At 42.5% G+C, this 72,089-nt stretch overlaps 2 protein-coding genes and 1 long non-coding RNA gene across 4 annotated transcripts in view; 1 reads left to right on the top strand and 2 right to left on the bottom strand.

Annotated features, from left to right (window-relative positions):
- Window positions 1-2,801, bottom strand: part of LOC124288091 — a 20,482-nt gene extending 17,681 nt beyond the window's left edge. The window contains exon 1 of the mRNA XM_046724658.1: window positions 2,712-2,801. The gene's annotated coding sequence lies outside the window, so the exon portion shown is untranslated. The remainder of the gene's footprint in view (window positions 1-2,711) is intronic.
- A 13,923-nt stretch (window positions 2,802-16,724) lies between these two features.
- Window positions 16,725-20,029, top strand: LOC124288077. The gene is made up of 3 exons (XR_006901372.1): window positions 16,725-17,301; window positions 19,186-19,381; window positions 19,777-20,029. It is a non-coding gene; the product is annotated as an uncharacterized LOC124288077 (long non-coding RNA).
- Window positions 20,030-23,303: 3,274 nt separating this feature from the next.
- On the bottom strand, window positions 23,304-41,533 carry LOC124288074 (serine/threonine-protein phosphatase 6 regulatory ankyrin repeat subunit B-like). Of its 2 annotated transcripts, XM_046724642.1 has the most exons (7): window positions 41,409-41,530; window positions 31,676-31,816; window positions 31,434-31,523; window positions 27,709-30,954; window positions 25,204-25,668; window positions 24,898-24,999; window positions 23,304-24,694 (listed from the first exon to the last, which is right to left on the bottom strand). In XM_046724642.1, exons 2-7 carry the CDS (start codon window positions 31,803-31,805, stop codon window positions 24,411-24,413), a joined length of 4,317 nt encoding a protein of 1,438 aa, XP_046580598.1. In that variant the 5' UTR covers window positions 31,806-31,816; window positions 41,409-41,530; the 3' UTR covers window positions 23,304-24,410. The 2 variants fall into 2 exon arrangements, with proteins under 2 accessions (XP_046580598.1, XP_046580599.1); XM_046724643.1 differs by lacking the exons at window positions 23,304-24,694; window positions 24,898-24,999 and having other exon boundaries at window positions 25,547-25,675; window positions 28,735-30,954; window positions 41,409-41,533.
- Between the last annotated feature and the right edge of the window lie 30,556 nt (window positions 41,534-72,089).

The raw sequence follows: 72,089 nt of genomic DNA, 5'->3' as shown, positions 1-72,089 counted from the left end.
ATCTCTAAATTACAATGAAATTGTATATATGCCAAAATGTTAATTGGCTGTGTCAAAAGTGTTAATATATTTCACACAATTATTTGTAAATTTGTAGTTGTTACTTTTGCAATTTCAATGTATTCACATATCATTCGAATGAAACATTGAATGTTATGTGCTATGAAATTTGTACATTTTCTGAATTTCATCGAAAGCCATTGTTTGTTGTAGTTTTCTGAACCTCATCAGCTCATCAGCAACTTTACTCTTCAAGTGAACGCAATAATATTCATCAAGTCCTCAGCAGCAGCCATTTATTATGAACTGTAATTTCTCAAATATCAATACATTAAACCCTGTTGATGCGAGTATCAGTGTTTGTGTTCTGCATTAACAGTTCTGATCACTCATGCTTGAAGTGTGTAAATAGTATATTTACCAGATTGGTTTCCTTAAAATCCAGGAATAGTCCATAAAATTCACACAGCACAAGAGAATGTATCCATTTCTTGAAGTAAGCAAGTGTAACTTCGAATGTTCTCAGTCACTTCAAGATCAGTCAACCGTGACATAAGCCCGAGAGCTCCCACAGAGCACATCTGCTCACCTCGGCGTACCAACCCAAACACAACGGTTACAAAATTCATAATTGCACAGTCGTGAGTGTTTGTGGATGTACATAGTTTGATCTACAATACTTTAACAGAGAAATGAGGGATGGTAACCTAAGAGTAAATAATTATAACATGTCCATTGTACTTTCCATTTTAAAGATATGATAAACTCTTTTAGCAATACCAATCAATAGTTGTACATTATTAGTTTGTAGCATGTTCACAAACTTTATCATACTTGGTCCGGCAATGACATTCTTTGGTAGATTCCTTATACTTAAATATTTTGGACAAATGAGCAAGATATGGTATTCATCTTCAACATCGTTCACACAAAAAGGACACAGGCGATCGTGTAATGGTGTTTTAGGTGTAGTCCATCTACCCTTTTCAATCATCAGTGTATGTGAACTCAATCTGAACCGTGTAAGAGCAATAATTATATCAATATGTACTAGATACTTATCAAAATCTAAACAATCTTTAATTTGCAAATATAATTTAGTTTCACTCAACGAATATAAATCATTTCAGCATTCATCACACACATGACACATGTCAGTAGTCATTAGACACATGACACAGGTCGGCAGTCATCAGACACATGACACATGTCGGTAGTCACATGACACATGTCAGTAGTCATCAGACACATGACACAGGTCGGCAGTCATCAGACACATGACACAGGTCGGCAGTCACCAGACACATGACACATGTCAGTAGTCATCACACACATGACACATGTCAGTAGTCATCATGCGCCAATAGCCCGATAGAGGCCTATACTATATTGAATACACAGTAAACACGCATACAGAACTATTGACATGTTATTTCGGATCACGTATGCGTTGACAAGATGTCAAAATGATGACTACCACAACTCATGTTTGTATATGAAGAGGAGTGAATATCTTGCTCTCGTAGATGTTATACAGTTAAAAATGGGTACTTTGTCGGGTGTTCGCCCACAACCAAACCAAACCGGTTTCCACTGGTGCTGCAGGTACATTCGCGCCGATAATAAGTTGGGAGCATACCTTCTGCTTGACATTCAGGGAAGATATTTTCTCATGTTTTCTCTTGCTTTCTCGAAGATTGTTGATTGCATCAACCAAACTGGTAACTGACCTGATGTCTTAACGTTGAGAGAAAGTCACCATTAAAATAGTTTAATAACATTTAAACATAACATCGGGTTAAACTGTCCAAGTCGGGTGAGGACTGAATGATTCAGCACTCCTTTACAAGTTGATTTCAATAGTTTCAAGTCACACCCTCGATTAACATTTTGAATATAAAGTTCTCTTTATTCAACAAAGTAGGTCGCACGCTCTGGCGAGCACGAGTTTTTTTAAATCCAGGTGCATTCATGTAATTCAGTGTTATATACAATTCAGGGTGACATAACTACCTCGTCATTGCGCGCCTCATTTGAACTATGCTTTATTTTCGCTTCATGAAAGGTTTCATGCAAAATAGCACGACCGCATTAAATGAAACAAGGGCTCATTCACAGTATCATATGAATGAGTTCTCGTGCGTATTAATCACGGATCCGGCAGATCAGCTTGTACTTCCACCAACAATACTACTGACGATAAATATGCATTGTGAACATATCTATCTACATTTATTGAACTTAAATCAGATATTATTATCCAAGCATATTACATTCATTTTCACTTACATGACGTAATGCTCTCTCTCTAAACATGAAAGTGTGCTCAGCTTCACCTTTAGTTATATCCCCAATGTATCTAGCTTCTCCTTAAATATAATAAATATTGACACTCCTTATTTACGTTGTTTGTATATATTTCATGTATTCTTATCATCCTAAATCTATATGCAATGTATCGCTGTATATGATTTATCAATGTTGTACACAAAACCACTGTTTTGTGATTTGTATTCTATATTGTACACAACAGTAAACTGCTTGACTGTAACGGTTTCTCTTTTTCTCATTACGGGTACAATCAAGTTTCCAAACACGGGCCTAAAGCTTGATTATAATAATATGTAACCAATATTCAGGAACAGTGCTCACTTGTACCCAAGTTCTACACTGAGATGCAATGGCTAGTGTAGAATACACACAGTACTCACGTCCGACTGATGGATTCCAGTCAGTGTCATCCGATTGTGTCACAGGTAAGTCCCCACCTGATAATCACTCATGATGCTGATGGTGATGTTTGGATTTTTGTATAACGGATGATGTGTCTGTCCTCAGCCCGAGGTTGGTGCATACAGCGTGTAGCATGTATACTGAGGCGACTGCTACCACTGCGTAGAGGACGCCTAATATTGTAAAGCAACATCCTATTTTCGCTTTCATTTTCAAAGAAGCACAAGGCTTTTCTAGGCCAATGCATTATCCAGTGTTGTGTCGAGTATTTGCTGTCACCAAGACAACAATTATGAAGGGGTTGCCTGGGGTCAGTGTGATGAACCAGAGTTAGGCATTTAGAAAGTACTGGGCCATGAGTCAGGGCAATTGCAATGAACACCGCATTTGTCTGCAGTCAACAGACACATGATACAGGTCTGCAGTCATCAGACACATGACACATGTCTGCAGTCAGCAGACACATAACACATGTCGGCAGTCAAAAGGCAATCAACAAACACATGACACAGGTCGGCAGTCAGCAGACAAATGACACAGGTCGGCAGTCAGCAGACACATGACACAGGTCGGATAGTCAGCAGACACATGATATGACTGCAGTCAGCAGACACATAACACATGTCGGCAGTCAAAAGGCAGTCAACAAACAGATGACACAGATCGGCAGTCAGCAGACACATGACACAATGTCATATCGGCAGACATCAGGCACATTGAACATGTCAGCAATCAAGAGACACATGACACAGGGTCAGGGATATGGAGACCGCATTTGTCGGTAGTCATCAGACACATGACACATGTCAGTAGTCATCAGACACATGACACAGGCCGGCAGTCATCAGACACATGACACAGGCCGGCAGTCATGCGCAACCTACACTATATTGAATACACAGTAAAGATGCATACAGAACTATTGGCATGTTATTTCGGATCACGTATGCGTTGACAAGGTGTCAAACTGATGACTACCACAACTCTTGTTTGTATGTGAAGAGGAGTGAATATCTTGCTCTCGTAGATGTTATACAGTTAAAAATGGGTACGGGTGTTCGCCCACAACCAAACCAAACCGGTTTCCACTGGCGCTGCAGGTACATTCGCGCCGATAATAAGTTGGGAGGATACCTTCTGCTTGACATTCAGGGAAGATATTTTCTCATGTTTTCTCTTGCTTTCTCGAAGATTGTTAATTGCTTCAACCAAACTGGTAACTGACCTGATGTCTTAACGTTGAGAGAAAGTCACCATTAAAATAGTTTGATAACATTTAAACATAACATCGGGTTAAACTGTCCAAGTCGGGTGAGGACTGAATGATTCAGAATATAAAGTTCTCGAGCTCTTTATTCAACAAAGTAGGTCGCACGCTCTGGCGAGCACCGGTTTTTTAAATCCAGGTACATTCATGTAATTCAGTGTTATATACAATTCAGGGTGACATGACCACCTTGTCATTGCGCGCATCATTTGAACTGTGCTTTGTTTTCGCTTCATGAAGGGTTTCATGCAAAATAGCACGAGCACATTAAACGAAACACGGGTTCATTCACCTTTCTGACCTGTGACGTCATGAATTCATTAAGAATTGAATGTCACTTTGTGTGTTTGCACTGAAAAATGAACGATGTCAAAACGCTGACATCGTTCATTTTTCAGTGCAAACACACAAAGTGACATTCAATTCTTATAATTTCTCACTTTGATGTTTACACATACGTTTCTTACCCACTTCTACATGATCATTGTTTACAGTGATGTGTTTTAATACCTGTAAAATGTTGTAATGTCATCTGTTCAAGACCGTATTGTAGCGATGTGTGTATACTTGGCGATTTTTTTACACATGTATCCAAACCCTTGAAGAAATAGTTCTCAAAGTATTCCTGAAAAATAGGTTTGAAACTGCTTTAATAAGCATAACATCAATAAAATTATCAAATAGAAACAAATATAAATAACAATATCATTTTAACAAACTGTCATTGTACCTATAAAACTATGACGGATTCGTTTGACAGCGTAATAATACACTGACCGATTTCGAAGTTGTGCGGCGTGGTGAATAGGAAGCAGATCTCGTTGGTGTATTCTATTTACTTGTGATTGTTTATTGTGAAATTTAATTAGCAGCTTTTAAACAGATCACAGGGCAGAACCCGCAAACCGCGAGAGATAAAACTCTTGTGATAAGGAACAATGCTCGGCAATTGGAAATCCGTTTGGTCGTGAAGAAGCGACGCAAACAAAATTGGGGGGACTTGAAACAGGATCGCTCGCTAAATTGTCATCACCAAATGCAGCAAGATCATTGGGGTTCCTTGAAACCGTAGCGGAAATTTGAAAATTAGGTCGCACTGGCTGGGACTTGTTGTCGGACGCGTTGTCGGTCAGATTTTTTCAAAACTGTGCTCAGTTGGTGCTTTTCGTTACATACAAAAACAAGTATGTGATATGTATAAATTAAAAGGAATGTGAATGCAAATCAAACCTTTCATCCAGGCGAGAAGCAAGTCAATTTTTCGTGTAAGCCCGATAGGTTGCAAAGCTTTATATTTAGATAGTATTGGGGGCTTGTCCAACCTTTCTAGCCAAAATCACGTGTAAGCCCGGGCTTTTTTTATAATGGTAGCAACACCCCTGACAACTTTAATGGACGACAACCTAATAATGACTGAAATGCAATGGTTAGTGTAGAAGACACAGTACTCACGTCCGACTGATGGATTCCAATGAGTGTCATCCGAATGCGTCACAGTCCTCCCACCTGATAATCTCACATGATATAGATGGATTGATGGATTTTCGTGTATCAGATGATGTGTCTGTCCCCAGCCCGAGGGCGGTGCATACAGCGTGAAGCAGGTATACTAGGGCGACTGCTACCACTGCGTAGATGCCGCCTACTTGTACAACCAGGATCTTATTTTCGCTTTCTTTTTCCTGGTCACATGACGAGTATGTAGGTAATTGCGTCACCCGGCATTGTGTTGGTATTGACAGCAGCCACCGCAGAGGGTTGGTAACCGAATACCCGTCTAAATGAAAACTCCTAACAAGCGTTAATGGCGGGTCTTTATGTCACCGCCACAGGCACATGACACGGGTTGGCAGCTAACAATCACATGACACAGGGAGGTGGTCAACAGGCACATGACATATCACACGGGGCGGTGACCAACAGACACATCACAAATGACACAGGGCAGTTACCAACAGACAAATGACATATGACAGAGGCCTGCGGTGGTCAACAGGCACATGACATATGACACAGGGCGGGGGGCAATCGACACATGACATATGACACAGGGCGGGGGTCAATAGACACATGACATATGATACAGGCCGGTGACCAACAGACATATGACACAGGGCGGTGGCCAATAGGCAGATGACACATGACACAGGGCGGTGGCCAACAGGCGCATGACATATGACACAGGGAGGTGGTCAACAGGCACATGACATATGACACAGGGCGATGGTCAGCAGGCACATGACATATGACACAACGCGTTGGCAAACAGGCACATGACATATGACACAGGGCGATGGTCAGCAGGCACATGACACAGGGCGGTGGTCAACAGGCACATGACATATGACACAGGGCGGTGGTCAACAGGCACATGACATATATGACACAGGGCGGTGGCCAACAGGTACATGACATATGACACAGGGCGGTGGTCAACAGGCACATGACATATATCACAGGGCGGTGGCCAACAGGTACATGAGATATGACAGAGGGCGGTGGCCAACAGGCACATGACATATGACACAGGGCGGTGGCCAACAGGCACATGAGATATGACAGAGGGCGGGGGCCAACAGGCACATGACATATGACACAGGGCGGTGGTTAACAGGCACATGACACAGGGCGATGGTCAACAGGCACATGACACATGACACATGGTGATGGTAAGCAGACACATGACACAGTACGGTGGCCATCAGGCACATGACACATAACACAGGGGTGTGGCCAACAGGCACATGAAACATAACACAGGGCGGTGGCCTACAGGCACATGAAACATGACACAGGGCGGTGGTCAACAGGCACATGTCATATGACACAGAACAGTGAACAACAGGCACATGACATATGACACAGAGCGGTGGTCAACAGGCACATTACACAGGTCTGTGGCCAACAGGCACATAACAATGGGCGGTGGTTAACAGGCACATGACACAAGGCGGTGGTCAACAGACACATGGCATATGACACAGGACGGTGGTCAACAGGCACATGACACAGGGCAATGGTCAACAGGCACATGGCATATGACACAGGGCGATGGTCAAGAGGCACATGGCATATGACACAGGGCGGTGGTCAACAGGCACATAACATATGACACAAGGCGGTGGCCAACAGGCACATGACACTTGACACAGGGCGGTGGCCAACAGGCGCATGACACAGGGCGGTGGCCAACAGGCACATGACATATGACACAGGACGGTGGTCAACAGGCACATGACACAGGGCGGTGGTCAACAGGCACATGACATATGACACAGGGCGATGGTCAGCATGCACATGACATATGACACAACGCGTTGGCAAACAGGCACATGACATATGACACAGGGCGATGGTCAGCAGTTACATGACATATGACACAAGGCCGTGGCCAACAGACACATGACATATGACACAGGACGGTGGCCAACAGGCACATGACATATGACACAGAACAGTGAACAACAGGCACATGACATATGACACAAGGCGGTGGTCAACAGACACATGGCATATGACACAGGGCGGTGGTCAACAGGCACATGACACAGGGCGATGGTCAACAGGCACATGGCATATGACACAGGGCGATGGTCAACAGGCACATGGCATATGACACAGAGCGGTGGTCAACAGGCACATAACATATGACACAGGGCGGTGGTCAACAGGCACATGGCATATGAGACAGGGCGATGGTCAACAGGCACATGACATATGACACAGGGCGGTGGTCAACAGGCACATGACATGACACAGGGCGGTGGTCAACAGGCACATGACATGACACAGGGCGGGGGTCAACAGGCACATGACATGACACAGGGCTGTGGTCAACAGGCACATGACATATGACACAGGGCGATGATCAACAGACACATGACATATGACACAGGACGATGGTCAACAGGCACATGACACAGGGCGGTGGCCAACAGGCACGTGACATATGACACAGGGCGATGGTCAACAGGCGCATGACACAGGGCGTTGGTCAACAGGCACATAACATATGACACAGGGCGGTGGTCAACAGGCAGAGGGTATATGACACAGGGCGATGGTCAACAGGCACATGACACTGGGCGGTGGCCAACAGAGATATGTATGCCCTATAGAGATTTAGCTGATGCAACAAACAACTGTTTGCATGTTGCTATTTCATATTATGGGAAAAAAATCGAAAAGTAATAATTGGTGAGGATTTGTGTTGAAGCGAAATTCTGAATTTTCCACTTGCATAGGAGGATAACGTAGATTAGCACACGTCACAGCTCGTCCCTTTCCGTGACCTACAAGAAACCACGTCGCCTGAAGTGAACTTTACTTCAACTTCGGCTGCAGGAAGAGGCATATATGAGGTTACATATGCTTTATAATTAAATACATCCATACAGTTCTAAACATTATATGTGCTGTCGAGTATTTCACATATACAGATAAATAAGTAATACAATATAAGTCCAGATATTTCTTCTTGCCAAGATTTGAATTCTATATATTTATTGCTTATACACCTGCAGAAATCATATATATATATATATATATATATATATATATATATATTGCATAGATAAATAAAAGAATGCCTTTTTCTCCAACACGGTTCGTTCTTTACTCTTAAGGAGATTGACATATCTCACAATCTCCCTGAAGAGTAAAGAACGAAACATGTTGGAGAAAAAGGCATTCTGTTTTTATTTATCTATGTAATATTTATGACTGAACCCCTGTACTACTTTGGACATTTTGTGCGTATATATATATGTGTGTGTGTATTACATACATACATACATACATACATACATACATACATACATACATACATACATACATACATACATACATACATACATACATACATACATACATACATACATACATACATACATACATACATACATACATACATACATACATACATACATACATACATACATACATACAAAAGTCTGTAGGTCCTAAGCACAGATATAATTTCTTCAATTCTCACACTGTCAATGTGATCATCTTGAGAATGACGTTATAGACTACACTTTGTGTGTGTGTGTTTGTTTTGTGTGTGTGTGTGTGTGTGTGTGTGTGTGTGTGTGTGTGTGTGTGTGTGTGTGTGTGTGTGTGTGTGTTGTGTGTGTGCAAAACTCCTAAGAATTCGTGCATTAATCACGGCTCACATTAATCAAGACTCACTCACTCATTCACTAAGCTCCAGTCCACTCCACTCTACTCCATTCAGTAATTTTTTCAGCCACTTTGCGACGAAGGAAGCTGGCAGTGTCAGAGAGCTGTGGCTACAACGTTCCATGTTTCACATTCTGTAATTTGCAGGTTATGAAACATGTACCAACAACCACCTCGTTCGGGGCGCCCCACGTCAATAATACATGATCGATTGATCCGAAATCAGGTTGTACGAATTCGTGCTCAAATGGCGAATCAAGTCGGGTTCAGGATCTTGACCAGTTTGGTAGGGCAGATCCCAGCCGGAAATTATCACGGGTCACAGTACAATCAATAAACCAATCAAAAGGATGATATCGCAGGGGTCGCCACAGTTACCTTCTGTGGCTGGTTGCGCCTTGATCTTGCCTACAACCTCATCCAGTAGATTGCATGTCTGTATCAACCCTGGATACTCCAGACGGAACCGGAAGTAGACAACATGCGTCATCAGTACCCCAGCATGTTATTCCAGGGAATAGAGGCGGTTCCAAGTAAGGGCGACATGCGTTGCGTGACTGCGCGTCATCAGAATGTATTATGGTGTTGGGCGGCATCACCACATTGTGAAAAGAAGATCCAGTGGACAGTGTAAGTACAAAAGGCTGACGGCCCCTGTTTACCAGTTTGGAAGGCTTGCAGGCGACGTCTTAAGCTTACAGGACGACAATCCCCGTGCTTACTGCCCAAGAATCGCAGGACAATATAGAATACCCGGAATGGTTTCCCATCTGAACATGTATGGCACGCGATTGGGAAACGAGATCTTCAACTTCACAGTGTTACTCACTACTGATCCAAAACGTTAACACTGAAATTTTCCCAACTTGCCACTATCGTCTCCAAGATGGTGGCAAGTTCAAGGTTCTTTTCATTTTACTCAACAAACGCCACCAATGGTGGTACATGAATTATAATATAAAATCATGAAAACAATGTTACAAGATGGACAAAGCCAAAAGTGTAAATGGAAATCACAACAAAAACAAAAACAAGCCGCATAGTGTGATATAATAAAGATATACGGATAACAGAAACGCATCATAATTAAAAAAATGTTTAAATGATGTACAGTATACATACAATTAAATACAAGAACATTTACTGTCATACGTCACTACTGGTTGTAATGCGGCCCCTATTTGTTAATTATCAAATTACAGCAATTATTTATGTCTCCTACTTACAATTTTAGAAAATGTTATTTCCGAGTGTCCCCTGTCCTTTTTAAAGAGCATAGATGAAACCACGTTCTCAAGTAACTGTTGACTAAATGTATACTGACGTACAATAGAAAGTATACACCTGCTGTACTGGGATGAATTTCCCAGAACACAGCGTGAATATGAAAAATATAAACTATTTTGACAGTTATTAACGAATCACAAACAATATGTACATGTTGCTCAGTCACCAGTTCTTCAGTTTGTTTTTAGTTCAGGGTTTCCTAAATATTTGACGAACCATGGTCATATGTCACGCTCACTGAAATATTGTATTCATGCACGGTATCAATGAAATTACGTACTTTTTAAGAAGGACAATTTATGGGAGGGGCAACATACCCCCGTGTGTATCGGTATCGTAAATACCATACATCAACAATGAAAAATATGTATTTAAGTTTACGATGTTGAGACACGGAAGCGGTGTCTGTGTATGATCTGTATATACGTTTATCACGCGGCACGTACACAATTGTCCCCGACTGTTATCGCCATAGCGAGTCACTAGGTACACAAGGCATATTGTAAACAGGTATGTATTCAAGTGTCCTGTTTACAATTCCCGTGTAACTGACAGAGATCGAATTATACCTGAGGAAAGGGGGCAAGAGTAGTTGTCTTGTTTGTTTTCGGAAGATGAACGATCTCTATCTTACTAACAGAGGGAACGCACGTGCATGGAACGCACGTGCAGTATGAACTCTTCGCTACACTGACGGGTTGAGATTTTATACCACTAAAGATCATCCATCATGTTAAAGATCATCCAGCCTTCCTGTTGTGGGTATTCTGTAACTTGTTTGGAGCTCTATATATCTGGTGGCTCTCAGGCAGAGAAAGATCATCCAGCCTCCCTGTTGTGGGTATTCTGTAACTTGTTTGGAGCTCTATATATCGGGTGGCTCTCAGGCTGAGCATTACAAAGTACGTTACAAAACAGTCTTGACTTAAGCAGTGTAAATAACCCCAGCATGTCTATGGTAAACGATTATCTTCGGGAACCAAAGCATCACGGTGGATCCAGGGGAAATAATTTCTGTTACTCTAGTTTTGTCGCTCGACATGATTGTGTGGACGATGTCTTATGCTACAGAGCCACACTATCGTCTACGACTCGGTGAAATCAGACAGACAGACAGACAGACAAGTTTATTCAGTAAAAGGACACAGGCCCATCATACAGTCATTTGGATATGATAGAGATAGTTTAGTGCACATGCTGTGTACGAGGAACATTTCTAATGCGCTGAAGTACATGATACGGAAACATACTGACGTCTCTTATGATACAATCATTATGCGTTTTCATTATGTTAATAAAATTGGCATTTGGATCAAAATCGGCCAAATATTTCTGAATATATCTTAACCTTAAATCAGAAAAACGTTCACACTTAATGAGTACATGGAATTCATCTTCAATAACATTTCTGTCATCCAAGTTACAAAATAAACATAATCTCTCATTGTAATTAACTTTATTGTATATTCCAGCTTCAACAGCTAAATTAAAATTACCACATCTAAATTTAGAGAGTGCAGATCTGATATGTGAAGGAATATCATAACTTAAATACCTTCAAAATTTAAAAATGTCTTAAATTGGGAGCAATTACACTTATTAGATTTTGAATTGAAGTGGACCAACATTGTTTAAGATTATCCGAAAGTCTCAGCTTAAACAAGGATATGAAATAATCAACATTGCCAACATCCTGACTGATCCATGCATAGCCAAAACCATACTTAAATAAAATATTTTGACACAAGTTGCCAAAGTAGTTCGGTCAACATCATCTAAGGACTTGAGCATAATATAACAATGTTTTGGCAGTCTATTATAAGGCATATGCAATAAGTGAAACCAGTATTCAATTACTTTAGTCATATAAGTAATTTGTAGAGGAAGTCTGCCACAATCACCAAGAGCCATGTTATTACAGCTAGATTTACCAACTTTCAAGAAATATTTACAAAATTGTACCTGAACAGACTCGATGTTACAATAGTTAGTACCCCAAATCTCAGACCCATAACACAAAATAGGTGAAAGCATACAGTCAAAAATCTTAAACAAGTCTTTACAATTTACTCTTCCCATCTTTTTTTGAAAACCATTTACAGAAAATATTGACTTGTTAGCTTGAGATACTAGACAGCTTTGCGCTGTACTCCATACAAGATTTGGTGTAAATACAAGTCCTAGATATTTATAAAAGGATACAGTTTCAATAGGATTACCATTATAGAACTACTTTTCATATTCCCGTAATGGCCCACCATTTCTAAAAACAAGAACTTTTGTTTTACTAAGATTAACTGACATTCCAGGTTGTTTACAGAAACATTCAAGAGCATTATCTTCTGTTGTAACTGATTACATGCATCAGAAAGTGCAGAAACATCATCAGCAAACATAAGTGAACACAAATTGTTAAAATCAGGTGAAACATTAACACCTATACCACCTTCCTTTTCCATTAAGGAAAACAACTTATTTATAAATATGATAAACAGCTGTGGGTTTAACACACAACCCTGACGGGTACCAATATTACATGTAAAACACTTAGATAAACCCGTTAAAGGTTCTAACACATGCAGATAAACTGCTGTACACTGATGATATTATATTATAAAATTTACCAGAAATACCAACTTCAGCTAAAGATTGCAAGAGAACATAATGTTTTATTGTGTCAAAAGCCTTTGAGAAATCAATAAAAAGGCAATAAAATCTACCTCTCTTTTTACCAGAATATTTTGGGGCTAAAGCCTGAAGAGAGAAAATATGATCAATTGTGGAGTACCCTGCTCTGAAGCCTGTCTGGGACTCATTAATAATTTCATGTGCATCGCACCATGATTTTTAACGCTTATTCAAAATATAGGAAAATTGTACAAATAGAATCAATAGGAGATATACCCCTATAATTATTTGGGTTACTTTTACAGCCAGATGTGAACAGAGGGTATATGATACTCTTGCCCCAACCACATGGAAAATTACCACTATTAAATAAATAGTACTGTAGGACAAGCTACAATTGAGGCACTTGATGCTTTAAGAAACTCATTTGATATACCATCAGGTCCAGGGGACTTATTGTTAGGAGAATGTAAAATGTGCAACAAACTTCCTGCTCAGTAATAGCAGCATTAAGTGTTTACACATCAGTAACATTTACAACATGTGGTGAAACAATAGGTAAACATCAGGCTGGTCAACACCAAGTAATGATAGAAAGTGATCAAACCACTGATTACTTGAGATAGATCAGGGAAGACTGTCACACATTCTGTTATTGGCTCGAGTTGGCTCGAGTCACTGCAGGAATCCACTAGTTTCTGTCTTTGCTTACACTGATAATTCCCCTTTTTGGTTATGAATGTCTTTTTTAATAGTTTTTGTAGTTGTCGAAATATATCCAAGTCCTGATTATTGTCTTTGTGTGCACGCAATGCAGAATATTTATCGTGTTTTAGTTGTTCCAGCTCTGCATCCCACCAGGGGGGCTGGGATCTGTGCCTGTGCTTATCAAACCTACAATACACACTCCTAGTATGGGAAGCACTTTGTTGCATCAGTCTAACTAAGAGATTTAGAGATTAACTGCTTAATCAATATTGGTATACACAAGGTCAGTTAGTGTAACAGACATATCTAAAATTTGTTGTGAAACTGTGTTGCAAACTGACTATTACTGACCTTAGACCACACATATCTAACCCATGAATCCTCCTCAGTAGTGGCCTGCTGATTAGCATCTGTATTAGAAGTTGTGGTACATTCAGAGTTAGACAGAGCACATGAAATATCGAGAGTGCAGTAGAGGGGGAAATGACAAGAGAGGTCCAGAGTACCTATCCCAAAATTTCTAACCTTGTGGAATAATGAAGAGCTTCCAGTCATATAGTCCACAACACTGGAGCCATTGTGAGTGATACAAGTAAACTCCCCAGATTTATCATTATGGAGCCGGTCGTTAAAGGTATGGACAATTTAATGCCATAATTATTTTGAAATTGAATATTGTGTCTGCTTGTTCGTGGAGTATCAAACTCATCACTGGGATAGTCTGCTGAATCCAAAAAATGCAATCTAAATTGTCACCAGGGATGTAGTCGAGGAAATCCTTCATCCTGGCATTGAGGTCTCCAGACAAAAGTATATGGTCTACAGGATAATCACAACGTATAGTTGATATGTAGCCTTCCAATACAGATATATCATCTTTATCATCATCATTATATGTAGGAGTCTCAGAGTTTTCAGGTGATATATACTTGAAGAGTAAAATAATGTCTCGATCCCAGTCTAACCGTGACGAATGTAGTAGAATCACTATACAGTCCTTAAAATGTTCATAAAGACGTTTACAATACCCATCTTCAACTAGGCATGACTTTATGACGACCGCCTCCGTGGTGTAGTGGTTAGAGCGTCCGCCCGGAGAGTGGAAGGTCGCGGGTTCGATCCCCGACCGCGTCATACCAAAAGACGTTAAAATATGGTACTTCCCAGATAGCATGCGGACGTTGGCCCAACGTTAGCAATGGTTTTGCCAACATTGCCTGAATGCTATCTGGGTTGTTGGTCCCTGCCTGGCGCTCGGCATTAATGGGTACAACAAGGACTGATCGGCTCGGAGTCAGTAGAATGTGTCTGAGTGGGTTATTCATGCTTCACTGCGGCATGGTATCCCAGTGGGCTAGGACTATAAAACCAGCTTAAGTCTGGGCTAGTACAAGCAGGCGCACATACACATACACACGCATATACGTGGTCATATGAGCGAAATATTCTTAAGCACGACATTAAACCCAATTTCACCTCACCTCACCTCACCTCACCTCACTTTATGACGACAGTTACACCACCGCTATACTTGCCAAGTCGTCTGACTTTCTGACGTACACTGTTGAAAACAATAAGTAGCCTGGCAAAAAATCAGTGAACTCACTTGCTGATCGTAAAAACGATTCTTAGAATCCGATTACGTCGAACTTATTGCAGTAGTTCTTAAGAGGAGATCCACATTGCTCATGTTTACGTAGACCCTCTATATTCCATGAAAGAATGTCAACTCCAGCACTTTGTTTGTAAACAAACGAGCCTCGGCCTTCATTTCAGTCTACGACTCGGTGAAATCCGTAACTAGTAACTGTGTTCGTGGCGGTCAAGGTTATTGGACTTCCAGTGACCACTATGCATATTTGGGGAGGATGCAGACAGTTTACCTGTATTATGGTATTTCTTTCTGTGTTGCATGCATTGCGTTTCAAGTGATATTGATGTGTACTTGAAGGTATAAGTATGGTGTATTGTCCTTCCTGTTTCCCATAATCTCTTGAAATATTTCATCTGTTCGTAAAACTTTTAGATGCTTTTTGTATCTTGTGATCTGGCTCTTTTCAACCCAATTTGTACAACCCCAAAGTCGTTTCTGTGGCCAGTTGTGACCTCGTTTACCCAGCGTGTCATGTTCACTGATGTGATTTGTATCTTAAGCCGCTTTTAGCAATATTCCACCTATATCACGAGGGGATTACAGCAAAAATGGGCTTCACACATTGTACCCATGTGGGGAATCGAACCCGGACCTTCGCGTGACGAGCGAACGCTTTAACCACTAGGCTACCCAACCGCCAGTGGTACCATCGGTTACCCACCGTGTCACGTAGAATGGAGGTATAATGCCCCGGATAATCGAGGATGTGTCACTGCCTCCTTAAACACCATCGTTCACACACCTGACCAGCCACTTCCTTGCCACACGGATGTGTGAAGATACGCACAGTTCAGTTGGTATCTGAGTAGTCCCCGACAAGAGGTCATCTGACTTGATGTTGCTACGTGTATTGTCTGGTATCCATTTTCTCCACTTGACCCACTTGATGTTTATTTATCATCTCCTGTTACGTTGTATGTAAACACACTCTGCAACCTTGGTCTGTCGTACACGATCAGGGCACGAAGCAGGACTGCCTCACCCACTCATCGTATACCGCCAGGGCATGAGGTAATACTGCCTCACTCACTCATCGTATACCGCCAGGGCACGAAGCAAGACCGCCTCACTAACTCATTGTATACCATCAGGACATAAGGTAATATTGCCTCACTCACTCATCGTATACCGTCAGGGCATGAGGTAATACTGCCTCACTCACTCATCGTATACCGCCAGGGCACGAAGCAAGACTGCCTCACTCACTCATTGTATACCATCAGGACATAAGGTAATGTTGCCTCACTCACTCATCGTCTACATATACACGTGTCACGCCGTAGATTTATTATTTGCATCTTATTTTTCTTATATTTCCAACTGTGGGTGCTGTCTACTTAGATCTTATCAATTTCCTGAGTTCATCTTTGGCTGACTTTGTGGTACTGAAATATATCAGTGGTAAGTTGACCTGCTTACAACGACCAGCTCACGTTAAACAACGCTGTTCACGAAAAGTACTCGATGGGTGATCTCCCTTGGCTCTTGAGGTTGTGACCAACACCGGGGCTCGCGTAGCACGTGGGTGTCTCCTTAGGCAAGTAAGTATTTGAAATAATCCTCTGCTGATGCAGCAGGGAATGGGTACCCGGTGGGTGAGATGATAATGGGACTATTTTAGCATGTCACATGGCACATGGCACAGGCAGAGAATCACAAATCGTGTGTACACTACGTCATTCAAGGGGGACTCTTATTATTGTTATAATCGTCATCATTATTATTGTGTGTTGCAGCCTCCCGACTAAGGCAGGGCGACCGCGAGTACTGGACTGAGTGGTACGACGTGGACGACCCAGTGAGCGGCGACGGCGACTACGAAACGGTTCAATCCATCACCAGGGTGGGTGTTGTGGGTGTTGTAATCCATGTACCTCGACTGGGAATTAAGGGTTGATATAACGGTAGAGCTTCACACTCATGTACCCCGACTGGGAATTTAGGGTTCATATAACGCCTGTAGAGCTTCACACTCATGTACCCGGACTGTGTATTAAGGGTTGATATAACGGTAGAGCTTCACGCTCATTTACCCCGACTGGGAATTAAGGGTTGATATAACGGTAGAGCTTCACACCCATGTACCCCGACTGTGTATTAAGGGTTGATATAACGCCTGTAGAGCTTCACACTCATGTACCCTGACTGTTTATTAAGGGTTGATATAACGCCTGTAGAGCTTCACACTCATGTACCCTGACTGTGTATTAAGGGTTGATATAACACCTGTAGAGCTTCACACTCATGTACCCCGACTGGGAATTAAGGGTTGATATAACACCTGTAGAGCTTCACACTCATGTACCCCGACTGTGTATTAAGGGTTGATATAACACCTGTAGAGGTTCACACTCATGTACCCCGACTGGGAATTAAGGGTTGATATAACACCTGTAGAGCTTCACACTCATGTACCCCGACTGTGTATTAAGGGTTGATATAACACCTGTAGAGCTTCACACTCACATACATTGGTCGCGCTGCCTATTACCTGAGAAATAATTAGCTCCTTATTGCCTTGGGGACCCCTATAGCCTTAATATGGTGAGTCGTCACAATACATTGTGTACTCCATTGTCTTACAGCCCCGCCCCTTTCCAGTCACTATAGCCACAGTTTGGAGTTTTAGTCAAACGCGTTCACGATATTTGTAACTAATGGATGAAATAAGCGGTTTCGAATTTTTCAAAATGGATCAGTTTTCAAATCCAAGTTAGCCCTCATCACGTTTGTATATATAATTAACTTGATACTCCGTCGTGTATTTCTGATCGCGTGCATATACACCTACATAACTGCAGCTAGTGACTACAAGCTATATCTGATCCCTGACACCTATATGCCAGCAACTAGTGGCTACAAACTATATCTGATCCCTGAGACCCACATACCTGCAGCTAGTGACTACAAGCTATATCTGATCCCTGACACCTACATACCTGGAGCTAGTGGCAACAAGCTATATCTGATCCCTGACACCTACATACCTGCAGCTAGTGACTACAAGGTATATCTGATCCCTGACACCTACATACCTGCAGCTAGTGACTACAAGCTATATCTGATCTCTGACACCTACATACCTGCAGCTAGTGAATACAAGCTATATCTGATCTCTGACACCTACATACCTGCAGCTAGTGACTACAAGCTATATCTGATCCCTGACACCTACATACCTACAGCTAGTGACTACAAGCTATATCTGATCCCTGACACCTACATACCTGCAGCTAGTGACTACAAGCTATATCTGATCTCTGACACCTACATACCTGCAGCTAGTGACTACAAGCTATATCTGATCCCTGACACCTACATACCTGCAGCTAGTGACTACAAGCTATATCTGATCCCTGACACCTACATACCTGCAGCTAGTGACTACAAGCTATATCTGATCCCTGACACCTACATACCTGCAGCTAGTGACTACAAGCTATATCAGAAGTCTGACATCTTTATACCTGAAGCTAGTGACTGCAAGATGTATCTGATCCCTGACACACCCACAAACATGTTTACATTAAGTCACACTGCCAATTAAACACATATGAAATGTACACCAGGAACTACAGTTTCAAGTACGTTTACACAAGGAAAGGACTGACACAGGCAACTATACGCTCGCTCATATCGGAATTTTTAAAAAAAATCGAACTCGGATATAGCACGACCGAGCTCAGCTTTTAAAACTATGCGAAGTATAACTTTACCTCCTTTACAGGCTCTGAGACGGAATATCTGCCCATCAACTCACACCATCACCAGAGCTGACTGCGATGTCGACAACGGTGACGTCGACGACATCGTGAGGGAAGACAGTCTGGCATTGCCCTGCTCCACTGCGGGTCTAGCCTGCAGGAATAGTGACCAGACTTCCGGAATATGCAATAACTACAGAATAAGATTCTTCTGTCAACGTACGTGCCTTTATGTTGCGTGAATACTTACGTTTCTCTGTATGATATTTTTTGGTGAATTCAAGTCTGGATGCCTAAAAACTGTCCTGGTCCCCATTGGCATTTGAGATTTTTTTACATTATGGTAAATAAGATCTTAATTTAGTGTTTATAAATTTTATTTGGGGACTAAAAGTCAGTCTAGCTCCTCACATTAAACTCTGTTGTTCGCAGCAACATAAGCTGGTTGTAGGAGGCGACCTACGGTAACAGCGGTTCAGGCTCGGGAACTTGGTTGTTGACATGTCTTTATTGACATAATACTTTTCTCGAGTTTTACGTTAAACATTTGGAATATATCTCATAGCAGTAGCATAAATTCGTGCAAACTCTTCACCTCCTGTCCGTGTTTTCAGCACTAAACAGGGTCCACACGGAAGGAGACACGACACAAGACGAGGACCAGGAAGGGAATGGTACAAGACGTGTCCTCCGATTTGACATGCGCATTTACATCGTCCTCGCGGCTATTCCGGTCGTCATCTTCCTGTTCCGTATTTGCTGGTCGTTCACCTTCGAGAAGCGACGTCGCCGGAACAGACGCTCTACGCGTGCGCGACGTCCAGCTCAAGACGAGGAGGCTGTTCATCCGGAAGTGTTTCTTCCTCCGCCGAGCTATCAGGAACTACTGGGCTTGCATGGACGGCCTTTTTTGTTATCTCGACATTATTCTTTGTGCAGAAAGTGCAAATCTTCCAAATGTGGCATTTTTAGGGACACACATTTGACAAATCTTGACTCTGAAACCTCTAACGAATCTCTTTCAACTTCATCTGAACATGAGCCGGACGTCATGATAACATCAGAAACCACGTCTTCATCCGCGGGGTCTCCGTCCTCTTCGAGATCGAACTCGCTCAGTGAAAGCAATTCTTCCGAAAGCAGTGCCTCCTTAACGAACACAGACGCCGAGGCTCCGAACTCTCAAACAGTCCAGCCTGCTCAGTGTGACTGCCCTTGCCATAAACAAGCACCTGGACTCAGTGTTTATGACAATCCCGCATATGAACCGGAAGTAGAGATACATAATGGCCGGTCATCACGGATGCCGGGGATGCATTTGCCTGTATTTTCTTTATTCAGGTCAACATCTGCTTCCTCCGTTGAAGAAGCCCCACCTCCAAATTACAAGGAGGCTTTGAAAATATTGAAACTGAACAAAAAATTCTCTCGTTGAAACACTGTTGTTTGTTCGTCAGAAACACATGCGGGCATTTCCAGGTATCTCGTATAGATATTCGGGGCTGGTCCTTGAAATATGAAAAGCCCATCTGATCACGTGACTACTCGTCAAAGTTACATCCTTCCGTGAAATCCTACACCAAGGGGAGATAACTATTTATGTAGATAGATGACTGAGTAATATTATAATGTTGAACTGTATTCGTGTATCTGTTATATCATTGATATTATGTTTGTGTTGAGAGTTGCTCAAGCTAGTGTACACTGTGAACTTCAACCAGACAATCCTTCACTGACCTCCCTATATACAGTATCACCTCTCATTATCAGTTCATGTGTGGGGCATGGGTAGAAAGTTTCCCAAGTATACATGTATATCGCTCTTTACTGTTCTCAGCTGTGAAGGAAACTCCTAGTTCGTGGGTCGATGCTGACACTGGGTTTGCCTGTCCCAGATCAACATTACTTTTGAAGGCGTTGTGCTTCCACTACGACGATGTAGAGCTAGCGGTGTATATCCCAGAGAAAGGTCTGCGGATTAAAACCGGAATCACACGTATAAATGTTTGACCCAAGGGAATGTCCACGTTGTAGAGCCGTGATGTTCAACTGACACTGCTATACGAACTTAACTTTGTACTTTGAACTTTGTACTTTGAACCTTGTACCTAGACTGAATTACATGCGAGGCCAGTGAGACACGTAAGGAAGATCCTGTGTGACCCGTGACAAAGCAATGTGTATCTTGTTCTTCTGCTGCTGGGAAGTATGTTCTGTTACGAGATATGATGACGTGATGCTGTGACGCCAAATTGAGTTTCTCCCTTCGCCTCGGAGTCACTACACAAGGGGAGATAACCTGTATCATCCAATGTCAGCATGCTTGTTTTTCTGAGAAATTGACTTATTGTTGGATCTGTTACTCAAAACGGAGGCAATCAAAACCACGAAACTGTGTATTTCCTGCGGAACCCGTGATTACCATACTAATAACAATAGTAATAACGCAATGTGTTAGTTTGCTATTGACGTCATGGACAGCACATATTATGTCATCCTTGTTTAATAAAATACACCAAATACTGAATGGATATTGTCTCGTATATATGTTGTAGTAGCAATGTACATGATCCATTCTGGGTCCGACATAACTGCTTGACATCGTCAGCATCAATCTCAGCACTCGGGACGTGAATCAAGTAGATATCAAGCAGAAACATAGCCTGAGTTAACCAGGATTAACGTGACAATGTATAACACTCAAGGAATGCTAAAGGGGGAGTTTAGATGATATTAACAAGTCGTTCAACAAATAATGCTTCCAATATGTCAGAACACGATGATTGGGTAACTCTTGTAGGTCATCTGGGTCTTGTCTTATCCGTCGTAGACTGTTTTGCACTAGGGTAAATATAGGGTGCAATGTGCAACTACATTATCTCCCTTAGCTCGCCAGGATCAGCCGCGGCTCGCACGTTTTACTGCAATCACATAAGTAAACTGTTGGTGCAGAATTTTCTCCAGCAGTAACTGGAAAACTGATGAAAGTGATAAAACCCAATAAACTCAATTTCAATGCACTCATATTGACCTATGATTATATGCCACTTATATATGTGGCTGTCCATATTGTCGAATACTTTCATACTTTCAAGGGCAGGTCAGAAATATCCAAATGGTATGGAATCCCAGAAGGGACATTGTCGAGTTGTCATTGCAAAACCATTTAAAACCTGACATCGATCCGCAACAGTATATTCCTTTCATGATTCCATCACTTTGTGGAATGGGTGATTGAGGTTTTACACAACTTTTAGCAATATTGCAGACGCAGACGATGCAGTCATCGTACCCATGTGGGGAATCGAACATGGGTCTTCGGCGTGACGAACGAACACTTTAACCACTAGACTACCTCACCGCCCCCACTTCGTGGAGGAGAAAGGAGCGTGACTGTGTTCGTGCACCTGTTGGGAACACTGATAAAATATCGCTGTATGCTGTGTTACCAACAACTGACATGGAGAATGATAATATTATTCGTAAATCATTAACATACATAGGTAATTTCCAGTGGTTCAGATACGGTCGTCGTGAGGATCTAATTTGATGAAGCTACACTATAAGTCCTCACTGTTTGTTGTTTAACACCGCACTACGCCTTCAAAGTGGCGTTAAAAATCTAATCTGGAACAAGTCATTTATGTTCTATTGCGCCAATCATCAATTCTTCTGTAACAGAGACCCAATTGTGGCAGTAACCAATAGTTTCTGTAGCAGAGGCCCTCTTGTGGCAGTAACCTATAGTTTCTGTAGCAGAGCCCCCTTGTGGCAGTAACCAACATTTACTGGAGCAGAGGCCCACTTGTGGTAAATGCCCGCTTGTGGCAGTAGTATAGTGTGTATGGACCGATCCCAGGAGAGAACGTACTGGTTCTACAACAGAATATTCCACGCCAATAACCGCTGTTTAAAGTTAGTTCCACTACAAAAGTGAATGGGTATGGTTAATCCGTTTTTAACGCTTTTCAAGACTTTCAACAGTCTCAACATTCTCAAGATGTTTGTATTAGTTGGGTGGCATGACTTAATCCTACTTCGTGTAAATCCGGCATATGTAAGCAGTAAACCCCATAATGCAGTGTGAACACAACACGATTAATAATCATAAACCAACAAATAAAATACATTAAGTCTGTTAGGAATTTCTGTACTTTTATTAGCAAGTATATATCATGCAGTAAAAATTAAAAGCTTTTCAAGTGAGTTTTGTGATTGACGTATATTTTTAAGATTGAACCAACTAGGTATGACAGTCAGCACTGAACTATGTCTGTTAGCGATTATATTATCTGCACCCGGAGCTCGCTCAATGTACCCTGTCTCAAAAGCATTTCAGTCCGTTGGGAAGCGACCATTTTCCTGTCCTTGTAACAGTAGGCAATATAAATAACGAAAACCAGAAAAATCCACAAGAACCAAAATTCTAAAACAAAGCCCGCTGGTTCGAAAATTTGTGTAACTAGGTAAACCAAACTGAACAGGAAAACAAAGACAAGGAGAATTTTTGCCAAAACCTAACACACTGCATCATATATAAAGCTAAAGAATTCATTCCTTTAAAATGCCTACAATAGATAACCCTTCAGCACTGTACAATGCTGTTTACACAGTGCTGTGGTTCCCACTTATCCAGTGCCCGGTTACATCAGTCGGGTAGCGTACACAGTGTAAAACATCATGTCATACAGTGTATGCAATATGTCATGCATACATTCATACCAGAATCCACTAAGGTTACAATACTTGAAAATAGTACCATGCTATATACACCTCTACAACCCTATACGCTGGTACATGCAGCAATACACAACTATATATATATGACATTTACACCACAGCTAAACAATGCCATAGTATAACACGATAGTATACTACAATGTCACGTACACCATGACACAGTGTTATATACAGATATTCAGCTTCCAGGTATGTTTCCTCCCATGCATGGCAGACAGTTTCTGTTGGGTTCATCAGTAAAGGTCATATCTGCACACCTAAGACAAGATCACAAACTTACAGTGTTTCACATGTAACGACATCGCAAATTGTGTTAGTGTCATCTATTAGTTGTCAGATCTGCGCCCTCAGATATAAGGTGATCATAAACATCATAGTGTCCACGTTTCAATGCCATCATTATTGGTGTTTGGTTTGAGTATCCTCCAAGTCGGTTGATGTCACATGTTTTCATGGATAAGATGTGTTTCACAAAAGATATGTCACCTGTTTCACATGCCAACATCAGTCAGTCAGTGTTGTCTTCATCAGTAAGGGTCAGATCTGCGCCCTCAGATAGAAGGAGATGATAGACATAATAGTGTCCACTTTCTACTGCCATCATTATTGGCATTTGGTTTGAGTATCTTCTCCGTCTGTTGATGTCACATGTTTTCATTGATAGGATGTGTTTCACAACAGATATGTCACCTCCTTGGCATGCCAACATCAGACAGTCAGTGTTGTCTTCATCAGTAAGGGTCAGATCTGCGCCCTCAGATACAAGGGGATGATAAACATCATAGTGTCCACCTTCTAACACCATCATTATTGGTGTTTGGTAAAAGTATCTTCCCTGTCATTTTGATGTAACATGTTTTGATGGATGGGATGTGTTTCACAATAGATATGTTACCTCCTTCACATGTCAACATAAGGCAGTCCTTTGTTTTAATTAGTAAGCGTCATATCTGCGCCCTTAGATAAAAGGAGATGATGAACATCATAGTGTCCACCTTCTAACACCATCATTATTGGTGTTTGGTTAAAGTATCCTCCCCGTCTGTTGATGTCACATGTTTTCATGGATAAGATGTGTTTCACAATAGATATGTCACCTCCTTTACATGCCAACATCAGGCAGTCAGTGTTGTCTTCATCAGTAAGAGTCAGATCTGCGCCTTCAGATACAAGAAGATGACAAACATCAGAGTGTCTACTTTTTAATGCCATCATTATTGGTGTTAGGTTTGAATCTCCTCCCCGTCTGTTTATGTCACATGTTTTCCTTGATAGGATGTGTTTCACAGTAGATATCCTACCTCTTTCACATGCCAACATAAGGCAGTCATTGTTGTGTGCATCAGTAACTGTCAGATCTGCGCCTTCAGATACAAGGAGATGATAAACAAAATAGTGTCCACATGTTACTGCCATCATTATTGGTGTTTGGTTTGAGTATCCTCCACGTCTGTTGATGTCCCATGTTTTGATGGATAGGATGTGTTTCACAAGAGATGGGTTACCTCCTTTACATGCCAACATCAGACAGTCATTGTTGTCTTTATCAGTAAGTGTCAGATCTGCGCCCTCAGATAGAAGGAGAAGATAAACAAAATAGTGTCCACATGTTACTGCCATCATTATTGGTGTTTGGTTTGAGTATCCTCCACGTCTGTTGATGTCCCATGTTTTGATGGATAGGATGTGTTTCACAAGAGATGGGTTACCTCCTTTACATGCCAACATCAGACAGTCATTGTTGTCTTTATCAGTAAGTGTCAGATCTGCGCCCTCAGATAGAAGGAGAAGATAAACGAAATAGTGTCCACATGTTACTGCCATCATTATTGGTGTTTGGTTTGAGTATCCTCCACGTCTGTTGATGTCCCATGTTTTGATGGATAGGATGTGTTTCACAAGAGATGGGTTACCTCCTTTACATGCCAACATCAGACAGTCATCGTTGTCTTCATCAGTAAGGGTCAGATCTGCGCCCTCAGATACAAGGAGATGACAAACATCATGGTGTCTTCTTTCTAATGCCATCATTATTGGTGTTTGATTTGACCTTCCTCCCCGTCTGTTCATGTCACATGTTTTCATTGATAGGATGTGTTTCACAATAGATATGTTACCTCCTGCACATGCCAACATCAGGCAGTCAGTGTTGTCTTCATCAGTAAGGGTCAGATCTGCGCCCTCAGATAGAAGGAGATGATAAACATCATAGTGTCCTCTTTCTAATGCCATCATTATTGGTGTTTGGTTTGACCTCCCTCCCCGTCTGTTGATGTCACATGTTTTCATTGATAGGATGTGTTTCACAATAGATATGTTAGCTCCTGCACATGCGAACATCAGACAGTCAGTGTTGTCCTTATCAGTAAGGGTCAGATCTGCGCCCTCAGATACAAGGAGATGACAAACATGATAGTGTCCACTTCTTAATGCCGTCATTACTGGTGTTTTGTTTGAGTATCGTTCCCGTCTGTTGATGTCACATGTTTTCATGGATAAGATGTGTTTCACAATAGAAATGTTACCTCCTTGGCATGCCAACATCAGACAGTCAGTGTTGTCTTCATCAGTAAGGGTCAGATCTGCGCCCTCAGATACAAGGAGATGACAAACATGATAGTGTCCACCTTCTAATGCCATCATTATTGGTGTTCGGTTTGACTTTCCTCCCCGTCTGTTGATGTCACATGTTTTCATTGATAGAATGTGTTTCACAATAGGTATGATACCTCCTTCACATGCAAACATCAGGCAGTCAGTGTTGTCTTCATCAGTAAGGGTCAGATCTGCGCCCTCAGATACAAGGAGATGATATACATCATAGTGTTCACCTTCTAATGCCATCATTATTGGTGTTTGGTTTGAGTCTCCTCCCCGTCTGTTGATGTCACATGTTTTCATTGATAGGATGTGTTTCACAATAGATATGTTACCACCTGCACATGCCAACATAAGGCAGTCAGTGTTGTCTTCATCAGTAAGGGTCAGATGAGCGCCCTCAGATACAAGAAGATGATAAACATCAGAGTGTCCACCTTCTAATGCCCTCATTATTGGTGTTTGGTTTGAGTCTCCTCCCCGTCTGTTGATGTCACATGTTTTCATGGATAGGATGTGTTTCACAAGAGATATGTTACCACCTGCACATGCCAACATCAGACAGTCAGAGTTGTCTTCATCAGTAAGGGTTAGATCAGCGCCCTCAGATACAAGAAGATGATAAACATCATAGTGTCCTCTTCTCAATGCCATCATTATTGGTGTTTGGTTTGAGTATCCTCCACGTCTGTTGATGTCACATGTTTTCATTGATAGAATGTGTTTCACAATAGGTATGATACCTCCTTCACATGCAAACATCAGGCAGTCAGAGTTGTCTTCATCAGTAAGGGTCACATCTGCGCCCTCAGATAGAAGGAGATGATAAACATCATAGTGTCCTCTTTCCAATGCCATCATTATTGGTGTTTGGTTTGACCTCCCTCCCCGCCTGTTGATGTCACATGTTTTCCTTGATAGAATGTGTTTCACAATAGATATGTTTCCTCTTGCACATGCGAACATCAGACAGTCAGTGTTGTCTTCATCAGTAAGGGTCAGATCTGCGCCCTCAGATACAAGGAGATGATAAACATCATAGTGTCCACTTCTTAATGCCATCATTACTGGTGTTTGGTTAAAGTATCCTCCCCGGTTGTTGATGTCACATGTTTTCATGGATAAGATGTGTTTCACAATAGAAATGTTACCTCCTTGGCATGCCAACATCAGACAGTCAGTGTTGTATTCATCAGTAAGGGTCAGATCTGCGCCCTCAGATACAAGGAGATGATAAACATCATAGTGTCCACTTCTTAATGCCACCATTATTGGTGTTTGGTTTGACTTCCCTCCCCGTCTGTTGATGTCCCATGTTTTGATGGACAGAATGTGTTTCACAATAGGTATGATACCTCCTTCACACGCCAACATCAGGCAGTCAGTGTTGTCTTTATCAGTAAGGGTCAGATCTGCGCCCTCAGATACAAGGAGATGATATACATCATACTGTTCACCTTCTAATGCCATCATTATTGGTGTTTGGTTTGAGTCTCCTCCCCGTCTGTTGATGTCACATGTTTTCATTGATAGGATGTGTTTCACAAGAGATATGTTACCACCTGCACATGCCAACACCAGACAGTCAGTGTTGTCTTCATCAGTAAGTGTCAGATGAGCGCCCTCAGATACAAGAAGATGATAAACATCAGAGTGTCCACCTTCTAATGCCATCATTATTGGTGTTTGGTTTGAGTATCCTCCCCGTCTGTTGATGTCACATGTTTTCATGGATAGGATGTGTTTCACAATAGATATGTTACCACCTGCACATGCCAACATAAGGCAGTCAGTGTTGTCTTCATCAGTAAGGGTCAGATCTGCGCCCTCAGATACAAGAAGATGATAAACATCATAGTGTCCACCTTCTAATGCCATCAGTATTGGTGTTTGGTTTGACTTTCCTCCCCGTCTGTTGATGTCCCATGTTTTGATGGATAGGATGTGTTTCACAATAGATATGTTACCACCTGCACATGCCAACATAAGGCAGTCAGTGTTGTCTTCATAAGTAAGGGTCAGATCTGCGCCCTCAGATACAAGAAGATGATAAACATCAGAGTGTCCATTTTGTAATGCCATCATTATTGGTGTTAGGTTTGAGTATCTTCTCCGTCTGTTGATGTCACATGTTTTCATGGATAGGATGTGTTTCACAATAGATATGTTTCCACCTGCACATGCGAACATAAGGCAGTCAGTGTTGTCTATATCAGTACGGGTCAGATCTGCGCCCTTAGATACAAGGAGATTATAAACATCATAGTGTCCCCCTTTTAATGCCGTCGTAAGTGGTGTTGTGCTGTAGTATCTTCCCCAACTGTTGATGTCCCATGTTTTCATGGATAGGATGTGTTTCACAATAGATACGTTACCTCCTTCACATGCCAACATCAGGCAGTCTTCATCGTATCTATTAGTAAGGGTCAGATCTGCGCCCTCAGATACAAGGAGATGATAAACATCATAGTGCCCTCCGGCCACGGCAAACATAACTGGGGTTTGCATTAATGTACTTTCCCTCTTGCTTACATCATATATTTTCAATGAAATTAAGAAGTTCACTGTTGACAGATTGCCCTTTTCACTTGACAAATGTAAACAGTCTTTCCCGTATGTACATGTTAAATCGGCTCCTTTTTCTTTGAGGAACTTCAGAATATCAAGGTAACCTGTTTTAGCACAAATCATTGCAGGCGTGAAATTCTGATAATTCATCAAATTAATCAAGACAGGGCATGTTTCCACCACCTTGGCTGCCAATGCTATGCTTCCTGATTCACAGGCATAATGCAAACAGGTGTTTCCTTTCCAGTCCCTCACTGAAATATCAGCACCTTTCTGGATGAGAAAGCTGAACACTTTAGGATTTCGGGACTTTGCAGCCATGATCATGAGGGTTGTCCCATCGATGGCATATTCAACATTAAATCCTCCATGGTTACACATCACTGTAACGAGATGTTCCAGATGTTCCAGTTTGTCATGGGTAACACAGGCTACAACACATGCATACAGATCAGGTGCTCTGTCACCCAGACGTACAGCAACTTCTAAAGACTTGGAAAATAGAAAGTAACTGTTAGATAGGGAAGTCAAACACAAAAAGCCTTCAGCAGTGTCCACATCCCTTCGCAGGACAGTCTCAAGTATGTTATCATTAATCTCTGTCCAAAGTAGAGAGGCAATCCTTTCATCACGGAGAACTGGGTGTTTTACTGTCCAAATGAAGCATCCTTGTCGGATACCTTCCACCAATCTGTTCACTACTGTTGGGTGTAGTTGGGGAGTGATGGTGATCATGTTTGTGACATCGTCCATACTTGACGACTCAGAACTCTTATCCAGTCTCACTCTTTCATACAAGAACTTCAGCGAGCAGTGTTCCAGCAGCAACACGATATCGAGATGTCCTACAGCACAGGCTGCAGCATCGTATATGGAGGGGTGGGAGAAAGATGCCACGTGATCCTCCACTGTACAGTAGATCCCAGTAAAGTTGCTGATCTCATTGGCAATGCCTGTCCTTGTACAACAAGGAACTACTTCCTTGACAGCGTCAAACATTTCATGTCCAGCTTTCCGTGACTGCAAAGAAACAAGATTAAGTTTCCCATCAGACAGGATGAGGATGATGATTGCTGCCGATCTATTGCTTTCCTCCCGGACAATGGTGTCAAGGTCGCCTCTCAGGTAGGTCAGTGGATGGTTGAAGAATTGCAGTTTGTGCATCTGGAAGACAGCATTGGTGAAAAACAGTCTGCTGATCAGAGGAAATCCAAATATGCTGTGTTTTGACTCTGCGATGATACAAATATCTTTTTCAGAGATATCGCATGCAGGGTGTTTGGACTTGTAGGACCATAACATACGTTTCTTGTCTTCCATCGTGAGACAGTCTTTAGCCATATCAAGAACAGCTTCTGTTGTAAGCAGATCCACCTTGTACTGATGTAGTCTGGAACATCCTTCCTTCCAGTTGTATGTCCTGGATGTGAACACAAGCTTGAGTCTGTAGACAGGGATTTCTTCATTAGATTTGTCTTCGTGTTTTGATTGTTCATCCTTCTTCTTCTTCTTCTTCTTTGAAACCTCTATATCTGCAGCTGTTTTAGCACGATCATCAACCAAAGCACTAAACAATTTATGCAGTTTTTCCAGATTTGAAATGAAAGTAACACAGCCAAATATATCATCAAACACAACCAACATGTGTGATTGTCTCTTAGAAATTGTATCAACATCAAAGTGTTCAATGTTTTCCACAAAGACTGTTTCATATCCCTGTTGCTGATATGCCTCACAGATCATCAGAGCAATGCTGGTCTTCCCATCCCCCGGGGCTCCACAGATGCTGACATGACTATGTTTCTCAAGGAGTTGTCTGGCTGTCTGGAGGGCATGGATGTTCACAAAATACTTCTTTAGGTGTTCCATCTTTTGACGGAAACGTTCTGTGGGGAAAAGGAAACTACAATTGGGTAACAGTTCATGCGGGCGGTGTTTGGATCTGATGCTGTCAATTCATACAAGCATACACGTAAACGTAACAATTTCCATCTTTAAGCTCACCACAGAGGATGAAAGTATGGACTTACACGCATTTATCTTAACTGCTACATAATGAAAATACTGTCAATATTTTAGAACAACTGTTCATTGTTCGGAACATCTATCATGTCTGAGCAATATTTTCTGAGATAAAACCTGAGAACCAATCCCCAGTTAATTTGGGAAGAGTATTATGGATTGTGAAGCCCCTGGAAATCTATAAGTCAACCCTTGGTCCTTATTACCATGCCCTCATTTTCATTTTCAGGATAACACGTTTGAGCAGCTACATGAGGGATCAAAAACAGCACTCAAGATCGAGATGCGATTGTCGCCATTGTCGTCTTTACCAAATTATCAGTATGTTTGTGCATCATCTCACCTTGGGACAGACATCCTTTAGTTCCTTGCTCCCCAACAGAGACGGAGACATTGGAAGCATTGGTCAAGTCCACCTGAGACACTGGGCCACCTGCAACAGAACAAGATAACCTCTGGTCTCAATATTCACGTCATACCCATCCAGTAAGGGAACCATAAACATAAATTTAAACCAATTATTTCATTTGGTAATACTCCTGCTTATCTAACTGCATGCATGACTTGAATGAATGAAATGCTCACTGTAGTTCTGCTGTATGGCTGAGAAAGAAGTGGGTTGTCTCCCTTCTTCATTCCTCCTCAGTACTTCAGCTGCTTCCTCAGTAAGCCATCTGGTCATGTGCTGGTCACGTGAGTCGGGAGTTCCTTCCATTGCTCACCGTTCTGAAAGTAAACTACACTTACTACACTATAACTGAGGACTTGCTCAAGCTACAGTACATTCCACATGGGTCTGATCTTTCCATTTTGAAAGAATTTCTCCAGCAGTTTATGCAGTGCGGTCTAACAGATGAAACAAAAAAATTGCAACTGAAATTTGAAAGTCATATGCACTTCCAGTCTATTAGTCCCGACCTTCGTAATCAGTCAAGAGCTAAATGAACCCTGTTGTGCAACATACAGTCTATTTTTTGTCATTGTTTTGATTCCAGCAAGAGAACAGGTTCATGGTCCCGACAAAGGAACACACAGTATACCTGTATATAGTGAAACCTGTTCTCAGCTTATATACTGTCATGGTTATACTGATATGATAGCTGTGGTAGATAAGTTCATACCAAAGACAGAAAGATATTCAGAAAGTTTTTCTTGTCGTTGCCAGTCGTTTTTGTTAACTGGTTTTTGAGCCTGACTGTTTTTTGAACGTGTGGATGATATTTTGAGTTTAACTATTTTTCGGTTTCATATATGTAGCCCCAAACCTCACAGGTACCCTGCCAGAAAGGCTTATTGCAGTGACTATACTTACGTACATTTGCACCTAATCTGAATAGATCTTTTCTATAGAAAATCTCATTGCAGAGGTTTTAAGTTTTTAACATTGCATAACTGTGTTTCAGGTAAGACAGGTTTAATTCCAGAAAATATTCACCTACATCTATCACACCAAGTCCTCCGAATTCAAATCTTTTAAACGTGTTACTTCTGTAACTGGCGATTAGGTCCCTGACTCTGAGGGTGTCGGTTCGAATCCCGGATGGGACTTAACCCAGCAAAACGGCAAGAATATGTACCTCACTAAGAAAGTGTAATCCCAAATATAACATTTGTTACGTCAGAAAAACGCTCAAAACCCATGTGCGTGCGTTTGAATCTCTCACCGTCTATGGCATTATCCTTACTAAAAGCTACACAAAACAATTCTGTTACAAAGGTTCTTCGTAGTTTCAGTATGATGATATATAAGCTTTAGAATGTGTTTAACAATCACATGATTCCATAAACGATTTAAGTACTCGGGATTATCTTTATCAAAGCACCTTTTGTCGTATTTTCACATATAACAAGCACTGAGAGGGGGACGAGTCATCTTGTAGGTTACGGAAGGGGACGAATGGGACACATCCATCAAAGCCATCGCGCTGGCTGAATTCGTTCTGTGTGTCGGGAACAGTTGTATAGCCACATTATACAGTTATAAACTGCTGATGAGGTCAATAGCCTTATTATACAGTTATAGATTGGTGATGAGGTCAATAGCCTTATTATACAGTTATAGACTGGTGATGAGGTCAATAGCCACATTATACAGTTATAGACTGGTGATGAGGTCAATAGCCACATTATACAGTTATAGACTGGTGATGAGGTCAATAGCCACATTATACAGTTATAGACTGGTGATGAGGTCAATAGCCACATTATACAGTTATAGACTGGTGATGAGGTCAATAGCCACATTATACAGTTATAGACTGCTGATGAGGTCAATAGCCACATTATACAGTTATAGACTGATGATGAGGTCAATAGCCACATTATACAGTTATAGACTGGTGATGAGGTCAATAGCCACATTATACAGTTATAGACTGGTGATGAGGTCAATAGCCTTATTATACAGTTATAGACTGCTGATGAGGTCAATCGCCACATTATACAGTTATAGACGGCTGATGAGGTCAATAGCCACATTATACAGTTATAGACTGCTGATGAGATCAATAGCCACATTATACAGTTATAGACTGGTGACGAGGTCAATAGCCACATTATACAGTTATAGACTGGTGATGAGGTCAATAGCCACATTATACAGTTATAGACTGGTGATGAGGTCAATCGCCACATTATACAGTTATAGACTGGTGACGAGGTCAATAGCCACATTATACAGTCATAGACTGGTGATGAGGTCAATATCCACATTATACAGTCATAGACTGGTCATGAGGTCAATAGCCACATTATACAGTCATAGACTGGTGATGAGGTCAATCTCCACATTATACAGTTACAGATTGGTGATGAGGTCAATAGCCACATTATACAGTTATAGACTGGTGATGAGGTCAATAGCAACATTATACAGTTATAGACTGGTGATGAGGTCAATAGCCACATTATGCAGTTATAGACTGGTGATGAGGTCAATAGCCACATTATACAGTTATAAACTGGTGATGAGGTCAATAGCCACATTTTACAGTTATAGACTGGTGATGACGTCAATAGCCACATTATACAGTGACAGACTGCTGATGAGGTCAATAGCCACATTATACAGTTATAGACTGCTGATGAGGTCAATAGCCACATTATACAGTTATAGACAGCTGATGAGGTCAATAGCCACATTATACAGTTGTAGACTGGTAATGAGGTCAATAGCCACATTATACAGTTATAGACTGCTGATGAGGTCAATAGCCACATTATACAGTTATAGACTGCTGATGAGGTCAATAGCCACATTATACAGTTATAGACTGATGATGAGGTCAATAGCCACATAATACAGTTATAGACTGCTGATGAGGTCAATAGCCACATTATACAGTTATAGACTGCTGATGAGGTCAATAGCCACATTATACAGTTATAGACTGCTGATGAGGTCAATAGCCACATTATACAGTTGTAGACTGGTGATGAGGTCAATAGCCACATTATACAGTTATAGACTGGTTGAAAAATCTAACAGGGCACTTCTCAAACTGTTGTGACCGCTGAGAGTGTTTAGATGCATGAGAATGTCTACTGGGTGCATTTGAGGCTTGCGATCGTGTTATCAATACTGACGATTCCTGTAATTGTGACTCGTTTAAATATCTGTCCAAAACATAGTCAGAAAGATACCTCGGAGGTCGTCTGTCGCTTGACGAAAACCGAGCACCTCTCTCGGCTGGCTGACGAGTTTCATCACTGTCGTTCTTAACGGCAATGGCACCCTTCATATTCAAGGGCAACGTAAGACTGGGGTTACCATCCGACTCGCGGGACCATGAAAAATCTATCAGGGCACTTCTCAGTCAAGTGGTTGTCAACTTCAAGGCAAAACAGGAAAACACGTGCCCTCTTGTCTCGAGTATTACCCATAACATTACAGTACAAAAAGAAATCCGGAAAAAAAAGTCCCCAGTAAACCGGACGAGTCGCGGATAAATTGAAATCCTGGCATAGGGATGCTTCTCGACACTGGTGATGAGGTCAATAGCCACATTATACAGTTATAGACTGATGATGAGGTCAATAGCCACATTATACAGTTATAGACTGATGATGAGGTCAATAGCCACATTATACAGTTATAGACTGCTGATGAGGTCAATAGCCACATTATACAGTTATAGACTTGTGATTAGGTCAATAGCCACATTATACAGTTGTAGACTGATGATGAGGTCAATAGCCACATTATACAGTTATAGACTGGTGATGAGGTCAATAGCCACATTATACAGTTATAGACTGCTGATGAGGTCAATAGCCACATTATACAGTTATAGACTTGTGATTAGGTCAATAGCCACATTATACAGTTGTAGACTGATGATGAGGTCAATAGCCACATTATACAGTTATAGACTGCTGATGAGGTCAATAGCCACATTATACAGTTATAGACTGGTGATGAGGTCAACAGCCACATTATACAGTTATAGACTGGTGATGAGGTCAATAGCCACATTATACAGTTATAGACTGCTGATGAGGTCAATAGCCACATTATACAGTTGTAGACTGGTGATGAGGTCAATAGCGATATTATACAGTTATAGACTGCTGATGAGGTAAATAGCCACATTATACAGTTATAGACTGCTGATGAGGTCAATAGCCACATTATACAGTTATAGACTGATGATGAGGTCAATAGCCACATTATACAGTTGTAGATTGGTAATGAGGTCAATAGCCAGATTATACAGTTATAGACTGCTGATGAGGTCAATAGCCACATTATACAGTTATAGACTGCTGATGACGTCAATAGCCACATTATACAGTTATAGACTGGTGAAGAGATCAACAGCCACATTATACAGTTATAGACTGGTGATGAGGTCAATAGCCACATTATACAGTTATAGACTGGTTGAAAAATCTAACAGGGCACTTCTCAAACTGTTGTGACCGCTGAGAGTGTTTAGATGCATGAGAATGTCTACTGGGTGCATTTGAGGCTTGCGATCGTGTTATCAATACTGACGATTCCTGTAATTGTGACTCGTTTAAATATCTGTCCAAAACATAGTCAGAAAGATACCTCGAAGTCGTCTGTCGCGCGACGAAAACCAAGCACCTCTCGGCTGGCTGACGAGTTTCATCACTGTCGTTCTTACCGACAATGGCACCGTTCATATTCAAGGGCAACGTAAGACTGGGGTTACCATCCGGCTCGCGGGACCATGAAAAATCTATCAGGGCACTTCTCAGTCAAGTGGTTGTCAACTTCAAGGCAAAACAGGAAAACACGTGCTCTCTTGTCTCGTGTATTACCCATAATATTACAGTACAAAAAGAAATCCGGAACAAAAAGTCCTCAGTAAACCGGACGAGTCACGGATAAATTGAAATCCTGGCATAGGGATGCTTCTCGACACTGGTGATGAGGTAAATAGCCACATTATATAGTTATAGACTGATCATGAGGTCAATAGCCACATTATACAGTTATAGACTGCTGATGAGGTCAATAGCCACATTATACAGTTATAGACTGCTGATGAGGTCAATAGACACATTATACAGTTATAGACTGGTGATGAGGTCAATAGCCACATTATACAGTTATAGACTGCTGATGAGGTCAATAGCCACATTACACAGTTATAGACTTGTGATTAGGTCAATAGCCACATTATACAGTTGTAGACTGCTGATGAGGTCAATAGCCACATTATACAGTTATAGACTGCTGATGAGGTCAATAGCCACATTATACAGTTATAGACTGCTGATAAGGTCAATAGCCACATTATACAGTTATAGACTGGTGAAGAGGTCAATAGCCAGATTATACAGTTATAGACTGGTGAAGAGGTCAATAGCCACATTATACAATTAGATACTGCTGATGAGGTCAATAGCCACATTATACAGTTATAGACTGGTGAAGAGGTCAACAGCCACATTATACAGTTATAAACTGGTGATGAGGTCAATAGCCACATTATACAGTTATAGACTGGTTGAAAAATCTAACAGGGCACTTCTCAAACTGTTGTGACCGCTGAGAGTGTTTAGATGCATGAGAATGTCTACTGGGTGCATTTGAGGCTTGCGATCGTGTTATCAATACTGACGATTCCTGTAATTGTGACTCGTTTAAATATCTGTCCAAAACATAGTCAGAAAGATACCTCGAAGTCGTCTGTCGCGACGACGAAAACCGAGCACCTCTCTCGGCTGGCTGACGAGTTTCATCACTGTCGTTCTTACCGACAATGGCACCGTTCATATTCAAGGGCAACGTAAGACTGGGGTTACCATCCGGCTCGCGGGACCATGAAAAATCTATCAGGGCACTTCTCAGTCAGAGTGGTTTGTATCAGGGGCGAAACGGAAAAACACGTCAAGTGGTTGTCAACTTCAAGGCAAAACAGGAAAACACGTGCTCTCTTGTCTCGTGTATTACCCATAATATTACAGTACAAAAAGAAATCCGGAACAAAAAGTCCTCAGTAAACCGGACGAGTCACGGATAAATTGAAATCCTGGCATAGGGATGCTTCTCGACACTGGTGATGAGGTAAATAGCCACATTATATAGTTATAGACTGATGATGAGGTCAATAGCCACATTATACAGTTATAGACTGCTGATGAGGTCAATAGCCACATTATACAGTTATAGACTGCTGATGAGGTCAATAGACACATTATACAGTTATAGACTGCTGATGAGGTCAATAGCCACATTATACAGTTATAGACTGCTGATAAGGTCAATAGCCACATTATACAGTTATAGACTGGTGAAGAGGTCAATAGCCACATTATACAGTTATAGACTGGTGAAGAGGTCAATAGCCACATTATACAATTAGATACTGCTGATGAGGTCAATAGCCACATTATACAGTTATAGACTGGTGAAGAGGTCAACAGCCACATTATACAGTTGTAGACTGGTGATGAGGTCAATAGCCACATTATACAGTTATAGACTGGTTGAAAAATCTAACAGGGCACTTCTCAAACTGTTGTGACCGCTGAGAGTGTTTAGATGCATGAGAATGTCTACTGGGTGCATTTGAGGCTTGCGATCGTGTTATCAATACTGACGATTCCTGTAATTGTGACTCGTTTAAATATCTGTCCAAAACATAGTCAGAAAGATACCTCGGAAGTCGTCTGTCGCGCGACGAAAACCGAGCACCTCTCTCGGCTGGCTGACGAGTTTCATCACTGTCGTTCTTACCGACAATGGCACCGTTCATATTCAAGGGCAACGTAAGACTGGGGTTACCATCCGGCTCGCGGGACCATGAAAAATCTATCAGGGCACTTCTCAGTCAAGTGGTTGTCAACTTCAAGGCAAAACAGGAAAACACGTGCTCTCTTGTCTCGTGTATTACCCATAATATTACAGTACAAAAAGAAATCCGGAAAAAAAGTCCTCAGTAAACCGGACGAGTCACGGATAAATTGAAATCCTGGCATAGGGATGCTTCTCGACACTGCTGATGAGGTCAATAGCCACATTATACAGTTATAGACTGATGATGAGGTCAATAGCCACATTATACAGTTATAGACTGCTGATGAGGTCAATAGCCACATTATACAGTAATAGACTGCTGATGAGGTCAATAGCCACATTATACAGTTATAGACTGGTGATGAGGTCAATAGCCACATTATACAGTTATAGACTGCTGATGAGGTCAATAGCCACATTATACAGTTAGAGCCTGGTGATGAGGTCAATAGCCACATTATACAGTTGTAGACTGCTGATGAGGTCAATAGCCACATTATACAGTTATAGACTGCTGATGAGGTCAATAGCAACATTATACAGTTATAGACTGGTGATGAGGTCAATAGCCACATTATACAGTTATAGACAGGTGATGAGGTCAATAGCAACATTATACAGTTGTAGACTGCTGATGAGGTCAATAGCCACATTATACAGTTATAGACGGCTGATGAGGTCAATAGCCACATTATACAGTTATAGACTGGTGATGAGGTCAATAGCCACTTTATACAGTTATAGACTGGTGATGAGGTCAATAGCAACATTATACAGTTATAGACTGGTGATGTGGTCAATAGCCACGTTATACAGTTATAGACTGGTGATGAGGTCAATAGCCACATTATACAGTTGTAGACTGGTGATGAGGTCAATAGCCACATTATACAGTTGTAGACTGGTAATGAGGTCAATAGCCCCATTATACAGTTATAGACTGCTGATGAGGTCAATAGCCACATTATACAGTTATAGACTGGTGATGAGGTTGATATCCACATTATACAGTTATAGACTGCTGATGAGGTCAATAGCCACATTATACAGTTGTAGACTGGTGATGAGGTCAATAACCACATTATACAGTTATAGACTGGTGATGAGGTCAATAGCCACATTATACAATTATAGACTGGTGATGAGGTCAATAGCCACATTATACAGTTATAGACTGGTGATGAGGTCAATAGCCACATTATACAGTTATAGACTGGTGATGAGGTCAATAGCCACATTATACAGTTATAGACTGGTGATGAGGTCAATAGCAACATTATACAGTTATAGACTGGTGATGAGGTCAATAGCCACGTTATACAGTTATAGACTGGTGATGAGGTCAATAGCCACATTATACAGTTATAGTATAAGCGTCCTCGTTCAATATTGCTTTCGCGGGTCCATAATAGCAGGTATTGACGGAATTCACCAGTCCATAATTGTTTTATTAAGTAATTTTAGGAAAAATCTTCTAAATACCAAAACATGTCCATTTAGTAAAGCAAAGTAAGTTTATTTTCACTACAAACCAATAACGTTATGTCAACAATACTGTGACATGTAAACAATAGGATGACGTCATAGCTTGACGCCCTTACATAAACATTCATGGTACAATATCCGTCACAGCAGCAGTTAAAACAAAGCTGCTTATACTGATGTTGGTAGAAAGTGTAGTTAATGGTAACATTGTAGCCGTGCATTACAGGTCCGGGCATTCGGGTCAAGCAGTTATTTACCATGCTGCTCTGCACCTGCACATTAGGCCTAAGTGCAGAGTCAGTAGTTTCATGAACATCAATTGTTTGCAAAAGTCTGTCAAAGTCAACATCATTCAGAAAGTTCTTGATGTCTTCAGCTGGCGGGATAGCGTCACGTTTTCTCAGCTATGGTTGCTGACATTTTCTTCTTGGCTTTCTCATCAGTGTAGCCAGTATATGTTTTCAGGCTAGATTCAGACTTATGTCCGGTGACGGTCATAATATGACGGAAGGGACCGTCAGAACAATGGTTGCGGTGCTTTGATAATCCGGGATTCGAACCTACACCCTCAGAGTCAGGCACCTAACCGCCAGCACGCAAAGTCAGACGCCTAGACCGCTCAGCCACCGTGGCTTCCACAAAAATGGAAGTCGGACACTTGGTAGTCTAGACTGCGGACTTTGTGTACCCCTCTGATAAGGTTGTATTGCATGTAATTTATTTATACCCACTTGGGTGTCCCACTTCTTTTGCATTAGATCACGGATATAAGATCTGATAACAGCTTTATAATCAGAGTATGGAATAAGAAGTGGTGTCACAGATTTATTGAGTGCTGCCTTAGCAGCAAGATCGGCCACTGTATTCCCAGAAATACCAACACGGCTGGGGAACCAACAAAAGACGATGTCGCATTGGCCAGTAGCTAGATCATTATAAAGTTCAATAATCTCAATTAAAAGTGGATGTTTACAAGAGAGTTTTTAGATAGCTTGAAGGCACGAAAGAGAATCGGACAAGATTATGTATTGTTTATATTTACGGTGCTTATTAATATATCTAAGAGCTGTTAATATAGCATTAGGTTCTGCTGTGAAAATAGAGCTGTTATTTGGTAGTCGACAAGATATTGTTCTGGATCCAATGACAGTGGCACAAGCCACTGCGCCACTATTCTTGGACCCATCTGTAAATAAGGATTTGTATGTATTATATTTACTTCTTAATTGATTATATTCTTGTATATATTGTAAGTCATTAGTTTCTGATTTTTTAAAAGTGCTTAATGTTAGGTCAACTTGTGGCCTAACCAACTGCCAAGGAGGAGAAGAAAGAAGACGGGAAGGAGATATATTTACCAGCTCAATACCGGCAGCAGAAATGAATGGTTTAACTCTTAAACCAAGAGGCGGAACAAGAGAAGGCTCTTTGTTGTACAAATCCTTATCAAGAGGATTAAAGACACAGTTAAATGAAGGGTTGAAACCCAGCTTCAAAATTAGGTGACCTAGACCTATCTTTAAATTGCACTCCCATCAAAGTTGCCAAGGAGACATACAGTACCTCACGTCCGACTGACGATTCCAGCCAGTGTCATCCGATTACGTCACAGATGAGTCCTCACAACTGATAATCACACGTGATATAGATGGATCTGTTCGGATTCTCGTATATCAGATGTTGTGTCTGTCCCCAGCCCGAGGGCGGTGCATACAGCGTGAAGCGGGTATACCGAGGGTGGTGCATACAGTGTGAAGCAGGTATACCGAGGGTGGTGCATACAGTGTGAAGCAGGTACACTAAGGTAGCTGCTACCACTGCGTAGATGCCGCCTAGTGGTATAACAACGATCCTGTTTTCACTTTCTTCTTCCTGGTCACACGAGTCGTATGTAGGTCATTGCGTCACCCGGCATTGTGTCGTGTATTGACAGCAGCCACCACCGAGGGCTGGTAACCGGATACCCATATATAGTAAACATCCTGACAAGCGTTAATGGCCAACAGGCACAGGACACAGGTTGGCCACCGACCTGTGTCATATGTCAATTGTCTGTTGACCAACGACCTGTGTCATATGTCAAGTGTCTGTTGGACACCGACCTGTGTCATATGTCATGTGTCTGTTGGCCACCGACCTGTGTCATATGTGTCTGTTGGCCACCGACCTGTGTCATATGTCATCTGTCTGTTGGCCAACGACCTGTGTTAGATGTCAAGTGTTTGTTGGCCAACGACCTGTGTCATATTTCAAGTGTCTGTTGGCCAACGACCTGTGTTATATGTCATGTGTCTGTTGGCCACCGACCTGTGTCATATGTCATGTGTCTGTTGGCCAACGACCTGTGTTATATGTCAAATGTCTGTTGGCCAACGACCTGTGTCATATGTCAAGTGTCTGTTGGCCAACGACCTGTGTTATATGTCATGTGTCTGTTGGCCAACGACATGTGTCATGCTTCCGCATGTTTAAGCTTTACGCGGCGAACATATGTGATCACAATCATCCAAACATCTACATTATCAAGACGGAGCAGTGTGTTCTGCTCCAGATCCAGACTGGTGCCACACTGGAGAAAAAAATACATCATCCTTAACACTCTGACCAATAAAACAGCAGGAAGACTCCCAGTGAGTATGTCGATGCAGTGTCGCATTAAGGTGGCCTGTACATGTGTTTCACGTGTGTATGTGAATGAACTGTACATTGGATTTGGGTATTAAACGTTCTGCGTTTGTACAATATCTGAAGAATATATGCTTCTCAGCATGTTGAATTCGTAGGTTTAAGAATTTGTTTAATGTATGTATAGTAGATTACAGTGGTTACCATTACAGCTGGGTCTAGCCTACTGCTACATACTACAATTAATCTGCAATGGATGACCACACTTGCCTAGAACAATAAGTGATGAACAACATTGGATAATTCAGTGACCCTCATGAGCTGTGAGCATGAGACGGTTACCTTTGTATTCCAGCTTCACACTGCCTGCACCAGCCTCGCACCAAGCACAGATATATCATCTGCTATACAAAAACCAAAATATAGCTGTCAATATATGATCTGGTGTAACGCAACCACCCTGAGACCGAGGACAGATGTATCATGAAGAACACACATGTATTACAAGAACACATATCACCACTCGTCCCTTTCCGTGACCTACAAGAACACATATCACCACTCGTCCCTCTCCGTGACCTACAAGAACACATATCACCATTCGTCCCTTTCCGTGACCTCAAAGAACCCATATCACCACTCGTCGCTCTCCGAACCCGTTTTGTTCTGGGGAGGTAATGGGGCTCAGCAATTTCGTACATAAAATTATTTAAAAAACATGCCTAAATATGGGTAGTGGGAGGTAGTGATATGCAAGGGGTGGTGGTGGGTGGGGGTGGCATTTTCTCTCTCCCCCATCCCCTCTTCCCTTCCTCCCCCCTCTCTCTCTCTCTCTCTCTCTCTCTCTCTCTTTCTCTCTCTCTCTCTCTCTGACCCACAGTGTAGGGCCAATGGAGGATCACAAGGGTGTAGAAATGATCAGTATTTGCGCTAGTTACAGAATTCTTTGAAGCGTCCGTAAAATATGTTGTTATGCCCTTATGATTTCTTAATTCGCGGCACCATCCAAACTACAGCTCATGTTCTGACAAAATGATAGGCTTAAGATTCCACACATATCCAGCTCACACGCGGTGTAATACTTTGTTACATTGAGGGAGCAAATGTTGAAACAATAAGGTATAGAATTGTTACATTAAGAGAGAAAACATTGTTATATTAAGGGTCATATGATCGTTACATAAAAGGCAGAACGTTGTTAGATAAAGAAAAATAACATCGTTACATAAAGGGACGGAGCATTGTCACACACAGTGATGGAACTTTGTTAGTTACTGGAGAGAACATTGTTACATTCTGGATAATTACATTGTTACATTCGGTAATATTGCACTGTTACATTCGGAAATATAACATTGTTACATTAATGAACATAGCATTTTTGCATGAGGGAACACATCTTGATCAGGGCTGCCGTCGGGTGTATAGTGCCGACCTACTGAGGTTGCAAGACACAGATTGACACAGCAGACTAGTCCCGAGCCAGCCAGTCTTTTAACCGATTACTGGTCAGGAAGGAAGCCACAAGTATTATCTTTAAACGTATTGAAACGACAATCCTCTTCTCTCATGGCCTCTGAACCACCGACTTTTTGCTCTCCTGACAGACGCTATCAACTATACAACCGACCTTCTCTTCTCGCAGACATTGTTTTCACCTATACACCGACCACAGGCTCTCCTGACAGACGCTCTGTCAACTACAATGACCACGTGCTCTCCTGACAGACGTTCTATCAACTACACCGCCGACTTCCTGCTCTCCTGACAGATGCTATGTCAACTACATCGACCACAAGCTCTCCTGACAGACGCTCTATCAACTACACCGCCGACTTCCTGCTCTCCTGACAGATGCTATGTCAACTACACCGACCACAAGCTCTCCTGACGGAAGCTCTGTCAACTACAATGACCACGTGCTCTCCTGACAGACGCTCTATCAACTACACCGCCGACTTCCTGCTCTCCTGACAGATACTCTGTCAACCACACCGACCACAGGCTCTCCTGACAGACGCTCTGTCAACCACACCGACCACAGGCTCTCCTGACAGACGCTCTGTCAACTACAATGACCACGTGCTCTCCTGACAGACGCTCTATCAACTACACCGCCGACTTCCTGCTCTCCTGACAGATGCTATGTCAACTACATCGACCACAAGCTCTCCTGACAGACGCTCTATCAACTACACCGCCGACTTTCTGCTCTCCTGACAGATGCTATGTCAACTACACCGACCACAGGCTCTCCTGACAGACGCTCTGTCAACTACAATGACCACGTGCTCTCCTGACAGACGCTCTATCAACTACACCGCCGACTTCCTGCTCTCCTGACAGATACTCTGTCAACCACACCGACCACAGGCTCTCCTGACAGATACTCTGTCAACCACACCGACCACAGGCTCTCCTTACAGACGCTCTGTCAACTACAATGACCACGTGCTCTCCTGACAGGTGCTATGTCAACTACACCGCCGACTTCCTGCTCTCCTAACAGATGCTATGTCAACTACACCGCCGACTTCCTGCTCTCCTGACAGATGCTATGTCAACTACACCGACCACAGGCTCTCCTGACAGACGCTCTATCAACTACACCGCCGACTTCCTGCTCTCCTGACAGACGCTCTATCAACTACACCGCCGACTTTCTGTTCTCCTGACAGATGCTCTGTCAACCACACCGCCATCATAGCTCCTTTTAAATCTAATTCTAGAGGTGTTGCCATACTTTTTAATAATGATACTGATATCAAGATACATAGGACCTTATTAGATGAAAATGGCAATTATATTATTGCTGATATTTCAATAGAAGATAAAAAAAATAACACTAACTAATCTCTATGGACCTAATAATGATGAACCTCAATTTTATATTAATCTATTTTAAAATATTTTAAAATGTGAAAATGATTCATTAGCAATAGTTGGATACTGGAACATAGTGCTTGACCCCACAATTGATCTGGAGAACTATAAGCATGTAAACATTCCAAAATCGAGAAATACTGTAGTAGAATCTTGAAAAAGAAATCAGTATGGAGGAAATTAGCAATGCAGTTTACAAGATGAAGAATAATAAAAGCCCAGGTATTGATAGATTTCCTATTGATTTCTTTAAAGTTTTTTGGAAAGAATTAAAAGTATGGATTTATAGATTCGTTAAAAATGTATCAACTAAGAATGAAATGTCTTCAAATATGAAAAGGGGTGTCATCACCTGTATTCCAAAATCCAATAAAGACAGAACATTACTTAAAAACTGGAGGCCTATCACTTTACTCAATGCCATTTATAAAATTATCAGCTCCTGTATTGCACATGGATTAAAAGCTACTTTAGATAATCGTATTCATTGTAATCAAACTGGTTTTATACCAGGTAGGACTATTAGCGAAAATACTAGACTGCTATATGACATAATGTTCGAAACAAAGAAACAAAACATTCCTGGCTTGCTAATTCTGATTGATTTTGAAAAAGCTTTTGACACTGTTTCTAAAGATTTTATCAACCTTGTTTTACATAAATTTGAATTTGGCCCTGAAATAATAAGATGGATAAATATGTTGATTTTTGAAACCAACATCTTGTGTCATCCAACATGGTAATCTCTCTGAATTTTTGGCTAATGAACGAGGATGCAGACAGGGAGACCCACTTTCCCCTTACATTTTTCTTTTTGTAGCTGAGATTCTTGGTTGTATGATAAGAAACAATGGAAACATTAAAGGAATTGTCATCAATGATAAGGAATATAAGCTGGATCAATACGCTGATGATACTGAACTATTTCTTGATGGAACCGAGGAGAGTATATATCTCGCTATCGACACAATTAATGCATTTTATTAAATCTGGATTTGATCAAAAGCTTAATCTACTGATAAAATATGTAATGACCTGAAAATTGAATGGGTAACTGGTGAATCATTCTCTTCCCACAGAGGTTACTCCTGTCATATCTTCCTACGTAACCTCTGTTCTAATACGGCCATATTTCCCTGTTCTCGTAAAATCCCCTAGCGGCAAAAGATCGCAACACGAATTATCTCCCTTCTTTCTATCCAATCAGAACACCTGTTACATCGACTTAGATTCAACTTGACTAACACAAGCAAATGTGGGGCCACAAATATCCCCCATCTGCCGGGGACTTGTGTTGATGTTACACACAAGACGTTTAATGGCTAGCTTGTCCATTGTCAACGAGGGCGATGGAGACGCCGCTGATCCGCCATAACATGACTGAGTTCTGTCTAGAAGAAACGTTTGCGCATCGCGCAGGGGAAGAAGTTTAGTTTTCTCGAAGCATACGGAAATTACCGAGGCCTTGCGAATGATCACTTTTGAAACAACGTCGCTGATTGCACAACTAAATCTGATTATCTCCAATCACGAGTCTTGAACTCTCGCACCATGAAAGGGCCGTATTAGAACAGAGGTTACGTAGGAAAATATGACAGGAGTAACCTCTGTGGGAAGAGAATGCTGGTGAATTTGATGTACTTGGTATTAAATTTACACCAGATCTTGAAAACCTTTGGGTAATCAAAACCAGAAAGGGACTGGAAGAAATTAATAGACTCTTAGCATCTTGGAGAAAAAGAAATTTAACATTTATTGGTAAAATAACAGTAATAAAACCTCTAGCATTATCCAAACTATACTGAGTCAAAAAAGAAACTTCACAAAATGTAATTTGAAAAATAATGACTATTTTTTTTCTGATGATACATCCATGTATCCGAAATGGGATCCCTATCTTTCGACTCTAGAAAAACGTTAGCAAAACCCACTCAAACCCCGCCATTCGTCGTGCAAAGGATGTTAGTGCCAAATCAGGTTTTGCACGTGCAGTCGATCACGTGATCTTCACATCGAAGTTTTTCTTCATATGCACGTGTTTGCATTGGCCTCAAGAATTGAAAAAACACTTTTAAACCACAGTTCTAACGGTACTTGAAATGCCACGATTGTCATATGTGCAACGTGAACGTGCCGTTGGCATGTTGCAAGCGGGAAGATCAGTTATTGACGTTGCAAGAGCAATGGGATGCACCTACGTGACAGATTTCTGCCGGCTACACGAACCAGGGCTGAGATGTTTAGAGGTCGACTGTCCTCACAGATCATTCGAAATCGGTTGCGGGCTGCCAATCTCCATTCTCGACATCGATATCGTGGGCCAATATTGACGCCGTTTCATCAACGTCAACGTCTGCTGGGAGCCCAACGTCACCTCCAATGGACCCAGAGAGACTGGAATCGAGTCGTCTTTAGCGATGAATCCAGGTTTACCCTCAGATTCGCTGACGGCAGGCATAGAGTCTGGAGACGACGTTGTGAACGGTATGCCCAATGTTGTGTACAGGAAGTCGACAGATTCGGGGGCGGAAGTTGCATGGTGTGGGGTGCTTTCTGTGGGAACAACCGTTCCCGACTTCTGGTCATCCGTGGAAACCTCACAGCTGCTGCTTACCGCGACCAGGTGCTCACCCCTGAACTCGTTCCTTTCATGGCGGCTCATGGCCCAGGTCTACAGTTCCAGCATGATAATGCTCGGCCGCATACCGCGATGTTGACACGAGATTTTCTTCAAAACGCTGGAATGAACGTCATGGACTGGCCATCGAGGTCCCCTGACCTTAATCCAATAGAGCACGTTTGGGATGCACTTGGGAGAAGGCTTCGTGGTCTTAGGAACCAACCTCAGAATTTGCAGGAACTTGGCGCTGCCTTGCAAGAGCAATGGCGCAATATCCCCAACCACTTGTTCACAAGCATCAGGCAGTCGACGAGGAGATGGTGTTTGGCAGTGGTGAATGCGCGGGGCGGCCATACACGATACTGAACTGAGAAATTTCGCATTTTTATTCTTGTGACTTGACATTCTGTATACCCATGTTTTGGAACGGCGATGTAGCCTAATGGAACTGATTATGGCACTGTCAGTGTATCGAGTACATTACACAGATCTCAGCAATGAAATAATAGCAATTTAACCATCTTACTATCTCTTGTTCTTTTATAGTGCCCTGTAGAAAGAATGTGAAGTGTTTTTTTTGACTCAGTATAGTTCATAATTTCAATTCATATGCCCAACCCACCAGTTCATTTGGAATGATAAAAATGATAAAATAAAGAGGAGTGTAGTAAAAAATATAAATGAAGAAGGAGGATTGAGAATGATTGATACAAGTAGATTTATTGATGCTTTGAAATTATCAACCTTAAGATTATATTTTAAAAAATGTGAAAATACAAATCCATCCAATATACCTTTCAAAGATATATTTAACTTTGCAGCAAATTCTGAAACTTTTAATGAGATTGAAAACCTTTTTTGGCATGATGTGCTGAAAGCATGGAAACTAATACACAAACAACATTATGTTGACCCTAATAACCTTAATGAAATTCTATCCCAACCACTATGGTTCAATCACAACTTCAAAAACTCTACCTATTTCATAAAGAATTGGGCAGAGAAAGGGATTATAAATATTAGGGATATATGTGATGAGAATGGCTTACTATCAATAATCTTTGAAAGAAAATTTTCATATGAAAGGTACTATTTTAGATTTCAGATATTTACTGAACATATTACCTGAATCTTGGAAACATACTTACTTTCTCTGTATTCCAGTCAGTAATTTGAATGTTAACCAATGCCAGATAAATTTAGTAAAAGCATCAAAAGGCTGCGGAATTTTTTATGATAAACTTATTTGGAATGATAAATATCCAAACATGGCTGCTTTTATTTCCTGAAACTGACTTTGATTGGAAAAATATATTTACAGTATATATAGAAAGGGATTGCAAGATACAAAGCTTATAGACTTTCAATATAGATTTCTACAAGGTATTATTTACACAAAAAGGGAATTGGTCAAAATGAAAAACATTGACAACAGTTTGTGTTGTTTTTACAAAGATGTAAATGAGAGTGTGTGTCATGTGTAGTGTTGTTTTTACAAAGATGTAAATGAGAGTGTGTGTCATGTGTAGTGTTGTTTTTACACAGATGTAAATGAGAGTGTGTTTCATGTGTAGTGTTGTTTTTACAAAGATGTAAATGAGAGTGTGTGTCATGTGTAGTGTTGTTTTTACAAAGATGTAAATGAGAGTGTGTGTCATGTGTAGTGTGTGTCATGTGTAGTGTTGTTTTTACACAGATGTAAATGAGAGTGTGTTTCATGTGTAGTGTTGTTTTTACAAAGATGTAAATGAGAGAGTGTGTCATGTGTAGTGTTGTTTTTACAAAGATGTAAATGAGAGTGTGTGTCATGTGTAGTGTTGTTTTTACAAAGATGTAAATGAGAGTGTGTGTCATGTGTAGTGTTGTTTTTACAAAGATGTAAATGAGAGTGTGTGTCATGTGTAGTGTTGTTTTTACAAAGATGTAAATGAGAGTGTGTGTCATGTGTAGTGTTGTTTTTACAAAGATGTAAATGAGAGTGTGTGTCATGTGGTGTAGTGTTGTTTTTCCAAAGATGTAAATGAGAGTGTGTGTCATATGTAATTGGAATGTCAGGAGACACAAACCATTTGGATAAACCTACGAATTCGGCTTAACAATTTTTATCGACATCCATTGAAATTATCAAAAAAACATGATTTTGTTTGGTACTCAACGTGAAAATAGGCTGCGAAGAGACATATTCACTTATGCAGTATTAAAAATATGCTTCCAAATCTAACTCTCTATATACAAACTCTAAAAGAAGTATTCTTTGTGGAAAATCATATATCAACAAAAAATAATAAAATAATTAATTTCCATCATAAATGGAGCCTTCTCTCCCCAGTACTGGGATGACTCAAACTGTATTGACTTGTACCTGACATTATCTATACATTATCTATTTAATGAATTATGCATGTTTAAAAATATTAATACAATAATATCTCACTTGTACATCATGTAGACATATGACTTTAAGCCGTATTTATCACGGCTTGGTATATCTGTAATATTTTCATCTTGGGAACCAATAAAAAATAACAAAAAAACAAATTTCTATTCTCCTGACAGACGCTCTGTCAACTACACCGACCACAAGCTCCCCTTACAGACGCTCTGTCAACTTCAACGCCGACTTCCTGCCTAATGACAGATGCTCTGTCAACTACACCGACTTTCTGCTCTCCTGACAGACGCTCTGTCAACTACACCACCGACTTTCTGCTCTCCTGACAGCCCCTCTGTCAACTACACCACCGACTTTCTGCTCTCCTGACAGACGCCCTGTGGACTACACCACCGACTTCTGCTCTCCTGACAGACGCTCTGTTAACTACACCACCGACTTTCTGCTCTCGTGACAGACGCCCTGTGGACTACACCACCGACTTTCTGCTCTCCTGACAGACGCCCTGTGGACTACACTACCGACTTTCTGCTCTTCTGACAGACGCCCTGTCAACTACACCACCGACTTTCTGCTCTCGTGACAGACGCCCTGTCGACTACACCACCGACTTTCTGCTCTCGTGACAGACGCCCTGTGAACAACACCGCCGACTTTCTGCTCTCCTGACAGACCCTCTATTCACTAGGCCACCGGTGCTTGGATAGTGTTGATCGCTAACTCTTCCAAATCTTACAACACCTCCAACCCTTCTGCCCAGCCACCACACGCCCAACGTGTTAATATGTCTAAAATTGGTTTCTAACTGACTTCCGTTATCGGTTACTGCGGTGTATAACAATTTTCAGTCCATTCGTCATCTGCTGCTCAGCTTTTACAACGCTGAATGACCACCACTCTCAATATATATCTTACAGTCGGATTGTGAAATCAGTCATTTCGTGAAATGACTAAGAGGATCAGCCATTTCGCTATTGGCTATATAAATAGGTTTAGGCGTTTCCATCAAATTTGATGTAAATGTGCTTGATAAATATTCCCAGTGTTCGTGATGCACGAAACAAATCACCGAAACGCATTTTGTGCCCGCGACTCTCAGAAACACGAAACACATGTCTTAGGCCGGTACATGGGAAAGATCGTTCGAAGAATCAGTATAAGTGGCCCACATGCCCCACTGCGGGTCAGAAAATCGATAAACTAGGTCCCGGTTTAGTATCAACACCCCTACTATAAAATACATAAAGGTTCATCACAGAAATACGGCGACATGATCGAAAACCGGACAGGAAATATGGACAAAAGCTTTTGATCCCGGTAAGGCCTTTAAAATAGGATATATTGATTGATGTGTGCATAATTGTCCGGTTTTCGATCATGTCGCCGTATTTCTGTGATGAACCTTTATGTCATGACCGTCATGAAATGCATGTGCTGCCTACAGGCGCCCAAGGGGTCATCTCAAAGATATTTTGTGCTTTTTCATGTGTGTTGACTATGCCTCATCTATTGATTAACAGCTTATATTTTTTTGGTATAAGTGTCTTTCTTTCATAAAGTTTATGTTGCGATATGTAAAAGAGTTTGATACCTGATAACCATAGAAACGCATCGTATTAAATGTCTCAAAATATAGAGGTGGCATGACCACCCGATCGCGAAGATCGACAGGACTGGATATTATTTGTAAATTGTTATGACATGCCGTTTACTTCCCCAGTATAATTCCCCTAAAGGATTATCGTATCTTAGCTGATATCTCTGTCCCCAAGCCCCACCCCAACGATCGTCTGCGACACCCGTCCAGGTTTTGCTTTTGAGACGAACCCTCCTATCTGTTTCTTTTTATAGTGACAGTGAGACTCCATGGTAGCTACATCCTTAATAGTTTCAGCATGAAAGTTATTATTTTTTACACCAGCTATCGTTTATAATGAAGCTACGTCTAATTTCAAATTGGTCACTTAAAAAGTGTCCTTTATAATACAATATCGTCGCACACTAATTTGCATACAGCCATGGTCTGTTCCAAATAATTCGTTTTGGACTTAGAAAAAAATCGCATTGCTCATTTCTGCACTTAACTCTCCTCAGTAAAGTCCTTTTTCTACGTTTCTTGTGTCCCTACCATTGAAACTGTAGTTAGGCCGAATTTAGTTTAAGAGATATTTCACACTTGCACACATCAACTACATGAATTGTAGGTATAAATGAGAAAATACAGTTTTTTTCTATTTCCGACAGTACTATAGTTTATCGATTTTCTGACCCGCAGTGGGGGCCTGTGAAGTGGCCTGTCCAACACTGCAATATCACTGCACATAAGGTCACACAGAGAGCATGCCAAGGTTAACCCAGGAAGAAAGAGAACGAGCAGTAGGGATAGTTGAATGGCTGACCCTCTTAGTTATTTCACGAAATGACTGATTTCACAATCTGACTGTAACATATATAGGGGCTGGGGTGTTTGCCAAATGGATCAAAACGGCAAAATATAATAGACAGCCTGAATGGAAACTTCATGTATATTTACCCTATGAAACAAAAACTGATCCCCAGAGGGAGTATTTGCACGAGCAGATCATGCAGCACGTGCGCCTCACCAGATCAAACTGATGAGCAATTACACTAGGTGAGGAGCAGACGACAAACTGCTTCCACACCCCGACAGACGATTCATCAATGTTTGTTTTGGAACGAGGTCACTAAACTGCAATTTCATATTATTTGAAGATATAAGACCAAAACACCCCCCGAATCCTGTTTGATATCGTGTGATATCATTAATCACCTGTCTTTCTAATCACGTGCAATATTCGCTGGAGGATCAAAATGTTTAAACATAAATAGTTTCGGCACTTCCGGTTTGTTTAGCGACTGCAGCAATGGTTTGAGGTGTTAGTACAAAGGATATCAAATCAAAAGTCGTCTGTAGAAATTGATTCCAACTTCCACAACGCCACCGATGGAGACGTGATCGTTGTGTACACGATGTAACTTCAAAGTGATTCAGAGGAATGATGTCATATCTTCCATTGCAATAACCCTGGGGTTTTAGTCCAAGTATTTCTTTATATTCGAAATGTAGATTGATGTTGTTATATTAAATATCAAGCATCAAGATAATGATTCATGATTTACATCAAATATAATATACGAGAAATCAAATTAAATATCAAGTGGAAAATCTATAATTTGCTTCAGATTTTACGACGATGGGTTGTACAGTTGTAGGGTTTCGTCGATCGGCAGATACGGTTTCAAATTCTGTGTTCATGGGAAGACATTGCGAAGAACATACTTGGAAGGTCATGTTACACCCTGATGCAGACGCAGATCGGCAGAAACACCGACACACAGATAGGCAGGAACACGGATGGAAAACACAGATCGGCAGGCAGACGGACACACAGTTAAGCACACAGATAGGCAGGCAGACGGACACACAGTTAGGCACACAGATAGGCAGGCAGACGGACACACAGTTTGGCAGACAGATCTATACACATATAGGCAGAAACACGGATGGAGAACATAGATCGGCAAGCAGACGGACACACAGATAGGCAGGCAGACGGACACACAGTTTGACAGACAGACCGACACCAAACAGGCAGAAACACGGATGGAAAACAGATCGGCAGGCAGATGGAAAACAGATCGACAGGCAGACGGACACACAGATAGGCAGGCAGACGGACACACAGAAACAGAAACACGGATGGAAAATATAGATCGGCAGGCAGACGGACACACAGTTAGGCAGAAACACAGACACACAGATAGGCAGGAACACGGATGGAAAACACAGATCGGCAGGCAGACGGACAGACAGTTTGACAGACAGACCGACACACAAATAGGCAGAAACACGGATGGAAACCATAGATCGGCAGGCAGACGGACACACAGATAGGCAGGCAGACGGACACACAGTTAGGCAGGCAGACAGACACACAGTTAGCCAGGCAGACGGACACACAGTGTATATCTTGGGTGGCCAATACGATATCGTCGGATGATGACCTCTTCAAATCTGGACTGACAACCCAAGTAGGTATAACCAATATAACCAATATAAGGTTAAAGGACCCAAGACAAAGTCTTAGGCCTTGGTGGTGGACAGAATCAAGTAGTTTTAGGTTGCCTACAGGCTCCACCATATACGATGGAGCCATAATCAAGCTTCGAGCAGACAAGTGATCTGTATAGGTGTAGGAGAGTAGCTTGATCCCCTCCCCACTTTGAGTTAGAAACAACTTTCAGTAAATCGAGTGCCTTCAGGCATTTAGTTTTTAGGTATTTGATATGCTGCAAAAAAGTTAAGTGGGAGACGAAAATTAGACCCAAGAATTTGGCCTCCTTGACAACTTTGATGGGAGTGTCATTTAAAGATAGTTCTGGGTCACCTAATTTGGAAGCTGGGTTTCAAAGTTTGAAGAGAAAAGAGATAAGAATTTGAATGTTAATGGATTAAATTTAAAGATAAGAAGATGTTTATTCAAAGTGACGAAAAAACAGGAAAAAAAGAGAATTGATTTTGGCCGAAGAAAATGATTTAAACAAATCTCTCCCTCTCGTCCCTCTTCTTCTTATTAAGGGTATAATTATATTCCCAAACACGGGTCTGGAGCTTGATGATAATATCATCAGTATTTGTTTTCCTGTCTAATTTACGAGGATAAGCACACAACGTGTATTTCTGCATGTATTACAAGGCAAACAGTTATCATTCTCTTCGTTTACCTGAATTCTTTCAAGGATATGATGCAGTGCATCAATTCCTATGTAAAATGTGATTGTGACCCTCATCCTTTCAAGAATTCAAGGACACAAAACATAAGTTTGAATGTGTCCCCTTATTGTATTTCCCATGTTTTGATATCCGGTCGTTCTTCGATCCTTCGATAGGTGTCGCTTTCGCCCATGTCAGCGAGAATAGCGTTGAACAAACCAAACCAGCCATGACTAGTCTATAATAAGCAACGTTTTTATCTGCGAAAAAGGCCCATATTTCAGTACCGTCAAATAATCGTTGTTTCACATTTCTAAACCAAATCCCCGCAAACTATATTCCATCTTAAACATGTTAAAAGCATAAGTTGATAACACCAACATTTGTTATATGTGGATCGCATCATGTTACAACTGTACAGGACACAGGGATATATTTCCGTGCCACAGCTATTCATAAAAGAACAAATCAGTGCACATCTTTAACGCAAGACAACGTACTAATGGTGGAAATGCAATGGCTAGTGTAGAAGACACACAGTACCTCACGTCCGACTGACGATTCCAGCCAGTGTCATCCGATTACTTCACAGATGAGTCTTCACAACTGATAATCACACGTGATATAGATGGATATGTTCGGATTCTCGTATATCAGATGATCTGTCTGCCCCATCCCGAGGGTGGTGCATACAGTGTGAAGCAGGTACACTAAGGCGACTGTTACCACTGCGTAGATGCCGCCTACTTGTACAGCCAGGATCTTATTTTCGCTTTATTCTTCCCGGTCACACGAGTCGTTTGTATGTCATTGCGTCACCCGGCATTGTGTCGTGTTTTGACAGCAGCCACCACCGAGGGCTGGTCACCGGACACCCATATATAGTGAAGATCCTGTAAAGCGTTAATGGCGGGTCTTTATGTCACCGCCACAGAGCGGTGGCCAAAAGGCACATGACACGGGTTGCTGGCCAACAGACAAATGACAAATGCCTATGTCAAGTGTCTGTTGGACAACGAACTGTGTCAAGTGTCTGTTGGCCACCGACCTGTGTCATATGTCATGTGTCTGTTGGACAACGACCTTTGTCATATGTCAAGTGTCTGTTAGCCAACGAACTGTGTCAAGTGTCTGTTGGCCAACGACCTGTGTCATATGTCATGTGTCTGTTGTCCAACGACCTGTGTCATGTGTCTGTTGGCCACCGACCTGTGTCATATGTCAAGTGTCTGTTGGCCACCGACCTGTGTCAAATGTAATGTGTCTGTTGGCCAACGACCTGTGTTATATGTCAAATGTCTGTTGGCCAACGACCTGTGTCATATGTCATGTGTCTGTTGGCCAACGACCTGTGTTATATGTCATGTGTCTGTTGGCCAACGACCTGTGTTATATGTCATGTGTCTGTTGGCCAACGACCTGTGTTATATGTCATGTGTCTGTTGGTCAACGATCTGTGTCATATGTCAAGTGTTCGTTGGCCACCGACCTGTGTCATATGTGAAGTGTCTGTTGGTCAACGACCTGTGTTATATGTCATGTGTCTGTTGGCCTCTTACCCGTGTCATGCTTCCGCATGTTTAAGCTTTACGCGGCCAACATATGTGATCACAATCATCCAAACATCTACATTATCAAGACGGAGCAGTGTGTTCTGCTCCAGATCCAGACTGGTGCCACACTGGAGAAAAAAATACATCATCCTTAACACTCTGACCAATAAAACAGCAGGAAGACTCCCAGTGAGTATGTCGATGCAGTGTCGCATTAAGGTGGCCTGTACATGTGTTTCACGTGTGTATGTGAATGAACCGTACATTGGATTTGGGTATTAAACGTGCTGCGTTTGTACAATATCTGAAGAAAGTATGCTTCTCAGCATGTTGAATTCGTAGGTTTAAGAATTTGTTTCATGAATGTATAGTAGATTACAGTGGTGACCATTACAGCTGGGTCTAACCTACTGCGACAGACTACAATTAATCTGCCATGGATGACCACACTTCTGCCTAGAACAATAAGTGATGAACAACATTGGATAATTCAGTGACCCTCATGAGCTGTGAGCATGAGACGGTTACCTTTGTATTCCAGCTTCACACTGCCTGCACCAGCCTCGGACCAAGCACAGATATATCATCTGATATACAAAAACCAATATATAGCTGTCAATCTGGTGTAACGCAACCACCCTGAGACCGAGGACAGATGTATCATGAAGAACACACATGTGTTACAAGAACACATATCACCACTCGTCCCTTTCCGTGACCTAAAAGAACACATATCACCTCTCGTCCCTCTCCATGACCTAAAGGAACACACATCACCACTCGTCTCTTTCCGTGACCTAAACGAACACACATCACCACTCGTCACCTGTCGCCCCTTTCCGCGAACCCATTTTGTTCTGGGGAGGTATTGGGGGTCAGCAATTTTGTACATAAAATTATATAAAAAAACATGTTTAAATATGGGTAGTGGGAGGTAGTGATATGAAAGGGTGGTTTCAATAGCCGTTTAATTTTTTGAACGATCGCAAGGGCAGGGTTGAGCTTTCCAAAGTGACAGAATTGGGTGGCATTCATTTGCTCTGTTACTCTTTCCCGGACTGCACGTGCAACAACGTCTTGCACGTCTTGGACAAAAACCACTGACATCACGGAACGTGGCACGTGCATGCATGTTGGATACATATCACTAATCTCTGAGTTAAAATCCTTATGTGTCTACACAGGTTTGATAAATTAAGATGTCAATTTTTTTGTATGCACAGTTTCTTTATGTGCCTAGTATATATTTACCTTATGAAACAAAAACTGATCCCGAGAGGGAGTATTTGCACGAGCAGATCATGCAGCACGTGCGCCTCACCAGATCAAACTGATGAGCAATTATACTACATGAGGAGCAGACGACAAACTGCTTCCACACCCCGACAGACGATTCATCAATGTTTGTTTTGGAACGAGGTCACTAAACTGTAATTTCATATTATTTGAAGATATAAGACCAAAACACCCCCCGAATCCTGTTTGATATCGTGTGATATCATTGATCTTCTGTCTTTCTAATCACGTGCAATACTCGCTGGAGGATCAAAATGTTTAAACATAAATAGTTTCGGCACTTCCGGTTTGTTTAGCGACTGCAGCAATGGTTTGAGGTGTTAGTACAAAGGAGATCAAATCAAAAGTCGTCTGTAGAAATTGATTTCAACTTCCACAACATCACCGATGGAGACGTGATGGTTGTGTACACGGTGTAACTTCAAAGTGATTCAGAGGAATGATGTCATATCTTCCATTTCAATAACCCTGGGGATTTCAGTTCAAGTATTTCTTTATTTTCGAAAAGTAAATTGATGTTTTTATATTAGATATCAAGCATATATCAAGATACTGATTCATGATTTACATCAAATATCATCTACGAGAAGACAAATTTAATATCAAGTGGAAAATCTATAATTTGCTTCAGATTTTACGACGGTGGGTTGTACAATTGTAGAGTTCCGTCGATCGGCAGACAGACGGACGGATACATAGATCGGCAAACCAACGGAGGGGGATGCTAAGATCGGCAGACAGACGGACGGGCACACAGATAGGCAGACAGACAGACGGATAAAAAGATCATTTGGACAGATACACGGACATATTACACTGGTTCTAGGATATAAACACTGGCGCTAAATTATAAACACTGGTTATAGGATATGAACATTGGTTTTAGGATATAAACATTGGTTCTAGGATATATACACTGGTTGTAGGATATAAACACTGGCGCTAGATTTTAAACACTGGTTCTAGAATATAAACACTGTTTCTAGGATATAAAAATTGATATATTGATGCGTGGATATAATAAATCCAGGATTTCAGTATTAGTCGGTATGAGTCGAACTTTAATCAAATTGTTAATGTAATGTATATCGTAAAACTCAATAAGACATCTAGTATAACTTTTAAAATAAATATCATTATGAAACATTATTCATCACACACAAATGCAGAAATCATCTCCACAAGTAACTCAAGTATGGTGCAGGTAGATTCCACGCAAAACATGTTTCACGTCCTTTCGTTTGCGACGGCAGTGACGTTGTGTGTATCTCTGTCATCTCTGGGATGACTCCACACCCTGCTAGATTTACAATGTAAGAATGTCATCTGGGGGATGACTCCACGTCCTGCTACACTGACAAGGTAAACATGGCATCTGGGGGATGACTCAACACCCTGTTACACTGACAATGTAAGGATGTCATCTGGGAGAAGCCTCCACGCCCTGTTACACTGACAATGTAAGGATCTCATCTGTAGGATGACACAACACCGTGCTTCACTGACAAGGTAAGGATATCATCTGTGGGATGACACCACGCCCTGCTACACTGACAAGGTAAGGATGTGACCTGTGGGATGACACAACACCCTGCTACACTGAAAAGGTAAGTATGTGATATGTGGGATGACTCCACACCCTGCAACACTGACAAGGTAAGGATGTCATCTGGGAGATGAATCCACGCCCTGCTACACTGACAAGGTACGGATGGCATCTGGGGGATGACACCACGCCCTGCTACACTGACAAGGTAAGGATGTCATCTGTAGGATAACTCCACACCCTGCTACACTGACAAGGTAAGGAAGGCATCTGTAGGATGACTCCACACCCAGCTACACTGACAAGGTGAGGATGTAATCTATAGGAAGACTCCACACCCTGCTACACTGACAAGGTAAGGATCTCATCTGTAGGATGACTCCACACACAGATACACTGACAAGGTAAGGAAGTCATCTGTAGGATGACTCCACACCCTGCTACACTGACACCGGAAGGATGTCATCTGTAGGATGACTCCACATCCAGCTACACTGACAAGGTAAGGATCTCATCTGTAGGATGACTCCACACCCAGCTACACTGACAAGGTAAGGATGTCATCTGTAGGATGACTCCACAACCAGCTACACTGACAAGGTAAGGATCTCATATCTGGGATGACTCCACACAATGCTAAACTGATAAGGTAAGGATGTCTTCTGTAGGATGACTCCCCACCCTGCTACGCTGACAAGGCAAGGATGTCATCTGTGGGATGACTCCCCACCCTGCTACACTGACAATGTAAGGATGTCATTTGTAGGATGACTCCACACCCAGATACACTGACAAGGTAAGGAAGTCATCTGTAGGATGACTCCACACCCAGCTACACTGACAAGGTAAGGATGTCATCTGTAGGATGACACCACACCCAGCTACACTGACAAGGTAAGGATGTCATCTGTGGGATGACTCCACACCCTGCTACACTGACAAGGTAAGGATGTCATCTGTAGGATGACTCCACACCCAGCTACACTGACAAGGTAAGGATGTCATCTGTAGGGTGACTCCACACCCAGCTACACTGACAAGGTAAGGATGTCATCTGTAGAATGACACCACACCCAGCTGCACTGAAAAGGTAAGGATGTCATCTGTAGGATGACTCCACAACCAGCTACACTGACAAGGTAAGGATCTCATATCTGGGATGACTCCACACAATGCTAAACTGATAAGGTAAGGATGTCTTCTGTAGGATGACTCCCCACCCTGCTACGCTGACAAGGCAAGGATGTCATCTGTGGGATGACTCCACACCCTGCTACACTGACAATGTAAGGATGTCATTTGTAGGATGACTCCACACCCAGATACACTGACAAGGTAAGGAAGTCATCTGTAGGATGACTCCACACCCAGCTACACTGACAAGGTAAGGATGTCATCTGTAGGATGACACTACACCCAGCTACACTGACAAAGTAAGGATGGCATCTGGAGTATGACTCCACACCCTGCTAAACTGACAATGTAATGATGTCATCTGGGACATACCTCCAAGCCCTGCTACACTGACAATGTAAGGATCTCATCTGTAGGATGACACAACACCGTGCTGCACTGACAAGGTAAGAATAGCATCTGTGGGATGACTCCTCCCGCTGCTACATAGACAAGGTAAGCCTGCCATTTGTGGGATGACTCCATGCCCTGCTACACTGAAAAGGTAAGGATGTCATCTGTGGGATGACTCCACGCCCTGCTACACTGACAGGGTACAGATTTCATCGGTGTTATGACTCCACACCCTGCTACACTGACAAGGTAAGCTTGTGATCTGTGAGATGACTCCGCACCCTCCAACACTGATAAGGAAAGCATGTGACATGTGGGATGACTCCACACCCTGCTTCACTGACAAGGTAAGGATGGCATCTGGGGGATGACTCCACACCCTGCTACACTGACAAGGTAAGCATGTGATCTGTGGGATGACTCCACACCCTCCAACACTGACAAAGTAAGCATGTGATATGTGGGATGACTCCACACATTTCTTCACTGACCAGGTAAGGATGGCATCTGGGGGCTGACTAAACGCCCTGTTACACTGACAAGGTAAGGATGTCATCTGTTGGATGACTCCACGCCCTGCTACACTGGCAAGGTAAGGATGTGACCTGTGGGATGACTCCACACCCTGCTACACTGACAAGGTAAGCATATGACACCACACCCTCCTACACTGACAAGGTAAGGATGTCATCTGTGGGATGACTCCATGCCCTGCTACACTGACAAGGTTAGGATGTCATCTGGGGGATGACACCACACCCTGCTACACCCACAATGTAAGGATGTCATCTGGGGGATGACTTCACATCATGGAACACTGACAAGGCAAGGATGTCATCTGGGACATGACTCCACACCCTGCTACACTGACAACGTTAGGATGTCATCAGGGGGATGACTTCACACCCTGCAACACTGACAATGTAAGGATGTTATCTGTGGGATGACTCCATGCCCTGCTACACTGACAAAGTGAGGATGTCATCTGTAGGATGACACCACACCCTGCTACACTGACAATGTAAGAATGCCATCTGTGTGATGACTCCACACCCTGCTACACTGGTAAGGTAAGGATGTCATCTGTAGGATGACACCACACCCTACTAGATTGATAAGGTAAGGATGTCATCTGGGGGATGACTCCCCACTCCGCTACGCTGACAAGGCAAGGATGTCATCTGGGGGACTACTCCCCACCCTGCTACACTGAAAAGGTACGGATGTGATCTGTGGGATGACTCCACGCCCTGCTACACTGACAAGGTAAGGATGGCATCTCGGGGATGACTCCACGCCCTGCTACACTGACAAGGTAAGGATCTCATCTGTAGGATGACACAACACCGTGCTTCACTGACAAGGTCAGGATGCCATCTGTTGGATGATTCCACACCCTGCTAGTCTGACAATGTAAGGATGGCGTCTGTGGGATGACTCAACACCCTGCTACACTGACAATGTAAGGATGTCATCTGGGAGATGCCTCCACGCCCTACTACACTGACAATGTAAGGATCTCATCTGTAGGATGACACAACACCGTGCTTCACTGACAAGGTAAGGATGCCATCTGTTGGATGACTCCACGCCCTGCTACACTGACAAGGTAAGGATGGCATCGGTAGGATGACACCACGCCCTGCTACACTGACAAAGTAAGGATGTCATCTCTGGGATAACTCCACACTCTGCTAGACTGACAAGGTAAGAATGTCATCTGGGGGATGACTCCACACCCTCCAACACTGACAAGGTAAGGATGGCATCTGGGGGATGATTCAACACTGTGCTACACTGACAATGTAAGGATGTCATCTGGGAGATGCCTCCACGCCCTGCTACACTGACAATGTAAGGATCTCATCTGTAGGATGACTCCACACCCTGCTACACTGACAAGGTAAGGATGTCATCTGTTGGATGACTCCACGCCCTGCTACACTGACAAGGCAAGGATGTGACCTGTGGGATGACTCCACACCCTGTTACACTGAAAAGGTAAGCATGTGATATGTTGGATGACTCCACACCCTGCTACACTGACAAAGTAAGGATGTCATCTGTAGGATGACACCACATCCTGCTACACTGACAAGGTAAGGATGTCATATCTGGGATGACTCCACACCCTGCTAGACTGATAAGGTAAGAATGTCATCTGGGGGATGACTCCGCACCCTGCTACGCTGACAAGGTAAGGAAGTCATCTCTGGGATGACTCCTCCCCCTGCTACATAGACAAGGTAAGCCTGCCATTTGTGGGATGACTCCATACCCTGCTACACTGAAAAGGTAAAGATGTCATCTGTAGGATGACTCCACGCCCTGCTACACTGACAGGTTACAGATTTCATCAGTGTTATGAGTCCAAACCCTGCTACACTGACAAGGTAAGGATGTCATCTGTGGGATGACTCCATGCCCTGCTACACTGACAAGGTTAAGATGTCATCCGGGGGATGACACCACACCCTGCTACACTGACAATGTAAGGATGTCATATTGGGGATGACTCCACATCATGGAACACTGACAAGGTGAGCATGTCATCTGGGAGATGACTCCACACCCTGCTACACTGACAACGTTAGGATGTCATCTGGGGGATGACGCCACACCCTGCAACACTGACAATGTAAGAATGTTATCTGTGGGATGACTCCATGCCCTGTTACACTGACAAAGTGAGGATGTCATCTGTAGGATGACACCACAGCCTGCTACACTGACAATGTAAGGATGTCATCTGTGTGATGACTCCACACCCTGCTACACTGGTAAGGTAAGGATGCCATCTGTAGGATGACACCACACACTGAAAAGGTAAGGATGTCATCTGTAGGATGACACCACACCGTGCTACACTGACAACGTAAGGATGGCATCTGTGGGATCACTCCACGCCCTGCTACACTGACAAGATAAGCATGTGATATCTGTGGGATGACTCCACACCCTCCAACACTGACAAACTAAGCATGTGATATGTGGGAAGACTCCACACCCTGCTACACTGACAAGGTAAGTATGCCATCTGTAGGATGACACCACACCCTGCTACACTGACAAGGTAAGGATGCCATCTGTAGGATGACACCATACCCTGCTACACTGAAAAGGCAACCATGTCATCTGTGGGATGGCTCCACACCCTCCAACACTGACAAGGTAAGCATGTGATATGTGTGATGACTCCACACCCTGCTACACTGACAAGGTAAGCATGTCATCTGTGGGATTACTCCACATCCTCCAACACTGACAAGGTAAGCATGTGATATGTGGGATGACTTCGCACCCTGCTACACTGACAAGGTAAGGATGCCATCTGGGGGATGACTCCACGCCCTGCTACACTGACAAGGTAAGGATGGCATCTGGAGTATGACTCCACACCCTGCTAAACTGACAATGTAATGATGTCATCTGGGACATACCTCCAAGCCCTGCTACACTGACAATGTAAGGATCTCATCTGTAGGATGACACAACACCGTGCTTCACTGACAAGGTAAGAATGGCATCTGTGGGATGACTCCACACCCTGCTACACTGAAAAGGTAAGCATGTGATATGTGGCATGACTCCATACCCTGCTACACTGACAAGGTAAGGATGTCATCTCTGGGATGACACCACACGCTGCTACACTGACAAGGTAAGGATGTCATCTGTGGGATGACTCCATGTCCTGATACACTGACAATGTAAGGATGTCATCTATAGGATGACACCACGCCCTGCTACACTGACAAGGTAAGGATGTCATCTGTAGGATGACACCACAGCCTGCTACACTGACAATGTAAGGATGTCATCTGTGTGATGACTCCACACCCTGCTATGCTGACAAGGGAAGGATGTCATCTGTGTGATGACTCCATGCCCTGCTACACTGACAAGGTAAGGATGTCATCTCTGGGATGACTCCACACCCTCCTAAACTGACAATGTAGGGATGTCATCTGGGGGATGACTCCACGCCCTGCTACACTGACAAGGTAAGGATGTCATCTGTAGGATGACTCCACGCCCTTCTACACTGACAGGGTACAGATTTCATCAGTGTTATGACTCCAAATCCTGCTACACTGACAAGGTAAGGATGTCATCTGTAGGATGACTCCACGCCCTGCTACACTGACAAGGTTAGGATGTCATCTGGGGGATGACTCCACACCCTCCTAAACTGACAATGTAGGGATGTCATCTGGGGGATGACTCCACGCCCTGCTACACTGACAAGGTAAGGATGTCATCTCTGGGATGACTCCATGCCCTGCTACACTAACAAGGTTAGGATGTCATCTCTGGGATGACTCCACACCCTCCTAAACTGACAATGTAAGGATGTCATCTGGGGGATGACTCCACGCCCTGCTACACTGACAAGGTAAGGATGGCATCTGGGGTATGACTCCACACCCTGCTAAACTGACAATGTAAGGATGTTATCTGGGAGATACCTCCAAGCCCTGCTACACTGACAATGTAAGGATCTCATCTGTAGGATGACACAACACCGTGCTTCACTGACAAGGTAAGGATGTCATCTGTGGGATGACTCCACACCCTGCTTCACTGAAAAGGTAAGAATGTGATATGTGGCATGACTCCATACCCTGCTACACTGACAAGGTAAGGATGTCTTCTGTGGGATGACTCCAAGTCCTGATACACTGACAAGGTAAGGATGTCATCTATAGGATGACACCACGCCCTGCTACACTGACAATGTAAGGATGTCATCTGTGTGATGACTCCACACCCTGCTATGCTGACAAGGGAAGGATGTCATCTGTGTGATGACTCCCCACCCTGCTACACTGGCAAGGTAAGGATGTCATCTGTGTGATGACTCCAAACCCTGCTACACTGACAAGGTAAGGATGTCATCTGTAGGATGACTCCACGCCCTGCTACGCTGACAGGGTACAGATTTCATCAGTGTTATGACTCCACACCCTGCTACACTGACAAGGTAAGGATGTCATCTGGGAAATGACTGCACACCCTGCTACACTCACAATGTAAGGATGTCATCTGTGGGATGACTCCATGCCCTGCTACACTGACAAGGTTAGGATGTCATCTGGGAAATGACTCCACACCCTGCTACACTCACAATGTAAGGATGTCATCTGGGGGATGACTCCACACCATGGTACACTGACATTGTAAGTATGTCATCTGGGAGATGACTTCACACCCTGCTACACAGACAAGGTAAGGATGTCATCTGTTCGATGACACCACTCCCTCCTATACTGACAGGGTAAGGATGTCATCTGTAGGATGACCCCACCCTGCTATACTGACAAGGTAATGATCTCATATGTAGGATCAGACCTTACCCAGCTACACTGACAAGGTAAGGATGTCATCTGTAGGATGACTCCACACCCTGCTACACTGACAACGTAATGATGTCATCTGGGGGATGACACCACAACCTGCTACACTGACAATGTAAGGATGTCATCTGGGGGATGACTCCACACCATGGTTCACTGACAATGTAAGGATGTCATCTGTGTGATGACTCCATACCCTGCTATGCTGACAAGGGAAGGATGTCATCTGTGTGATGACTCCCCACCCTGCTACACTGGCAAGGTAAGGATGTCATCTGGGGGATGACTCCTCGCCCTGCTACATAGACAAGGTAAGCCTGCCATTTGTGGGATGACTCCATGCACTGCTACACTGACAAGGTAAGGATGTCATCTGTAGGATGACTCCACGCCCTGCTACACTGACAAGGTAAGGATGTCATCTGTAGGATGACTCCACGCCCTGCTACACTGACAAGGTAAGGATGTCATCTGTAGGATGACTCCACGCCCTGCTACACTGACAGGGTACAGATTTCATCAGTGTTATGACTCCACACCCTGCTACACTGACAAGGTAAGGATGTCATCTGGGAAATGACTCCACACCCTGCTACACTCACAATGTAAGGATGTCATCTGTGGGATGACTCCATGCCCTGCTACACTGACAAGGTTAGGATGTCATCTGGGAAATGACTCCACACCCTGCTACACTCACAATGTAAGGATGTCATCTGGGGGATGACTCCACACCATGGTACACTGACATTGTAAGTATGTCATCTGGGAGATGACTCCACGCCCTGCTACACAGACAAGGTAAGGATGTCATCTGTTCGATGACACCACTCCCTCCTATACTGACAGGGTAAGGATGTCATCTGTAGGATCAGACCACACCCAGCTACACTGACAAGGTAAGGATGTCATCAGTAGGATGACTCCACACCCTGCTACACTGACAACGTAATGATGTCATCTGGGGGATGACACCACAACCTGCTACACTGACAATGTAAGGATGTCATCTGGGGGATGACTCCACACCATGGTACACTGAAAATGTAAGGATGTCACCTGGGAGATGACTCCACACCCAGCTACACTGACAAGGTAAGGATGTCATCTGTAGGATGACTCCACACCCTGCTACACTGACAACGTAATGATGTCATCTGGGGGATGACACCACAACCTGCTACACTGACAATGTAAGGATGTCATCTGTAGGATGACTCCATGCACTGCTACACTGACAAGGTAAGGATGTCATCTGTAGGATGACTCCAAGTCCTGATACACTCACAAGGTAAGGATGTCATCTGTGGGATGACACCACGCCCTGCTACACTGACAAGGTAAGCATGTTATCTGTGGGATGACTCCACACCCTGCTCCACTGACAAGGTAAGGATGTTATCTGTGGGATGATACCACGCCCTGCTACACTGACAAGGTAAGCATGTCATCTATCGGATGACTCCAAGTCCTGCTACACTGACAAGGTAAGGATGTCATCTCTGCTATGATTCCTCACCCTGCTACACTGACAGGGTAAGAATGTCATCTGTGGGATGACACCACTCCCTCCTACACTGACAGGGTAAGGATGTCATCTGTGGGATGACACCACACCCTGCTAAACAGACATGGAAAGGATGTTATTTATGGGATGACTCCATATCCTGCTTCACTGACAACGGAAGGATGTCATCTGTAGGATGACTCCACACCCTGCTACACTGACAAGGTAAGGATGTCATCTGTGGGATGACTCCAAGTCCTGCTACACTGACAAGGTAAGGATGTCATCTGTGGGATGACACCACGCCCTGCTACACTGACAAGGTAAGCATGTTATCTGTGGGATGACTCCACACCCTGCTCCACTGACAAGGTAAGGATGTTATCTGTGGGATGATACCACGCCCTGCTACACTGACAAGGTAAGCATGTCATCTGTGGGATGACTCCAAGTCCTGATACACTGACAAGGTAAGGATGTCATCTGTGGAATGTTTCCACACCCTGCTACACTGACAAGGTAAGCATGTCATCTCTGCGGTGATTCCTCACCCTGCTACACTGACAGGGTAAGAATGTCATCTGTGGAATGACACCACTCCCTCCTACACTGACAGGGTAAGAATGTCATCTGTGGGATGACACCACTCCCTCCTACACTGACAGGGTAAGAATGTCATCTGTGGAATGACACCACTCCCTCCTACACTGACAAGGTAAGAATGTCATCTGTGGAATGACACCACTCCCTCCTACACTGACAGGGTAAGAATGTCATCTGTGGGATGACACCACTCCCTCCTACACTGACAAAGTAAGCATGTCATCTCTGCGATGATTCCTCACCCTGCTACACTGACAGGGTAAGAATGTCATCTGTGAGATGACACCACTCCCTCCTACACTGACAAGGTAAGGATGTCATCTCTGCTATGATTCCTCACCCTGCTACACTGACAGGGTAAGAATGTCATCTGTGGGATGACACCACTCCCTCCTACACTGACAGGGTAAGGATGTCATCTGTGGGATGATTCCTCACCCTGCTACACTGACAAGGTTAGGATGTCATCTGTGGGATGACACCACTCCCTCCTACACTGACAGGGTAAGGATGTCATCTGTGCGATGATTCAACACCCTCCTACACTGACAAGGTTAGGATGTCATCTGTGGGATGACACCACTCCCTCCTACACTGACAGGGTAAGGATGTCATCTGTGCGATGATTCCACACCCTCCTACACTGACAAGGTTAGGATGTCATCTGTGGGATGACACCACTCCCTCCTACACTGACAGGGTAAGGATGTCATCTGTGGGATGACACCACGCCCTGCTACACTGACAAGGTACGGATGTCATCTGTGGGATGACACCACTCCCTCCTACACTGACAAGGTTAGGATGTCATCTGTGCGATGATTCCACACCCTCCTACACTGACAAGGTTAGGATGTCATCTGTGGGATGATTCCACACCCTGCTACACTGACAGGGTAAGAATGTCATCTGTGGGATGACACCACTCCCACCTACACTGACAGGGTAAGGATGTCATCTGTGGGATGATTCCACACCCTGCTACACTGACAGGGTAAGGATGTCATCTGTGGGATGACACCACTCCCTCCTACACTGACAGGGTAAGAATGTCATCTGTGGGATGACACCACTCCCTCCTACACTGACGGGGTAAGGATGTCATCTCTGCGATGATTCCACACCCTGCTACACTGACAAGGATGTCACTTGAGGTTCAAGTTGAGCTTGTTCCATCCACATTTACAACTAAAGCAACCCACAACAATCTGTTTTACGGTAATTCAGGAATATATTTATTTGAAATTATTTTCTTTTTAGGATAGCAGCACATGTATTTACCCACCGATCCAAATGCCTCCAAGGTATCAAAGCATTGTCTGAGTTCCTCCAGGCGGCGCTCTCTTGTTTATCTGACTACTTCTCTTACCAATGTTTCCAAAATAAACAGTCAAGGGCAGATCAAACGATTAAATCTATAACAGCCCCTGAAATGAAATATTGAGTGAAATTTTTTTCTGCAATTATGAAATATTTTGCTAAATTATTACAAATACTGACATTTCAATATGCATAACTGCATTATTCGGATGGATTTATATACCAAACATTCTGCTGAGACGGTCCCTTGTGCTCGGTGTCTGATCTGAGAAGGCGTGTTACAAAGGAGAGTTCTTTGGCTTCATGACTGTGTGTCGTTCGAAATCGGTGAAAACGGGCATCCATTTTCAAATGGACCGGATTGCAGTTCCTACAAAACATCACGTAATTCAGTCAATGAATTGATGTCTGAATACAACATACTTTGTATATACTTGGTTGTATAGTCACATTTAGCTTGATAACGGTGTGAAATCTACATCGAAACGTGGCTCTATGCAATAAACCAGAAGTATTTTATCCATAAAGTTGTATGCTTTATTATAGCACATACAACCGACTGTTTCCGGGACGTTCTGTATAGAGCCTGAATCATGATAGAAGTGGCACGTGGGCCCCCGATGTGAGAACCACGTGCCTGTGCCAAATATACGATTCCTGGAACTGAAATACGCCACAACTCGAACACGAGCACCGGTACCGCCCGCTGACATACCGTATTGTCACATCACGTGAGTCAGTCGTCTATATTTGGACTATAAGAAGGAAGAACATCACGACGGATACCTGTCTCTCTATTCTGTTTCACGTGTTGTTGTTTTTTTTTGTTGGTGTTCTTTTGTTTTGTTTTTTGATTGTTTGCTTTGGGTTTGTTCTTTCATTTTTTCCAGATTTTCACCCAAACTATTGTTTGAGCCAGAATTAACTGAAAGAAAATATGACGATAATCACGAAACCAGGCGAGATATTTTGATATTGTGATTTGTCTTTAACTGCAATCATGTACATATGATCCTGGATTCAATTACAGACTATGTACAATTAGAAATGTGGGTTGTGACAAAGTCCACGGATCCTGATCGAGGTATGTTTGTATCCCGACCAGATCTACAGTGGGTGGACACTGGCGCTTTACAAATATCCACCATTATTATTACCTCCATGGCATGCTGTGCTGATGTTATTCACTGGTCGTGGGAGTTGAGGTGTAGTCGGTGTTAGCTCAGAGAATAGGAATCCCTGAGATATAAACTACGTATTTGCTGCATTTTGTTGTAAAAATAGTGTTCTTCATATCCTTGAGTCGCAGAATAGACATCTTCTTATATCCTCATGTTGATAATCAGCATTGTCAATGGGTTCGTGTTGGATCGTGAGGATTGAATTGTGTATAATTCAGGTGAATAATCGTTATTATATTTTTAATTATCATATACCATTGTGTTAAATACTCATTATTGTCAATATCATTGTGTTCAATACATATTGTGTCAAGGGAAGCGCGTTATTAAAATCTTTATGTTAAACATGTAAATGGATCTGATAATCAAACCATTTATCCAGCTGAAAGCAACGTCAAATGAACGAACACATTCCAAATAATTTGAACATTTCGGAAGAAATTATAAGTCAACAATATCTACACCCGTCCTTCATGATGTATACACACTGCTAGAAACAACAACTAAACCTTTCTTCTTATGAAAGAAATCCTTTAAGAAATGTATTTTACGAAACACACGATGATACGTTGAACAGTTTGTATAGTATTGGCGTTAACACAAGTGATCATTAATATGTTACTGTTTCTCTAAATGGTTACGAAGACATACAATTCATATGTAACTGTTCCCGATACAGTTATTCATCTAAGAATATTCCAAGTAGTCATGCCTCAGTATACGGCGCAGGGTCAACGTCATCCAGAGGACAAGCAGCTCTCTGCACAGATGGTTGCCGCTATAGACAAAGCAACACCCGGAAGTTGACATTCCTGGAAGGAAGCCAATTGCTTTGCCTACATCCACAGAGCAACAAAAAGTCTATTTTGTTAAAACCCGACTCGCATTAACCTCTAACGAAAGCATGGAAAATATTTATCACAGTATCCCTCTCCAAATGTTATTGTGGTACTTAGTCCAACGCAGTGACCGTTTACGCTGATTACTTGAAAACTTTCGGTTTGAGCGTGAGACCACGCTCTCGGGTGATTCATGACGTCATATGACGTCGCCGCCGATCTGGGGAGCCAATCAGGGAGGGTAAAATGTTTTTTTAAAT

Source organism: Haliotis rubra, unplaced genomic scaffold, assembly GCF_003918875.1.
Source record: "Haliotis rubra isolate DU_JTF1 unplaced genomic scaffold, ASM391887v1 Scf411, whole genome shotgun sequence".
Classification (NCBI taxonomy): domain Eukaryota; kingdom Metazoa; phylum Mollusca; class Gastropoda; order Lepetellida; family Haliotidae; genus Haliotis; species Haliotis rubra.
This window is presented reverse-complemented; position numbering and strand designations above follow the sequence as displayed.

What these genes read in the sequence shown, in the direction of transcription:
- LOC124288074 (XM_046724642.1), bottom strand. Translation starts at nt 31,805, where the DNA reads ATGGAAGGAACTCCCGACTCACGTGACCAGCACATGACCAGATGGCTT. An exon ending in TAAAGGATGTCTGTCCCAAG is followed by an intron (nt 30,955 to 31,433) that starts GTGAGATGATGC and finishes TTTTCCCCACAG; the next exon opens with AACGTTTCCGTCAAAAGATG. An exon ending in TATGTTGGCATGTGAAAGAG is followed by an intron (nt 25,000 to 25,203) that starts GTAGGATATCTA and finishes CATGTAAAGGAG; the next exon opens with GTGACATATCTATTGTGAAA.